The sequence below is a fragment of the Camellia sinensis genome, chromosome 3, assembly GCF_055761805.1.
Source record: "Camellia sinensis isolate YWXY chromosome 3, ASM5576180v1, whole genome shotgun sequence".
In the NCBI taxonomy this organism is placed as follows: Eukaryota; Viridiplantae; Streptophyta; class Magnoliopsida; order Ericales; family Theaceae; genus Camellia; species Camellia sinensis.
In genome coordinates, this window is record NC_138963.1 from 80,093,318 (window position 1) to 80,165,406 (window position 72,089).

The 72,089-nt window shown below is 38.6% G+C and overlaps 1 protein-coding gene across 2 annotated transcripts; it reads right to left on the reverse strand.

Annotated features, from left to right (window-relative positions):
• Window positions 1–38,908: 38,908 nt before the first annotated feature.
• Window positions 38,909–59,973, reverse strand: LOC114283087 (alpha/beta-Hydrolases superfamily protein). 2 transcript variants are annotated; one of them, XM_082920154.1, is made up of 13 exons: window positions 59,575–59,973; window positions 59,412–59,466; window positions 59,254–59,309; window positions 57,708–57,808; window positions 57,479–57,548; window positions 54,946–55,015; window positions 53,936–53,992; window positions 53,738–53,805; window positions 53,551–53,631; window positions 46,906–46,983; window positions 46,626–46,781; window positions 44,271–44,423; window positions 38,909–39,220 (listed from the first exon to the last, which is right to left on the reverse strand). In XM_082920154.1, exons 1-13 carry the CDS (start codon window positions 59,758–59,760, stop codon window positions 39,137–39,139), a joined length of 1,215 nt encoding a protein of 404 aa, XP_082776280.1. In that variant the 5' UTR covers window positions 59,761–59,973; the 3' UTR covers window positions 38,909–39,136. The 2 variants fall into 2 exon arrangements, with proteins under 2 accessions (XP_082776280.1, XP_082776281.1); XM_082920155.1 differs by lacking the exon at window positions 53,936–53,992.
• Between the last annotated feature and the right edge of the window lie 12,116 nt (window positions 59,974–72,089).

A 72,089-nucleotide genomic window follows, 5' to 3' on the forward strand; every position in this document is an offset into this window, starting at 1 on the left:
TTGGTGACTTCCTCTTTAATCTTCAGTGCCCAATCCAGACAGATTCTGCGGAGTTTCTGCTTGATAGGTCGGGCCTCGGGTTAAGAGGGATCCGGTGTTGTACAATCTTAGGATTGATTCCAGGCATGTCTCCATAGGACCACTCGAAAACAACTTTGAAATCTTTTAATAAAACGATTAAACGCTCGCGTTCCTTCGAGGACAATGTGGACCCGATCTGGACTAAGTATGGATCCTTCTTAGTACCCACATTAATTGCAATGATCTCATCTATGCATGGCTAAGCATGCCTCTCCTCCTCACGGTCAATCAAGTTTCTCAAAGTCTGAGGAATTTTCTCCTTTTCGTTTTTATTAAAATTTTGAAAATCTTGATCAATGCAGTAAACTAACGGCATAAACAAGTAAACAGAATCTCCAGCATTCTCATTCAAAAGTTCTGGCTCTTAGGTTACAACAAACTCAAATAAAATGCAAAAGAGAACCTAGACAAGACCTTGGCACCCGGGCTACCACCCTCAAAAGTGCTAGACTTAAACTCCCCTAATTGACTCGAATCTGATTCCAACTTAACAAACTTGGTGGAATCAAATTCTGGCTCATCATCCGATTTAGAACTGGAAATAAAGCCTTTTCCAACTGCCAAGCGAGGCGTGGCGCCCTCGATGCGTCCAGAATGCAACTGGTGGAATCCACAATCGATTTATCTCCGATCATAAAGGCAGTAAAGGTATCCCCTAAGTTTTTCGTATTGGTCTCAGGATTTGTCAAGAGATTTGCCAGTGCTGCTCCTACTCCAGCCTCACTGTTGTCTGAATTGTCCTCTTTACTCTGGCCAGCATCGACGCTTGGATCCGCCCCTCTTCATCACTGTCTTGGAGTTGGTGGTCAAAAAAGATTTCGAATCTGGGGAAACATTTTTTTGTTGAAGAATCCACCCAAGGCTCTAGAAAGCCGCAGAAAGGGAAATCCACTCCTTCTCTAATGAAGTGCTCATTTAACGTTCCCCAGATTGGCCTGTGGACCAGCTCGTAATGTTTCTCGGCTCTTTTGGCCCTGGCCCTTTCTCTTATTTCTTCTTTCTTCCTTCTCCAGTCCTCTTTGGTGGGCACATAGCCCAACCCAAAGGCGTGGGGATTGTGTGGCACTTCAGCCAGCGCTGTAACCCCTTTTTCTGCTCTTTCTGAGCCCCATTCGTAGAATATGCCGTAACTTGTTCATGAAGTAAATAGACTAAGCACTGACATACATGCCTTCATCCTTGGCTAAGATAGCCTGTACCACTTGGGCTTCTGCCAGAGTGAATCCAGAAAAAAATACATCCTCATCACCGTGACTGATTTCCAACAAAGGTGTAGTTACCTCTGGCGGTGGGTGAATAGATGAATTCTCAAAAACGGTGGCCACTCCTCCATCATGAGGGTATTTCAGCATTTGATGAAGGGTGGAGGATACAACCTTCATGTAATGCAACCAGGACCTCCTTAGAAATAGGTTAAAGGTAGCTAGCACATCAAGTACATGGAACTCAACCTCATGCTCAGAAGGGCCCACTTAGACCTGTGCTTTTATCGTCCCCATAACTTCTCTGCTCGTATTGTCATATGCACAGATCACCTAGGCTGTGGGGACAAAATTTGCTGGCTTCAAGACTATCTCATAGGCAGTGCGAGAAGGGCAAAAGTTGATTGCAAAGCCGGTGTCCACTAAAACCATTGGAATCCACTTTCCTCTACACTCAACATATATGTACAGTGGCTTATTGTGAGCCGATCCTTCCGGTGACAGTTCCTTATTGGAGAAAGTGGGCATAGGCTTCGTGTTACTTAGGAAAATTAGGCTAACAAGCTACTCTGGCATAGTATCAGTGGATAACTTAGCCTTATCTATCACAGACAATATTGCTTGTCGGTGTACTCGCGAAGCCATGAGGGGGCTCCAAATGGAAATATCAGCCTGGATCTTTTTGAGTTGTTTCGGAACCAGCTCCTCCTCAAGCTTCTTCTCTTTCTCTTTCTCTTTCTCAACCTCACGGTCTTTTCCTAAGGGTTCAGCTTGATCCAAATGTGGAGGTTTGAAATACCGTCCACTCCTAGGGAGGTGGTCAATTTCCTTTGCATACCAAGTACTTTCTGGGATCTAATATCCCCAGTCTTCATCTGTATGGGCAAGATGCAAGTTGCTATCTTCCCTCCACTCACCATCAGCCACTGACAAACAGTTGTTTGGCTTAACTTGGATCACTCCCACAGGACAAGTATCCTCCTCGGGGGACAAGATATTGCGGTCTTCCAGCTATCTTCAATCCTCTTTTGTTCAAACTACCCTAGCACAGCTTCCCGTTCAGCATCTGTAGTTTCTACAACACCTAAATCTTAGGTTTATTTTTCCGTACTATTACCCTCTGGCATTGTCCCTTTCTCCTCAACTTTCTCGGATACCACAGTTGCCCCAACTTGCTTTTCCTCTAGTTTAACACCGATTTCCTTTTCATTGTCAAATTCATCACTTAGCCATCCTCTATTGTCAGTCGATAGGCCCAAATCAAGCTAACTGATTTGCACATTGCCTTGGTCTTGTTTTTTTGAAGAATTGTAAGTTGTTCAAATCTTCTTCAAGATCCGCAAGATCATCTAGCCCCTGGCTCGGGCCGTCTTCCCTGGCCACATTAATGTCCACTGAGGTTGGTAGTACTACCTCTGGAATTGTTTGAGTGACAAGTACAATGTAGTGGCTTGGGTCATAATCCCTCTCAAATGATTCCCCAGGACTTCCCAGTGACAGACTGGTACCTCTCTTTAAGGTCAAAACCTCATTTTCTTTAGAGGTTGTCACCACACATTTGTGAGGCTCAGGTTGTGGGTTGGATATGTTTATCATGCACAAGTCTATGCCTTCAGGAATAAACAACACTGGCTTTAGTAAGTAGGAAGGGGTGATATAGACGCTCGGGTCGAAGGTTGGTGGTAGTGTATGGATGAGGTGGATATTTCTAGGCGGAGGGACTTAGTTGTGGACAAGGATTGGGTTGGTGGTCATATTTGGCTTTTAGGGTGGACTTATGACTTTATTGTCAATGAGATCTTGAATCTCATGATGTAGGCAGAAGCACCAATCCATTTCATGGCCATGCTGTTGATGGAAAGCACAGTATTTGGTGGGATCGTGCTTTGGTCCAAGAGGATCGGGAAGTGGTCGAGGTTATAGGGGTTTCAGATGCCCCTTTTTGATTAACACCTGCATGGCTTCAGATAAAGTCATATAGAGCTAGTTGAAAGTTCTACCTGGAGGTCGGGTAAGGTTGGAAGTTTGTGGGCCCATGTTGGCAAAAGGGGTTGACAGTTTCGGTTATGGTGACAACACTCACCTCTGACGCCCTCACAGCTGTGCTACCCCTGGCAGCATTGAAACTACGAACAAAAGGCCTCTTGGCCAACTCCTTGTCATCAGTGATGATCCCCTGCTTCTTTGCGTCTTTGATCTAAACCTCTATTTCATAAGGTTCTTTGAAGGTAAATAAGGGGAGAACAATCATTTTCTGCAACAACTTGCTATGAAAGTTTCGGACAACCATTCTGATTTGGTCTTTCTTTGAGGATCGAGTGGTCGTCATTGATGCTTTGGCCCTCCATCTAGTTACAAACTTGAAGAAGTCCTCCTTTGACTCCTGACGCGTCGTCTCAAGATCACGAGTTGTGACCTCGATCTGTGTGTTGTAGGAGTATTGAGCAATGACAAACTTGGCCAATTCCTCCTAGTTCTGCTTCACAGAGTCCTCCAACTTAGCATACTAGATGGCAGCTATACCCGACATAGTTCTGTCGAAGAGCGATAATTTCTGCAATTTGGTCAAACCCATTGGTTGTAGGATATCATAAAATAGTCGCAGATGTACCATTAGGTCTCTAGCGCCATCGAAGCGGTCAATATGCGGCATTTTGAACCGCTCCGGAAAAGTAACTGCAGATTCAGTATACCCATCCTCTATATCTGGAATGGAGCTAACCCCTTGTGCCTTCTTGAACAATTTTTCCATTCTGTTGACTTTGATCATAGTCAGGTCAACCTAAAATTTAAAAGGTGCCTCAGTCTGATAAACTAGGGCTCTAGACATCTGTGCTGGGATGGGGTCTACCTGGACAGGAAAAGGTGGAACACCTTCGGCTTGTGCATCCTGAGCTGTGGCAGCATTAACAGCGGTACTGGGTGTGGAGATAGCCACAATAGGTATGTATGAAGCGGAAGCCATAGCTGGCTGTTGTTGTTGTTACAACTAGTTTGTGACCTCAGCTTGAAGGGTCATGTTGTGTTGGAGTGAGTCGATTGACTGCTATAATCAGAGTAGTAGTTCCTCCAAATCAGATGGTAGATATTGAGTCATTCTAGGAGTAGATGACTGTGCTTGAGGTGAACTGAGTATAGGCGAGCTGAGGGGTGAATGCTGAAAAAACTGAATTGGTGAACTTTACCTGACTCTTCTTCGCCTTGCAACTAGTGATAGTGAGACAAACACTGGTTGTCCCTGAACAAGATCTCCGACCTTAGCACGAGTCCAGAGCACCTGGGGGATATCAGAACTTTCTGAAGCTATGGTTTTAGACTACCTAGCAAAATAAATAAGGAAAAAGCAACAATCAAAAATCAGACAGCACCTCAGCTAAGATTTCATCAGAACAAACATGATCAAAGTTGTAGGACTTTACTACCCACTAAATTTTGTCCCCAAAACAAATAACTATTGTACCACTAATATGAAGCATTCCTGTACAGTTTCACTATAAAACATATACCAATTAAAGAGAGCCAAAGCACCCTTATGGGGGGTAGAGTTACCTTGTCCTAGTTTTGGCATGAAATAGGGTTTCACTACTTCAACCAAGTAGTTTTCACAAAATCCTGCATATGGGTAAGCATCATGTCCTATGTTGGAACAGTCACTACGGCTTTACTATATACAGCTAGGCCGATTGGTCAAAAGGGGTACCATGGCAAGTTTACCTAATATCACTACGCCAAAACAGGGCATTAACGGTGGTTTTTTTAACGGCGGCTTCGTTACCGCCGTTTAAAGATACTATTAACGGCGGTAACGAAACCGTCGTTAATACCGCCGTTAATGTATCTTCAATGGTGGTTTTCGTTACCACCGTTAACAAAACCGCCGGTAATGACCCTTTAACGGCGGTAATGAAACCACCGTTAAAAAACTACCGCTAAAGCCATTTTTAAACGGCGGTAATGAAACCGCCGCTAAAGCCCTCTCATTACTGCCGTTAATGACGGCGGTCTTTGTCGGCCGAGCTCCGGCGGAGCTCCGGTGAGTGGTGACCACGCGCGGCTAGGGTTGAACATGACCATCTACAATAAAGTAAAAGTAATGTTTAAATATTTATTTAGGAAATATATTTCATAAAGAGTGGCTGTGGTGAAGTCGTTGGTGTGGGTGGATGAGAGGTTGAGGGTTCAAGACTTGGGGAGTGCAAGAAGAAAGAATTATTTTTTGAAAAATTTGAACCTATTTACAGTGGTAAAGAACCGTCATTTTTTGTCTTATATTACCACCATTTTTTGTCAACTTTTAACGACGGTAATTTACCTTTTTATGATGGTTGTACTTTTTTCGACACGCGCATAAACGGCGGTAACGAAACTGCCGTTAATACCGTCGTTAAAGGCTTTAACGACGGTTTTACAGCCTTTAACGACGGTAAAAAACCGCTACGAAAGCCCAATTTTGGCATAGTGTATACCTCTCACACCTGACACGGAGAAGTGAAAGAAGGATCAAGCGGTACATCAATAATCCAAATCTGAGGGTTGTGTTTCCAACATGGTAAAGCCCACGACCGGCCAGCCTTTTGGCAAGCTTTTTAGGCAAGCCTCTGCCAAGCCGTCTAGGAATAGTAGATGGAAAACACAATGACTTAAAGCACCAATGCAAATCCAAAGCAAAGAACACATATCTGTAGATAAAATGTCACATCATGAAGTCCAAGTCAAATTCTCTAATGTCCCCAGCGGAGTCGCCACAAACTGTAGCTTTGTTTTCATGCTCCTCGGAGGGGTTTAGTCTCCTCGGATACGATAGCCCTATAGTTCGGATTCCCGTGGTTCTAAATCTGGTGTCATAAGTGCAATGTGAAATAGAAAAACACAAATGAGAGTCCAAATCCCGCAAATCTTTGGAAAATCGATTTACATTCAGAAATTCCAAAAAAGGACTACATTGCCAGATTTTAGAGTTGACACTTAAATATTTTTGGAAAATTTAGGAAACCCGTGACTCATGCCAAAAGCCAATTGTCCATCATAACCAAAGTGTTTCGACTCAGGAACTTAGGCATGAGAGGGGAAGGTCATGAATTGAGCACCCCACTCACCCAATCAAGGATCGACCTCTACTAATCATGATGTGATTTTTATGTGCATTATATGCTCTTGTTCCGATTTATTAATGCTAACTTACTATGTGAGGAATACAAGTATAAACTAAGTCACCCACTTTGGAATGCTTTGGTTTCATGTTTGTTTGCAAAGAGCTTTGAATATGCTGCCACTTAAAAAAGGTGAGCTCATATGTTCATTAATCAAATCATCTCAACTTAGACAAAATAGCCTTCATTCACCGGCATTCAAAGAGATATATCAAATAAGTACTTAGCTCATGGTAAATATGCTTGATATGGCACCACAGACATACATGCAACATGCTAAAGCAAGAAATGCTCACCTAGCACTCAATCGAGGCAAGCCAAAATAGAAGATAATAGTTAGAAAAATGCATGCCCTAATATGCAAGTGACTAATGCAACACATACAAAATACATCTATTAGGTTCGGTTTATTAACATGATATATGGTTCAACTCGATGTATGCAAAAATGGATATTAACACATGATAATAATATGAAACCAAAATATGATACTACATGCAACCATCATAAGCAAATAAATAAAATGGAGAAAGAATGAGGGTTGGAAAACATACACAATAATTTACAAGTGTGCCCTCATACAAGCGGGTCCAAATAAATGTCCTAATTAAACTAAATATTACAACACCAAAATTAACTAAACTAATTGATTATTACAAATTTGAATGGAGCCAACTAGTTAATTACAATACATTAATATTAAAGCACTAAATTAATAGGATGGGAGGCGAGGAACCACAAGAACACAACCGAGAACATCCTCTCGGAAACCTCTCTGTTTGCTGCCAGATTCGTTATGTTAACAGTCAGAAAATTATTCTGTTTTGGCCTCAATTTCTGCTCTGTTTTGCCACAAAAATGCCACTGCCTGTACACAAAAATGTGGTCGGCCAGCCTTGGAAAGTGGTCGGCCAGACAGAAAGGTGGCCGACCGGCCACTATTTTTGGGGATTGCCCTGTTACAATAGATCTGAAACAGAGCAAAACAGAGTGTTTCCAGGAGATGTCTATCCTCTCTGCCCTTCTCTATCATGAAGATGATCAAGGGAAGAGTAGATTCAGTTCACAAATCATCAATATTTGCACGTTTGTTACGGCGTGATCTTGAACTGAAAGGATAAAAGCTCAATATATAGAAATAAAAAACTATCAACACCTCCTCTCTATCATGGAGTTACCTCAAGGGAAGTGGTAGACATTGCTTCTTGAATCACTAAACATCATTGCAAAGTATGTAATGATTCAAGACTTAATGGGTTCAATATAACGTCTGATTGAACCCAACTCAATTTTAATACCTTTTTTTACCTCTTTGACCCCAATTTTATTAGCCTCTTTTACATTACCTTGCCATTTTCTTATCTTTTCTTCATTTTGTCCAAGAGTGATAATTACGTCCACTAAGTGCAAAAAATGATAAAGAGTGGTGTCAAACAAGAGGTTATTATTAGCATGAAAGAGATGTAATGCCTTGGTAATGAACCTTCGAAGAGAATAAACCATTAAGCATAAAAAGTCACTTTCTTATGCTTTGAGCAACAATCTAGTGTTTGAGACAACTATTAATCAAAGAAAACAAAGAAAGGAAAGAGGTTGCAGAGATGATTATGCGAAGGTGATTATTACAAGTGTGAATATTTACATGAAAACTATTTAAAGAAAGCTATCAACTCAAATAGATTTGGGTCTATAGCCTAAACAACCAAATCTATAAGGACTTACAACAATACAAGCATAAGCTAAATAAACACACTCAGCCCCTAAATAACACAAAAATAGTGTTGAAAATTAGTTTGAAAATGGGAGAAAATATAGACAAAAATGGAAAATAACAAAGCTAGGAAGTAAGCCTAAGGAAGGGTGGCTAACCCCTCCACTTTTTGGACCTTTAAATCACATATTTTAGCTCTAAAAACTGTGAAAAATAGTAGCTAAAAGAAAGGAAACAAGTTGGGAAAAAACAAGGATATAAGTTATGTGATAAGATTCAAAAAAGGGTGGTTAACCCCTCCACCTTTGGTAGCTTTTAAATCACAAGTTTCAGCCCTTAAAACCAGTCCAAAATAGTGTATATACAACAAGAAAAAGAGAAGAGAAGCATAGTGTAAACAAGGAAAAAGATGGCAAAGGTTATACCTTTTGAAGAGAATATACTCTTGGTTAAGCAAACCACAAGGTGAACACTCTCAAGAGCTGAAATATAGGGTCAAGAATCTCAGCAAGAGGCCTCAAGTTTTTGGTGTAGGAAGTGTATGGATAGTGTACGTGTAATGCTAGAGAGAAAAGAAGTGTGTTGGACAAGTTTTTGGTTTTGGCCAAAAACTTTTAACCCCAAACCATGAGGGGTGGTCATCTATTTATAGAAAAAAAACCTTCTTATGTTGGAAATATCTATAATTAGTTAGCCGGTGCAAGACATGCACATGGGGGGACAACTGGCTGCAAACTATCTGCTGGCGGCTAGACATGGCCAGCCAGCCATAAAGGTGGACGACCGGCTAACCAAAAATGGCTTGCCGGCCACTTGTTGGCCAACAGGTCTCTAGGTGGTTAGGCTAAAAAAAAATTAGGTTTTGATTCAAAGGGGGTGCAAGGTTTAGGTTATGAAGCTTGAAAACCAAAGCCTTTTGTTGAAGAATTTGAACAATTTGCACAGTGTAACATTTCATCATCGAGTGTTCAACGTGAGGTGCCCAAGTCTTAAGGGCGGTCAAAATGGGGTGTCTATACCCTCCTCTCCTTTCTAGGTAAGCTGGAGACTTGTGGCCCAATTGGCCACACTTGAAGCAGGTGAAATCTCCTTCACAGCCTCTCCCATAACCTGAACTTGACACTAGAAAAGTGGACCTCGACTGTGCTCCTTAGAACTGCTGTGGGCTAGAACCTCTTTGCCTCCTATTGTCCCCCTAAACATCCTGACGCCTCCTGGAGCCCCTCATCCGCTTCTTCTCCATCTACATCACAGTCTCAAGATGAGTCGTCGCCTCCACAAGGCATCTATAATCTCTAATCATTGACCTGACCACTTTGAACATGAGCCTGGTCCTTAACCTCCTCTCGAACTCTAAATAACGGCGTTCCTTAGTCGCCATGAGTTCTGGTGCAAACCTTGACAGACTAGTAAATGCAGCCTCAAACTCAGCCACCAGTGTACTCAATTACTTGAGCTTAGAAAACTGGTCCCTCAATTTATCCCTAACAGCGGGAGGCAAAAACTTATCCTGGAAAGCGACGACAAAGCCTCCCACGTCAACCCAATGCGCCCACATGCATACTTCCACTATTAACCAGTATCTTTCTTCAACTGGAAGGACGATAAAGTCACTCTCAAACCACCGTCTTTGATGCCAAGCATCCCAAACATCTTCACCATTTGTTGGAGCCATTCATCCACTTTCAAAGGTTCTTTAGGATCGCCCAAAAACTCATCTGGGTTGGATCGGAAGAACTCTCTCTTCAAGAATGACGACCCTGTCTCAGCAACATGGGCTTGGACTTGATTCTCAGCCTTGAGAATGTCCATAGATTCTTGCAATGCTCCAGCCATCTCGCAGGCTAAGGCACCCATGGCCTGCTGACTAACTGGTTCAGCCATATTGGCTTGACCAACCCCTTATTCTTGCATCAAAATATCTTCCGATAAAGGCACCTCATGCCTTTTAGGCCTACCACGCCTACCACCACTACGTCCACGTCCTAACATCTTAATGAAGGTAACAAAAGAGATTAGCACATTTACAAATGTGCCGAAGCTAACTCATTCGCGTCCTAATGTGGTGGACGACATTAATTCACTCCACATAAGCACACAACCACATAAACACATGAATTTCCTTCGTAGATAATGACCAACCATCCCACGACATTGCCAAAGTTCCAATTAGAAACAACAGTGATGAGGTGCTCTTCTAATAGGACTTCTAGAAACCCATAGATCCAATCAATATCCTAGAAATTAAATCCCATACTCATATAATCACATAAACATGTTATCACGTAGCATACCATACATACAAATGTCTCTATCGAGCGAGACAAACCCATTGTGGTAATAACCACTTCTTACGTACTCAAAGTATTCAAACCCGGTACGCTCTGATACCAATTTGTAACTTGTAGACGTCCCCGAACGCCCCGGGAGGAACGAGCTCCCGTTCTGTTCGATATTGGGGTCACTACAGCTCAGGACTCTCAAATGTCACGGTTCTTAATCTGAACCAAAGAGTCCAAATCCGGCAAATCGTTTTGAGAAAACAGATTTTGAAAGAAGTGCCAAACATGGACTGCTTTGCCAAATACAGAGTCGCCACCTAAATGTTTTATTTTGGGAAATTTAGGAAACCCTGACTCGTTGCCTAAGGCCACGTGTCCGTCATCACCAAAGTTGCCTCGGCTCGGGAACTTGGGTACGATTGGGGAAGGTCACTTCGTGAGCACCCCCGCTCGCCCGATCAAAGATCGGCCTCTACTAACCATGACATCTAGTTTTGAAAACTTTATGCGTTCTTATTCCGGTTATTAGCCTAGATTTACTATGTGATGCGCACAGCATACAAGTATAGACTGGATCGCCTGAATTGGAACAAAACATTTCATGTTTGTTTATTTGAAAATGGTTTGATGGTGCTACCTGCAAGTAGGCTAAGACGTAGATTTGCCACCCTCAGGTGGGCTTAGAAAAACATGATTTTGCCACTATCTAGTGAGCTTAAAACAACACACATTTGATGAATTGTTCCAATCCAAATAACCCAACCTTCACCCACAGGCATCAGACAGTTATATCACATAAGCAAATAGCCTCATGGTAAGCATGTTGTTCATGGCAGTCACTCACACGCATGCAAGGATGCTAAAGCATAAAACTCACCGAGTACTCCAAGCCAAAACAGAAACTCATCAGAAATCCATGCATGATCCTAATTATACAGAAGTGCCTAATGCAACACATGCAAAAATGCAACTATAGCAGGCTCGGCTATTCTAAACATGGTATATGAAATGCTACAACTAACATGTATTCAACTTGGAATTGAAAATACAATGCAGTTAGTATGATGCGCCGAGCCCGGTGCATGCAAAACAGATGAATGGTGCAAACATGCTATCATACTGTATGCTAATTGAAACATGCCCTAATCTAACCATCATAAGCAGGTAAATAAAAGGGAAGAAAGACGTGGGGTTGGAAGACATACATCACACTCACCCACACTTATTACAATTATGCCCTCGCACAGAGGGTCCGAATAAATAGTACAGTCCGAATAATACAGTCCAAATATATACAAATTCCTAATTAATTTACAAATTAACTAAGAAAGCTGTAAACTGGCATGCAAGCCAGGGACTGCCTTGACTCTTCTGAATGATGTATGTTTGGGCTGCCTTGCGTGGAAATCCACTGGGATGCCCCAATTAGCCTCTATTTTGCAATTATTCTTGGAAAGCGCACCAAGCTCCAGAAGGTTTCTAATTCTTGATTCGCTGCAACAGAGAGCAGGAAAGGGGCATAGCAGTGTATTTTCACAAATGTATGGATGCCTCGATCCTCGTGCCACCAATCACGCATATCGATGCATGATGGCCGAGGAGTCGAATTATGCAACTCAATATAGAATGAATGCATATGAAAACTCAACTAAAACCTAACTCCATCATGGATAATCCGAAGTGTCGGTGACTGGGGAATTGAGACACGTTTCGTCACTCGGAGTACGAAACGTACCTCGTTTCCCGTGCTCAGGCTTACTCCTATCCCAAGCACGATGCAATATGCATGATATGCATGAAATGCAACTAAGATACAACCTAACATGCACAATGCTATGAGATGGCATACACGATGCACGAGGTGACATGGCATACACAATGCGCTAACATACAACTTAGCATACGCAATGCTATGAAATAAAATGGCATACACAATGCATAAATGGACTTAAACTAACACAAGTGGACCTCAGCCACACTCACATAAGAGGCCATCAGATGAAAACAAGACAACTCGAAATGCGTGCACACGTGCACGCAAACCGAGGACCGACCCTCAGGCGCCGAAATGCCACTCTAATGAGACATGGCAAAGACATGGAATATGATATGCAAACATGCAAAAATAAGTAGCAAAATGAGGGGCAAAACAGCCCCGAAACAAGGCGAAATGACACCCGATGCATGGAATTTCTCCCGAAATGCAAAACTAGGTACATGAAATGGCTTACAGCTATACAAAGCATGCATTATTTGATCATGACATGTGAAGAAAGATTCAAGGAAGCCCCAAAAGAAGCATGTTTACAGTTCTAAGCAAGGCCAAACAGCAAACACAAATAGGGAAAAACTAGCATGCAAAAATGGCCCTAAATGTGAGATAAAGAAGCAACTCACAGCTTCTGACCCCAAACAGATTAAGGCCCTTCAACAATATTGAAGAGGGGCCCAAAATATGATATTTTACAGTTTATGGAAAACCACAAAAACCAACACAGGTATGGCTAAGCTCACATGCAAAAAATGGGCCAAAAGAGGGTCAAAGAAGCAAGTAGTGGTTTCTGGCCTTAAACACAAAGGGGCCCTTCAACAATGTTAAACAGGGGCTAAAAATAATGCACTTTACAGTTGGTGGCCTAACCCAAAACAGTATGCAAATATGTTCAAAATGCTATGCAAAATGAGGCCAAAAAGAGAGATATAACACAAAGTATATAAAAGATGGATCAAACCGTGAAATACCCTTAATGAAACATGAATAATGGGTCAAAATAAGATTTTTTTCAGTTCTAAAAAGAGCCCAAAAACAGAAGCATCCGAGGCTAACAAATCATGCAAAAATATGGCCAAAAGAGAGATATAATGGCAAGTAGTAAATGGAGGCCACAAACAGCAATGAGCCCTTCAACAATGTTGAAGAAAGGCTCAAAATAAGCAACTCTTAAGTTTATGACATGCCTCAAAACAGATTATACATAAGCCTAAAATACTACGCAAGAAATAGGCATACAAGAGGGATAATGAAGCAAGTGCAAGATGGGGACCTCAAATGATAAAAGTCCCTTAATGAAACATGAAATAGAGCTCAAAAAAACACTACTTTTAGTTATGGCCGGAGCTCAGATATACAGGAAAGAGAGGCCAAGAAATGTTGCAAAAAATGAGCTAGAAAGAGGAAAATGGTAACTCACCCTTGTAGACCAATCTTTAGCAACTTCTTGAACCAAATTTGCTGCCTCCTAGCCTCTAAGAAGACCTCCAAGCTGATGGAAATGGAAGTGGTGGTGTGGTGCTAGGTGATGGTGTGTAAAAATGGTTAAGAACTTAAGGGGTTTTGAGGTTTAGAGTAGAGAGAGAGAGAAATTTAATGAGAGAGCTCAAAACCAAAATTTTCTAACCCCCCAACACAGCTGGGAGCTTCTGGTTTTATAAGCAAAAGAGTTGGAAAAGAGGGGGAAAAAAGGGGGGGAAAAAATTCAAGTTTCCTCCCAAAAAAGGCCAAAAAAGTGGGATATAAAGGCAAGTGGCAGCTTCTGGACCCAAATGGCCGAGATCCCTTCAACAAAGTTGAAGAGGGGCTCAAAACAAGACACTTTGTAGTTTATGACCAAGTCCGAAACAGCTCACAAGTAAGGCTAAAATACCGTGCAAAAATCGGCCTAAAAGAGCGTTAAAGAAGCAAGTGATAGGAGGAGATCTCAAACAGCAAAAGGTCCTTAATCAAACATGAAAAGGACCTCAAAATATGACTATCTCAAGTTCGGGTCGGAGCCCAAAAATGTAGAATGAAGGTTCAGGAGCCAAAACACGTAGTTCGTGGGCTGTTAGGCACCGGAAGTGGTGTTCGACCACGAAGTTGGTCTCTCGGACCACAGTGTCCCTCAAAGGGGAGCAAATAAGATATATGCCAAAAATCGGGGCAAACGGAGGTGGTTAGGCGGTCCCGAACTGAGGCATACGGCCAACGGCTCTGAAAAACCAGAAACCAGGCTCCAAACGGGCAAAATGGCCTACGACCACGAAGCGTAGCCTACGGCCACCGAGAGATGAACTACGAGACCTCTCCCTTCCTTCGGTAAGAGAAAACAGAAAAAACAGAGCCTGGTTCGCAAACCGAGGCAAAGCGTAAAAGAGCCCGGAAGTCCGGAGGCAAGGCTCGCAGCCGAGACTCTGAAACTTCTGAGCAAGCACAATATGCAATATCACCGAGTGCTCAACTGGTGACGTCTGAGTCTCAAGGTTGGTCAAAAATGGGGTGTCTACATAACTCCTTGAAATAAATACAATATACCCTTCTTATAACAACCAATGAGTAGCAACATAAATGAATTGATAAGCTTTCATTACTCAAAGTTTGATATACAAGAGGTGACACATGCGATATACATTCACAAATAGTACATCCTAAATCTACAGCATGAGTTACAAGATAATGAAAAGAAATGAAAGCTAAACAGATAATCATATGCCTTAAATGCTTACATCTTTCTAAGTCAATGCTTGGGTACATCAAAAGTGAGTCTTAAGCTCAATACATATAAAGCCCTAGGCTTGTACAAAATTAAACACAAAATACAACACTGAACATTCAGCTCCACAGTCCTCCCAGACTAAATCCTTGGTGGAGGCATATCACCAACACCTAAAAATGGCTTTCCCATATAGGGTGAGCCAAAGCCCAGTAAAAATAATCCAATACAATATATGAATCTTAACGAAGATATATAGAAGTGAAATGCATATGCAATGCCCATATTTAAACGTTTTACAATTCTTTCCCAAAAATCATGCCATGCTCATTTTATATCATAATTATCAAATCATATCCTTTACAATAGAAAATAAGAATTCTTAAACCGGTACAACCTTTCACGGATATTTCATCCGCAAGAAACCATCAAACGGCACCCATGTAAACATAGCCTATACAAGCGCTACTATTGCCATTTTATGGATATTTTGTCTGCGGGAATCGACACCTATGTATACGCCCGTTTTTCGAGACTTTCACCCTGGACACATAGGCCAACTTGATTTGGCGATACACACCTCTTTCCATGTTCACCCATTTTTCTCAAAATCATGTACGTTTACAATGTATTAAATGAGCAATAATGTTCAATGCACATGGATGAGGAATTAATTTTAGTTCACTTAATCCTCATGCAATTTCTACCATAGTTATTCTCCACCGATAGCCCAAAATAAATATCTCTAATAAATAGAAAATTTCAATAATAATATACATTATTATCATTTCCAAGATGTGAGCGATACAACATATCCAACTCTACCATTATCATCAATATCCTTCATCACCATCAACAAGACATGAGCGACATTACAAAACCAACATCACCCTTTAATATTTTTCAACACAAGTCAAACCCGTAGTTTTAGAACAAAACCTTGTTTTCTTTCAAAATCATTTTTGAGTAGAGAAAGATATTAGTTCAATTACATAAAACCCAACATCATTTCCATTTTCTTTACAAGATCAATAGTTGATATTTCTAAGGCAAAATGCCTTTTTTCTTTACAAATCATTTCCAAAGGTAAAAACCCATCACTTTATCATAGATCAACAATAAGCTCAACAATAAACACCGTTCTACAAGCATTCCCAACAAACCATTTGAAAACCCCTCCTTTTGATTTCCAACTAAAATCCTAGATTTGCCCAAAATCTCCAAAAATCACAATATTGTTTTAGAAATAACAAATAACTAAGTAAAAAATCATAAGAGGGTGCGGAGAATCCCTACCTCAAACTTAGAAGAGGAAGAAGGAAGAAAAGCCCAAAAGTTGATGGTGACGAAACAACGACTTACTCTGATCAAAACGAAGCCCTCAACAAGCTCTACACTTAATCTCAAAGGAGCAAGGTGAGGAGATGCTTCTAAGTGAGTAGATCTGAAGATTTTTGAGTGAAAAATTGAGCTTAGAGAGATAAAAGAGTGACTCACGGTTTAGAGAGGAGAAAGAGGAAATAAAGTAAAGAAAAGGGTAGTTGAGGGTCTTATTTATAGTGCTAGGTTAAAATGAAATAAAATCCCAAAGTCAACCCAAAAGAACAAGTCAAAATCCCTATAAAGTAGGGCCCAAAACCGAACTAAAATCTAAAAAAAAAAAAACTCACAGGGGTCGACCCTTGTGTCAGTAGCGTCAACCCTTCAGGAAGAATTGACAAAAAGACAATGCTGGCAGCAGATAAGGTGTCAACCCTTGGACCCAAGGTGTCAATACTAAATTTCAGCAATTAAACCCAGATTCTACAGTAGATAAAGGTCGACCCTTTCCAGACTGGTGTCGACCCTTGAGGCCAACAACAAAAGACAAGTGTCGATACCACCAAGGCTAGTGTCGACACTAAATTTTAGTAGCTATTCCAAGCATATAGTAGCAAGATGGTGTCGACACCTCCAAAGCTGGTGTCGACCCTTGGAGTACAACAAGGCAAGGAAAAGAAGGCAGTATCGACACCAACAAAGACGGGGTCGACCCCCAAAGCCAAAACCAAACATGAAGAAAAGGGAACAACCATCATGAATATTGTTTCTCGGATTCAGAAGCAATAAATGGGTCGGGTTTAAATCAGGATTGCTATATAAAGTGAGGGAGATGTGGGCATGTTGAGAGGTCTATGTTGCTACTTTCTCTTACTATTTGGGTTTAAAAGGTTAAGAATTAGGTCTTATGTTTTCCATAGTGTATTGAAGAGTTTATTCAAGTATTTCAAGAGTACGATAACCTCTTTCTACAATTATTAGGGGGAACGAGCCTCCCTTTTGGTTTCTTCATTAGGGATATCAACGAGGGTATCCAAGCTTTGTGATCAATCCAAATAGGCTACCTACTCCTCTTTTTCGGGTTTCTTCATCGAGGATATCCAAGTGTGTCATGGATGAATGTAAAAAATTTATAGACACTGCATTTGGCGAGGTTACAAGCCTTGGATTGTTTTTGAAAATATGCAGTTTATTTTGGGAAGGTGGTCATGTGTGAAGTTCCATCTAGGGATGTGTGTGGTTATATGGTTATTTGTCAATCCGCCATTCACTTTATTTGGTGTAGTTTGAGAGTAAAATTATAAACCAAACCGTGAATGACAGATTGACAAATAACCGAACCGCGAGTTGAATAGTTTGAGCGGTTGTAATTTGCTAGTTGATTGAAGAATAAGCTTAAACAATTATCAAGCATTGCATAATATATAACATTAATTTGTATAACATTTTTTATATATATAACACTAACTAATTTTACATAATTTTTATATATATAATACTAATTTATAACAAATTTCATATCTTAAATCTCTTTCACATTTATTTTTACTTTGATATTTCATCAAAGGAAAAAATAAATAAAACAAAATATATGTAGTAACTATAGCAAAAAGGAGCGATTTCGAATGCAAATTGTAAATTTCATATCACGGTTCAAATTAACTTGCAATTAACGGGCAAATCAATAGAGATTGGACAGTATTTTGTATAACCCTAATTCCATCAGACTACCTTACCTATGTATCTTTCTTGCAAGGAATCATGCCAATGTAATTCATGAGACATGAAAAGATGGTTTAAAAGTAATAATCAATTTTTTTGAATAAAAATAATGCAAATTTTATTGAAATAAAAAAAGGAGAATTAGAATTTTTTTTTGAGTCTTATTAGTTTATTGAGGAAGGAGACTAGCATGTTGCAAGTGTAAGTGAGGTAAATGAAGTTAGTAATGTGGAAGTGCAAGAGAGGAGAGAGAAAAAAGAAAATGTGAGAAATCTGTAACATTATATAAAAAGAATGGAAGTAAGCAAGTACTGTGAATCTAATGTAACAAATTCTCTAATTTGCCTTGCTTTTTTTGTCATAATTCTAGGTTAACCAACTGAGGTTGAAGCCTATATCTCTATCCTGCAAAGCGTTGGACTAACAAAGCTTGCAGCCTATATTTGTATCTTGCAAAGCAGTGGACTCTAGCTTCAATTTGGAATCATATATATGCCTGCAATTTGGAATTCACGGTGTCCAAGAGATCTACTCCCAAACGACATAATTTGGTATGTTATTATCATAAACCTTCTTTTATTTTTGTTTTGGTTTTTGTTTTTTTTTTTAGGGCAGCTTCCTTGGTTTGAAAATGTTTGTATTGAATTTATACACTTGTATATTCACCTGGTGTTTGTTAGTACATAACTTGCACACCTTATGCTTGACAATATGCTCATGAGAGAACTTATTTTCAACATGAGCTCAAAGAAAATGTTACCCATGATTTGCTCCAAATATCTTCTAAAGTCCTTTTAATTGTAAGCAACATGCTATTCTACCGATGCTAGGATGGCATGCCCAAGATTCTATCATATGAACAATGCATGCATGGCCTGTTTGAAAGCTAAAGCATCAAAGCAAGTAAAGAGAATTTTACAAGTGGCATGCAATACAATACTCAATGGACTTAAACTGAATATGGACAGACCTAAATCACGCCAAAACAGTGGCCAAAATGCTATGAAAGGATGGTACGAAAGGCAAGATGGTGATGCTCATGCAATGGCTCATCAACTAAGCACAAAAGCACAACTCTCAAGCATGATCAAGAAGTGACAAACATGGAAATGTGACAACACTATATGCCCTGAAATCAAGTGTTAAATGATGCCAAATTACCTAAATACACAAGTATAACATGCATGAGGACCCAAGGCACAAGGCTACTAAAGGGGACCACAAAAGAGGCATGCAATACATGGCACAAATGATAGAACCAACCATAGACAGAGCTCAATTAGGTCAAAATAAAGACCAAAACATGCTGAGATGGGAGCTCACAAGTCTAGGCATGCACGCATACAAGTTAGGCCATAAGCGAGGCACAAAGGCATAACCCTTAAAAGTACTCAAAGAGTGAAAGAAGTGAGAATGTGGCAATGCTATATGCTCTAAAATATCATTCCAAATGATGCCAAATAATGCACATATCACAAATGAAGCATGCTAGAGGCATGAAAACACAAGGCTAGTCAAGCCCATTGCACTACAGCTATGCAATACATGAACCATATGGCCAAGACAACCCAAAAAAGTCCTAGAGAATGTCAAATCAAGGCTAAAACATGCACGGAGTGTAGCCAAAACAAGCTAGCATGGTAAGCCAAAACACCAAGAATGCAAGGCCAATGAGCATGATTACACTACAAGTGTAAGAAGAAAACGAGGGATGCTCTAACCAACCAAAAATCGAGTTGTATCATGGCAAAATAAGACCAAAAACACACTGAGATTGCATCCCATAAGCTTAGGCAAGATGGCATACATATTGGCTCATGTTTAAGGCATAAAGCACAACCCTCCAAAAGCATTGAAAGAGTGATAAACATGAGACTATGGCAAAGATATAAGCTCTGAATTCCATACCAAATGATGCCAAGGCATGCAAACATCACAAGTATAGCATGGTAGGGGCCTCAAAACTCAAGACTAGTCAAGGCATTTGCACTATAGCTATGAAAAACATGAGTCATATGGCCAAGGCAACCCAAAAAAGTCCTAAAGCATGTCAAAATAATGCTAAAACATGTATGGAGTATAGCCAAGGTAAGCTAGCATGAAGGGCCAAAACACCAAGTACACTAAGTTAATGGGCAAGATTGCACTACAAGTGCACAAACCAAGCAAGAGGTGACTCCACCAACCAAAATAGAGTTATGGCATGTCAAAATAACACCAAAAATGGGTTGAGACTAAGCCAACACATGCTAGAATAACAAGCTAACTCATTAGGCATGCAAGGCTAGCAAAGAGAATTTACACTACAAGTGCATGAAGCATGCAAATAATGATCAAAGAAGCCAAAAATAGAGTTAAAGCCTGTTAAATAATGGCCAAAAATGTACTAGAGTGGAGCCAAAACATGCTGGAATTATAGGCTAAAATAGCAAGCATATATGGCTAGTTTGCAAGGATTACACTACAAGTGTATAAAGCATGCAAGGGTGGCCTAAACTAAGCCAAAACAGAGGTATGCCATACTGAAATAAGGCCAAAAATAGGCTAAGATGGAGCCAAAACAAGCTTAACAAACATGCTACTTTGATGAGCCATCAACACAAGCGAACAAGAGGAGAGGGGGGGGGGGACAACCCCCACCCATTTGGGACCTCAAAACCACCTTTTCACCACTAAAATTCCTCTGAAATTCAGTTGTTTAAAGGCCAAAGAAAGTTGGTTTGAAAGGTGGTGAAAGATGGCTCAAAAGGCTTTACAAGCCAAGGAGCAAAAGGGAGGAAACACCCCCTAGCCAAACAAGGCTTAAGCCACCATTTTGAGGACTGAAAAACTGAGTTTTTTTCAATTCAAAACCAAGCCAAAAATAGTTTGAAAGGGTGGCAAAACAAGCATGCAAAGTTGGCCAAGATAGTGTACAAAAATGAGCTTAAAAGAATGAGATGTTTACCCTTGAAGCACAGCTGCAAAATGGCCAAAATTCCAAGCTTAAACCAACTTCTAGGACTCAAAGGAGGCTCCAAGGAATCTCAGCCCAATGGTGAACAAGTTTGATCAAGGATGCTTAGGCAAAGGAGAGGTATATCTCCAAGTATATCTCTTGTATGCACACAAGGTCAAGAGGGAGAGCCAACTAGAAAGAAAAGCTGAATTTTAGCTCTGAAATTTCTAGAGAGAGAGGAATTTTTTAGAGAGAGAGGCTCCCAAAATTTCTTCAATGTTCTTCCCCTTGCAAAATGGGAGATATGGCTCATATATAGCAAAAAGCAAGAGTTGGTTCGAAATATCTGTCTATGGAACAGCTGGAGGTTGTGGAAGACAGTTGAAGGGAAAATATCTTCAAAAAATTTGAGTTTGGGACCTGCAGACCACTTTTCTGGTCGACCGACCACCTTTTTGGGTCGACTGGATACTTTTTTGGTCGGCAGCTCATTCTTCTGGTGGGCAAGAAAATTCTACTTTCCAAGTCTAACTTCAAATGGGCATGAGTCCTTCATCTTGACTCCTTTTTAGGTCATTCTTGTGTCCAAATTGAAGCCCCGAAAGTAAGCTTTCCAATGGTTGCAGCCTTGCATCAAAATTACAACTGTGAAAAAAGTTATGCCTATTTTTGTGAAGCCGCTCAGTTTCGATCCTCCCCGAATTCATGCCGAACTTCTCCCAAACTAGTTTTCTTCTCTCATTTCCTCTTTTCTTCAACTCCGAACCCCTAAACAAGGTGTTTTGAAATATTTTTCAATGATTTCATCTCTCTTTCATTCATTTCCACTTTATACTCACTCGGTTTATCGAAAAGCGCAACATTCAACAAAATGTGAGCATCGGAACATCGTAGGAACTTTATTTCAAAAATATTTTGAAAGAGAGGGTTTTAAGGTCTAAAAACCATTCAAAATAGCTTTGGTCCAAAATGTGGTGTAAGGTTGGGATTTGACCCTCCTGTTGCCGAAGGAATCAAACCTTTGCATTGCATAGCCTGCATCACTAAGTAAGCCAGCAGTAGCGCCCAAGTCTTAAGGGCGGTCAAAAATGGGGTGTCTACAAATCCCCTCTCATTTCTTGGTGAAAACCCTCATCAAAACATTTTTCTTAGATCAACAAGATGGAACCCTCAAAGATTGACCAACATTTTGAAAGTTTAAAGAAAAACCCTCTTTTAAAGAAAATCTCTACGTTTTTGAAATCACAAAGTTAAAATCATCAAAACTAGAAAAAAAAAACTCTTGAATCATCATCAAAATAGCAAAACTAGTATATATAACTCAAGAATCCCTACCTCAAGCTTGTTGATGAAAGATGGGATGAAACCCTAGAGCCAAAATGGTTGATCCCTCACTTTGCACTACACCACAAGGAACCCTAGCTCTTGATCTTCAAGATTTAGAGGAAGATGATGAAGATCTTGGCCCCAAAGTTTGCAAATCAAAGAGTCTTAGATGTTTGAGGGGTTTTCTAGAGAGAAGGGGGAGGAAAATAAGTTTAGAGTGAGAGAGAAATGAGTAAAATGTGTGATATATTCGGACCAAAATGTTATAAAAAAAAACAAGGCTTGGACTGCCCAGTTGGCCGCACATGCGGCGCCCCTCCCCGCACGTGCGGCAGCCTCCACCGCTCGTGTGGCTACCCCCTCCGCTCGAGCAGCCCACCTCCACCGCTTAAGTGACCTAATTCCATCCGCTCGTGCGGCAAATTTCAGAATGCTCAGCCCACAGCCTCAATCTTCACCACACGTGCGGCCCATCACCGCACGTGCGGCCCTGGCCCAGCCCCCCTCAAACTCTGCTTCATTGCCGGGCCCTCCAGACTCACCCACACACCCTCCGGAACCAGCGAAATTCAACTCCGAATGAAATAAGAACTAGAAATCCATTTCTGGATGTTTCAATCTAATGAAAGTAAAAAAGGAACGAAGCGAAGAAAGAAAAAAGAAAAGAGAAAAAGAGGACCGGTCGCCACATAAGAACTTAACCTCTTTCAGCCAGAACTCACATTTCCTAAACTTAGCATACAGCTTGTGGGCTTTAAGTAACTTAAGTACTACCCGCAAGTGTTCCTCATGTTACTCCTCAGAGGGTGAATAAATCAGGATGTCATCCACAAAGATGACTACAAAACGGTCTAGGAACTCAAGAAAAATCCGATTCATCAAATCTATAAACACGGCTAGAGCATTGGTTAGCCCAAAAGGCATCACTAGAAATTCATAATGGTCGTACCGCGTATGGAATGTCATTTTCGAGATATCCTCCTCCCTTACTCTCAACTGGTGATAACTCGATCTCAAGTCTATCTTAGAAAAGCAACAAGACCCCTTTAACTAATCAAAAAAATCATCTATACGAGGCATGGGTACTTGTTCTTAACAGTTACCCGGTTCAATTTTCGATAATCAATACAAAGTCGCAACGCTCCATCTTTCTTTTTATCAAGGAAAGCTAGTGCTTCCCAAGGTGAAGTACTAAGGCGGATAAAACTCTTATCTAACAATTCTTGGAGTTGAATTTTCAACTCACTCAACTCAGCAGGTGCAAACAGATACGGTGCCATAGAAATTGGTGTCGTGCCAGGCACTAAATCAATAAAGAACTCGATCTCTCGGTGAGGTGGTAAACTAGTAAGGTCCTCGGGAAAGGCATCAGGGTATTCACAAACCACCCTTGGCAGCTCAACCTGGGCTTCATCACACTCACTACTCACGAAGCTAGCAAGAAGATAACTAAGTTCACTCCGCCCACGCGGATCATACATCGGTGATAAGACTTTACTAACCCGGTCCTCCAAGAAATGAAAACAATCCCCGTTCAAGGGACATATAGTAACCCTCTAACGGTAGCAATCTATAATAGCCCGATATGAAGACAACCAGTCCATACCCAATATAACATCGAAACAAAAATGAAAAAGGAAGTTGTAGATCGATAACCTCTATATCACAACCTTGATACCCTTGCTTCAGAACCATCTCACCCTCAATAGGTGACACCACACAAATAAGAGATACTAACTGAGCCAACTCTAACTCAAAAACTAATGCAAATATAGATGAAATAAATGAATGGGATGCACCCGTATTAATTAACGCATTGGCAACTGAATTGCAAAACAAGAAAGCACTTCTCACAATAGAAGGCGCTGGTACTAGATTTGGCACGATAACAGCATACACACGCCCTGTAGGCCTCTGATCTACCTGCTCACCCCTCAAAGCATAGGGCTGATGCACTGACTGAGCCAAAGAGGCTCCCTGATGGGCCATCGAGGCCTGTGTTGACTGTGCTGGCTGGTGGCTCTGTGTCTACCTTGAACTAGATGCACTAGGTGTGCCACCCAACTATGGACAAAACCTCTTCATGTGTCCCGCCTGCCCACTCTGATAGCAAGTGAGCGGCTGGCCTCTCCCCTGACTTTGGCTCTGAGAACGAGCCGAAGACTATACAGATCACTGCCCTTCCCCTCTCTGCGGACAAGCTGGAGACTTGTGGCCCAATTGACCACACTTGAAACAAGTGAAATCCCCTTGACCATCTCTCCCAGGACCCGAATTCGGTACTGGAAAGATAGACCTTGACTATGCTCCCTGGGACTGCTGGGGATTAGAACCTCTCTGCCTCTTACTGTCCCCTTGGCCATCCTGGCTTCTCCTAGAGCCCCTCATCCTCTCGTCATTCAATTGTATCATGGTCTCTAGATGAGTCGCCGCCTCCACAAGGCGTCCGTAATCCCTAATCATCGAATCGACCATCTTAAACATTAACCCGGTCCTCAACCTCTTCTCAAACTCCAAGCAACGGTGTTCTTCAGTCGCCACTAGCTCAGGTGCAAACCTAGACAAGATGGTGAATGTGGCTTCGAACTCTGCCACAGGTGTGTTCAACTACACCAACTTGGAGAACTGATCTCTCAACTTCTCCCTAACTGTGGGAGGCAAAAAAACTTCCTGGGTGGCTTCGAAGGCCTCCCAAGTCCCTCCAATTCGCCCCCACACATACTTCCACCATTGACCCACGTCTCCCTTCAATTGGAAGGATGCCAAGGTCACTCTCAAACCTCCGTCTTCGATGCCGAGCATCTCAAACGTCTTCACCATCTGCTCTAGCCACTCGTCCTCTTTAAATGGCTCTTTGGGATCTCCCAAAAACTCATCCGAATTCGACCGGAAGAACTCCTACTTCAGAAAGGATGGCCCTGCCTCAGTTACTTGGGCCTGGACTTGATTCTTAGCCCTGAGAATGTTCGTAGATTCCCTCAAAGCTTCGGCCATTTCGCGGGCGAAGACACCCATGGCCTATTGACCAACTGGTTCGATCACATTGGCCTGACCAACACCCTCCTCTTGTGCTGGAATATCATTTGGTACCAGCATCAACTGCCGTCTAGGCCTACCACCATGTCCACATCCTGACATCCTAATAAAGGTAACAAAAGAAATTAGCACATTTACAAATTGGCCGAAGCTAACTCACTCGCGTCCTAATACGATGGACAACAATAATTCACTCCACGTAAGCACGTATTCACATAAATGCATACAAATTTCATTTCCGGATAATGACCGTCCACGGCGCTGCCAGAGTTCCAATTAGAAACAACAGTGATCAAGTGTTGTTATAACAGGACTTCTAGGAACCCGTGGACTCAATCAACATTCTAGAAATTTAATCCCATACCAATATAATCACATAAGCATGTTATCATATAAGCACATATCGTCCATACTTAAGTCTCTAATAAACAAGACAAACCCATTGTGGTACTAACCACTTCCCACATACCCAAAGTATTCAAATCCGGTATGCTCTGAAACCACATTGTAATGCCTCCAAAATAATACTATAAATCCCCTTCATAAGAGAAGTAATAACAGAAACAATATGCTTTCATTCATCAGAGTTCATATTACAAAAGATAACACATGCAATATACATTCATAAATGTACATCCTGAATCTATAGTATTTAATACCAGTTAATGCTCAACAAAATAAATGTCCTACGAGCTTACATCTTTCCAAGTCATTGCGTGGTTACCACAAAAGAGAGTCATAAGCTCTATACATATAAAGCCCTAGGCTTGAAAGAACAGTAAATACAAATAACATAAAAAGAGCCTTCGGCTACAAGGTCCTCCCAAGCTACGTCCTTGGAGGAGGCATGTCACATGTACCTGAAAATGGCTTCCCAAAGTAAGGTAAGCCAAAGCCCAGTAGAAATAATCTAACATAGTATATGAGAATTAACAAGACATAAGTATGATGCACATTTTTATTGTTCTACAACAAAATCATTATAACCTTCTCCAAAACCATCGTATGCCAAACTTACATTTCTTTCCTTTCATTTGGGTTTAATAGATACATCCACTGTATTTAATCCACCTAACAGAGGATACACCTCACAGGTTTTCAACAAATTAAAATCATCACACCATACATATGCTTTTATTTGCCATTTTACAAAAAATTCGTCCGCGAGAATCGACACCCATGTATATAAATGGTTTTCAGGACTTTCACCCTGGACACACAGGCCAACTTAGTTCAACAGAGTCCATCCCTTTTCTTCTCCTCAAAACATGAAGTACATCCCATTTCTCCTCCAAAATATCATACATATACAATGTATATCATTCATAATCATATTCAATGATAATGGTTAAAGGATTAGTTTTAACTCGCCTAATCCACATACAATGTCTACAACAATCATGACTATCCTCTACTAATAGCCCAAAATAGTTATCTCTAAATAGATATACAATCTCTATAACAGATAAATCCTTAAATTTCCATAAGCAAGTGATTGAGCAAATCCAATAACACCATTCATGTACCAATTTCACATTTTTCATACCAATTTCATTATTTATACAAAATAATTATTCAAGATATTTTAGGGCAGCTCCCTATTTTCTAGTTATTAACCCAAGGGCCAAAATCATCTATTTTGACACAAAATAACCTTATATCTAAACCCCATAATCATTTATATAACACCTACATAGAAATCCCTCTTTTCAAATTTGAACCCAAATCCTAGGTTTGTTCAAAACACCCCCAAATCTCACCATTTTCATCTAACAACCCATAACCAAGTTAAAATCCATATTAAGATGTAGAGAGTCCCTACCTCAAGTTTAGAAGACCAATGGAGCAAGCACAAAACTCCAACGACGCCGAAACCAAACTTCAATCGGATCAAAATGAAGCTCTCAAGATGATGTACCCTTTTTCCATAGGAGAAAATGTAGAGAGAGTGTGTATTTTAGGGGGAGAGAGTCTCACTTTAGGGTTTTTAGAAGAAAAAATTTGAAAAAGTGATGTAAAAAGTAATTTTCGCAATCTGATATACACAAAGTCCGTTTGAGCGCAAGAGTTGATGCTCGAGCGTCATACGCAATAAGTTGTTCCACTCAAGCGCAAGAGTTAACCTGCTCAAGCGTAGAATATACACATCCAGTACTTTTGCAGGCAACAGTGCTCGAGCGCCCACTCGCAAGAAGGGCCGCTCGAGCGCCCACCCACTCAAGCATAGGAAACATCACTCCAGCGTAGAAAACATCCCTCCAGTACTTTTGCAGACGTGCAAAATACTGAGAGTTTTCAAACCCACTCGAGTGCAAGAAAGGCCGCTCGAGTGGAGGACCAAAATTCTAGGTAACACAAGGTTTGAAAACCAAGCAACCAACCTGTTCCAAACACACTCAACACGTCCAAATAACCAAATTTAAGAAGAAATAAAGAGCAAATGACGATGAACGACATACAGAAACCATAAACCCGAGTCCGGACTACCACAAGTGTCGGATCAAATCTGGGATCGTTATATAGCTCATATAATTGAAAATTAATAGCAACATAAAAATAAATATTCAATAATAATATTCAACTATAAACTCATTTTGATGATGGCAGCCTCAACCTTGTTTAGGAACATAACACTCATATTCGGGACATTTATGTTCTATGTTGCACAAAATAATTGTAAATATATATATATTTTATCATCTCTCAATTTTTTAATAAGATTTTTAGCTAGTCTATTTTGAGAAGTAGATTAAAAGTCAACTTTTTGTTAGAAAATAATAATTTTTTGGCAACTTTAATTAGAAATTAAAGTGGGATCCAACCGCCGGTTGAGGTGGGTCTGAGTGGTTTTGTATTCTCTTAAGTGAGAAGATTGCAATACAAAAATAATGAACTGAAACCATTGGGTTTTAAATGAGAATTGTCTCATAAAGTGAGTATCAATAAAGTTGGGTTTAGGTTTGGACTTAGTCTTGGTTTGGACTGAGCCTAAACTTGTACTTGTGCATGTGTTGGGTTTGGTCATAGACTTAGACTTGGACTTGGACTTGGACCTATTCTTGAGCTTTGGGCTGAACTGTGCTAGGCTTAGTTTGTGCATGTGCTTAAAATTGGACTTAGATCGGGTTGTGACCCAACACCCGAATCCATTTTGCAACCTATCTAGTTTAACTCTCAAAACTTAAGCATAGTATGATTTATATAATGGTTTTGGAGTTTTGAACATTTGTAACTCTAGCCCTAATGGCTAGAGTTGATGACAATTGATAACCCCATTGATGTTAGTCTTTATGGCTAAGGCCCTCCCCTACTAGTATAAATAGAGGTCTTTCTCCTCCAACTTAGTAGGTTGTTTTTAAAGAGGTTTTGTGAAAGAAAATAAGATGGTATTTTGAAATAAAAAGTTGGAGATGGTTTTTTACAACAAAATTTTTTTTTCCTATCTTCTTTTATTAGCCTCTTCTTTGGTTCTTGTTAGAGAGGGTGTATCCATTGTCAAGTTCGCCGACGCTATTCAGAAAGTGCTTCTGTATTAGTTGATTTCGACTGCCGTGTCTTATGAGCCAAACTCCGGCGTGCCTCCAACATCCATCGGGAGGCGGTGAATCTCTTTTAAGGAAACTGTCTAGTGCAGGTTTCGATTTGCTTCTTTTTTTATCATTTGTTCTTAAATTTTTCAATATTTAGTGACGCAGCGGAATAAATCACACGGGACTAGATATCGTTCTAGTAGACGAGAATTCTTGAATCCACAAGAATACCCTTGAATCCGCAAGGAAGATAGAAGAAAAGCTCTTAAAAATATTATTGAATGAATAAAATTGCATATGCTTGTAGGCTTATTTATAATAGACTACACCTAATACTTGTAGGAAAAGTGATTCCAAAATAAACTAGGAAACTTAAATCAACACAAATTAAGAAACCTAAGAGAACTAGGAAACATAAGAGACTAAAATTCTAAACTATTTAAAATCCTAGTCAAAATCTAATTCTAAAATAATAAAATTAAGATACCTAATAATTCTAAAATATTTATACTAAATTACAAGAATCCTAATAATACATCAAAAATATTAAAACTAAATATATAAAAATTCTTAAAATCTTGTCCTGAAAATCTTGTCCTACATCAGACTCCTCTTCTTTGAAAGAACTTGCCCTCGAGTTCATATTAGAGATCTGCCATCATCCATGCCAAATAAAAAGATACTTGGAATATTTCAATTGTTTGTCTCTCATGGGCAGAAGTTCATCTGGCAACTCATCAGCAGTAAGTTCTTGGAATTCCTCCAACAATGGTTGAATTTTCTGAGGGATTGGTGTGACTGTGTTCTCATTGGCCACAGGTACCATTGTTTTCACAACCATAGCATATAACTCTTGTGAAGTTTTCGTATCTGCTACAAACTCGGCCTCTGAATTGGTTATAATGAGGAAAGACTTCGCTTCGACTTTCGGAGACACTTTGTGTTGCTTTAAGGGACTCATAGCAATTTTATGTGACCCCCAATTGAACACATAAGTGCTGTTTCGCCCTCTAAATGTAATATCCACATCAAATTGCCAAGGTCTTCCAAGTAATACATGACTAGCATCCATATCAACCACATCACATAATACATCGGATTTATAATGTTTGCCAATAGAAATAGGTACCTTACATACTTTGGTTATCTTGACAGCAGGTCCTTTTTTTATCCAGCCAATACTGTAGGGAGAGGGGTGTGGTTCAGGAGACAACTTCAGGTGTGTTACCAATCGTTTAGCCACAAAATTTTCACAACTTCCACTGTCCACAATAAGGTCACACACCTTTTGATTTATGGTACAACAAGAGCGAAAAATACTGTGACGTTGACTGAGGTCCTTAGTTTTTGGTGTAAATAGAACCCTTTGAACTACACAGTTGACTCGTTCTCCTTCTTCTCTGGCGAGTTCAGCACTTTCATACTGATCACCCTCATATTCTGCATCTCCATCATCTCCAATTTCATCTTCTTCTTCAACTAAATTAGCAGTCCTTCTTTCTGGGCACACATTAGAGCGATGGCCAGGCGTACCACATCTATAACACTTATCCGTTGTTGGTTTGGCATAAGGATTTGTGTTTCGTGCCTCTCTGCTACTTGATCCAGTCATCTGGTTTCCTCCTCCTCCACCAGTGGTACTCCTCTGCTGATTTATTGGAATTGTTGGTTGGGTAGCCCCTTTTCCTTTTTCCCTAGTAGGAAACGATGAATTAGGAAGGTTCCAACAATATCCAGAATAGGTCGTCTTGTGCTCCATTAGCTCAGCTTTGAGAGCCATATTATGTGCTTCATCAACAGTCCACACTACTGATAGCCCCATCTTCTCTCGAATGGTTAATTTCAACCCATTGAGATACCGAGCTACACGCTGTCCTTCGGTCTCATTCGATTATTGCGATCTGAAAGTCGACAAAATTCAGTTGTATAATCAAATACAGATCGGCTTCCTTGGTTGCAATTTTGGTACAACTAAAACAAGTATTGATCATAATCTGGTGGTAAAAATCTATCTTGGAGGAGTTGTTTCATTCGACGCCAAGTCCGTACAGATTCTTTTTCTTGTCGATGCCTATTTTTCTGTAATTGATCCCACCATACCGCAGCACCTCCTTTTAGTTTGTATGCCACAAATTTCACCATCTTTGATTCTGGAACATCCATCATCCCAAAAAATCGCTCCACTTCTGAAAGCCAGTCAAGAAAATCTTCAATATGTAGATTTCCATTGAATTGGGGAAGATCTATCTTCATTCGGTACTCATCGAACCCTTGTTGTTGTTGCTTTCAGGGTTGATAGTTGGCTGGAAGTGGTTCAAACTCTGGTTCAGACTCCTCCTCACTATCAGATGGACAACGAAGGGGACGTCTAGGAGCATTCTGAACAGGTTGACCTCGGGCAAATCCTTCGTTGCGCACTCTGTTCTGGTTAACAGGTTGGCCTTGGGCAACTCCCTCAGCACGGACCCTATCAACCATTGGTGGCCTGTTGTTGGCATTGAGATTCAGACCAATAAGCAGATCACAAATTTCGTTCAACTGCTCTTGCTGTTTCTCATATGCTACACACAGGGTCTCGACCCCATGATCACCGTCAGTAGGGTTTGCATGATCTACTCTGTCTTGTGCCATAGAGCAAGGTGAATCCTTGCTCTGATACCACTTGACGCAGCGGAATAAATTACACAGGACTAGATATCGTTCTAGTAGACGAGAATTCTTGAATCCACAAGAATACCCTTGAATCCACAAGGAAGATAGAAGAAAAGCTCTTAAAAATATTATTGAATGAATAAAATTGCATATGCTTGTAGGCTTATTTATAATAGACTACACCTAATACTTGTAGGAAAAGCGATTCCAAAATAAACTAGGAAACTTAAATCAACACAAATTAAGAAACCTAAGAGAACTAGGAAACATAAGAGACTAAAATTCTAAACTATTTAAAATCCTAGTCAAAATCTAATTCTAAAATAATAAAATTAAGAAACCTAATAATTCTAAAATATTTATACTAAATTACAAGAATCCTAATAATACATCAAAAATATTAAAACTAAATATATAAAAATTCTTAAAATCTTGTCCTGAAAATCTTGTCCTACATCTGATACCACTTGACGCAGCGGAATAAATCAAACAGGACTAGATATCGTTCTAGTAGACGAGAATTCTTGAATTCACAAGAATACCCTTGAATCCACAAGGAAGATATAAGAAAAGCTCTTAAAAATATTATTGAATGAATAAAACTGTATATGCTTGTAGGCTTATTTATAATAGACTACACCTAATACTTATAGGAAAAAGTGATTCCAAAATAAACTAGGAAACTTAAATCAACACAAATTAAGAAACCTAAGAGAACTAGGAAACATAAGAGACTAGGGCCCCGTTTGTTTTGGGAGATAGAATGGAAGGGATTGATAATGAGGGGATTAATAGTGAGGGGATTAATAATGAGGAATTGTTAAATTATTTTTATATAAAATAATAAAACAAATAAAAAAATATAAAAAATTAAACATTATATTTAAAAAAAAATTCCCAATATATAAAAAATAAAAAAATTTCTAATCCCCTCACTATTTTCTAATACCATCTCTACCTCCTCCTTACCAATCCCCCTTCCAAGGATATTAGCAATACCAAGGGACTAATAGTCCCAAGGCTTTCTCTGCAAACAAACAGGGGCTTTAGTAATACCTTGGTATTACTAGTCCCAATACCCTCCTTATAGCCCAAAACAAACGGGGCCTAAAATTCTAAGCTATTTAAAATCCTAGTCAAAATCTAATTCTAAAATAATAAAATTAAGATACCTAATAATTCTAAAATATTTATATTAAATTACAAGAATCCTAATAATACATCAAAAATATTAAAATTAAATATATAAAAATTCTTAAAATCTTGTCCTGAAAATCTTGTCCTACATCTGATACCACTTGACGCAGCAGAATAAATCACACGGGACTAGATATCGTTCTAATAGACGAGAATTCTTGAATTCATAAGAATACCCTTGAATCCACAAGGAAAATAGAAGAAAAGCTCTTAAAAATATTATTGAATGAATAAAATTGTATATGCTTGTAGGCTTATTTATAATAGACTACACCTAATACTTATAGGAAAAGTGATTCCAAAATAAACTAGGAAACTTAAATCAGCACAAATTAAGAAACCTAAGAGAAACAGGAAACATAAGAGACTAAAATTCTAAACTATTTAAAATCTTAGTCAAAATCTAATTCTAAAATAATAAAATTAAGAAACCTAATAATTCTAAAATATTTATACTAAATTACAAGAATCCTAATAATACATCAAAAATATTAAAACTAAATATATAAACATTCTTAAAATCTTGTTCTGAAAATCTTGTCCTACATCATTTAGTTTACAAATATGAGTTTTAATACTTAGTTATCCATGCTAATAATTTGCTCTATTAGTAATGTAATCTAATTCATTTATGTATTTTTAGTTATGTAGTTTATTCTGTATTTCATCATTTTAATAAAAAAAAAATTGTTTTGTCATTTGTATTTAATTTATTTTATATATATTTTTTTTGTCTTATCACGAAAAAATACCAACAATTTTTTACTCTTTTTGTTTTTTTTTTTGAAAAAAACATACAAAAAAATAAAAAAAAAAGTAATTAGTGTGTTTGGTTTGAATTTTCTGAATTTAATTTTTTTAAAACTGAGTTTTTTGTTTTTCGTGTTTTTTGGTTTTTTGGTAAATATTTTTAAAATTTTAAGCATTTTTTTTTTACTTATTTAGATTTATTTGAAAAGTAAAATATTTGTGAAAAAATATTTGAAAAAAGTAATAAATACACAAAAATATGAAAAATATACTAAATTTTTGTATTTTTTTGTATTTAGTGAATTTGTTAAAGATTTTTTTCACGAAAATTATATTTTGTAAGTGTATTTATGTTAGGTGTGTTTAAGAATTAAAAAAATTACTTAAAATATTAAAAAAATTCAATAAAAAAAATACGAAAAATAAGAAAGTAGAATTTTCTGAAAAGTATTTTTAGAAAACTCAAACCGAACAAACTGTGTAACTCAAAAAAATTAAAAAGTTAAAAACTAACTTTTAACTAAAATTCCAAAATTGGCCATTAATGAAATATGACAAATATCTGCTATCACTCGTAATGCTTCAAGTTTTTGTAGACAACTTGTAGGCAATGTGATGAAGCAGCTAGTAAGTCAATGCCAGTACCACAAACACCCTCAAATTTCTAAAAAAAACTTCTCCCCTGCAATGTCAAAAAAAATAATAAATAAAAATTAAATTAAATAAATTCTTACCAAGAAGTCAAAAGTTTCAAATGTGCTTCAGCTTGGTAACATAAATAACAATGTTAGAGGGCCACAATTTTTGTGGCCATAATGGCTCAAAACTGCTAAAACGATGTCGTTTTGGTATGTTTTGCACTCAAAACGACGTCGTTTTGACAGTTTTGAACTATTGTGGCCACAAAAATTGTGGCCCTCAAACATTTTCTGTAACATAAAATATAAAATTTAAAACTTAGTTACTATACATAATGTGAATGAAGGATCGCCTCAACCCTTGGCGAGTTATGTATAATGGCAGATTATGATGGCACATTCAAAATATTGTATTTTTTCATCACCACAAATATTTGGAAAAATATTTTCGTCACCAATTTCGTCGCTATATAATTGTCACTAAAAGCCTCCATAAAGAAAATGCATTTCGTCAACAATGCAGTAACTTTAGGGTCGAAATTTTTCATCACCCATTAGAGAGCATTTTATCACAAAAAACCATTTATTTGGCCACTAAAGACAAATCCAGTATTATATATATAGAATTTTGAGTAAGTTATATAAATAGTCCCTGTAGTTTACATAATGTGTTAATTTGATCACTATTATTTTTCGTCCACCAAACTTAACAACAGTTATTTATTGGATTAAAATAATACAATTTATTAAATTAATGGGTAAAATTGAGCAAATTAAAACAGTATGGACCAAATTGACACATCGTGTAAACTACAAAGACTATTTATATAATTTATCCTAGAATTTTTGTTGACAAAAAAAATTTTGTCACAAATTTTGGTCACTGGCGAGGAAATATATTTTGTCACGATAAGTTGTGTATGTGATGAAATTTTTCATCACAAAAAAAAAGAATAAAAAAAAGTTATTGTTGCAAGGAATACACATTTCATCACAGTAAAAAAAGTATAAGTAATGAAACATTTGGTCACAAAACATGTTTTTCTCTATATGGGCAAATTTTATTTTACTGAGTTACGTATGGCTTACCTCCTCAACGTTTGAAAATGATTACATAATTCTCACGTGATTTTGTAGATTACAATGCACCGTTAAACTTTCCGTCCAATTTAATAGTAAATGTGAAATACGTGACAGATATAAGGAGGTTATATGTTTATTTTCAAATTTCAAGGGGATAAATTGCGTAGAGAATAAAGTGTAGGAGTTAAAGTGCACTTTACCTTCCAAACAAATGACAAAACTATCCATAATTTACAAATTTAAGTTACTTATATATTGGAATATTTTAATTTTTTTTATTAAATCGTTAACGGGCCTAACAATACAATGCATTTTAATCCACAAGCCACAAGGAATTATGTAGTCATTTCCAAACATTAGAGTAATAAATCATATATGGCCCAAACTATGAGAAATAAAATAATATTTGCCATGTATTTCAAATTTCAATTTAAATTATTTTTCACAAATACCGTTGTTGAATGCTCAAACCTGGAAAATCTAATAACAATCCACTAACTATTCAAATCTAAAAACAATACACTTTAGTAATACCTTTGCATTACTAGTCCCAATACCCTCCCTATAGCCCATAACAAACGGGGCCTAACTGTTATAAGCAATTCCATAAAATAATTCATTAAACAACTCGTATTATAAATCAAAATATATCCATCAAATAAATTTTATGATCTATAAATTCTAAAACAATAAAAATATCACAATCAATCCTAACATCAACAAAGTAACAGTTCCCAAAAATCAACACTTAATTTTGCTTTGCAAAACAAGCTACCAACAAAGAATCTATCCACAAAAACCAACAAAATGAACACTTGATCTGGCTTTCACCAACGAAATATCTGAATCTAAAGGATCAATTCCACCAAATATTGAACTTAAAATAAAAAGCTAAATTGATTTATTTCTAAAATTTTAATATTTAATAAATGGGAGGAAACCCATTCTTCCAATTTGTTGCTTGTTTTGTTAATGAATTGAGTGAATTTCCTTTCTTTTTTTTTTTTTTTTTTTTGATCAGCAAATAGAATCTTTATCGATGACAAATCCATACAATACATATGGGGGGACATCAATAAGGATGAGAAACAAGGAAAGGGAAAAGAGAACCAAACAAAATGTTGGTGAGGAACCAACAAAGCACACTCAGAAAAACAGCAGCAACCACACCAAAAACTAGTATAACAACACCAATGTAGCAGCAGTATAACAACAGCAGCAACCACATCAGCAGTATAACAGCACCAAAAACCAGTCAAAGCAGCTTCTATCAACCAGCACTCCACCTGATTTGGTGTAAATTGGATACTATATCATGAACTGAGTAGTCGACCTTCAAATGCCACTTGGTCCATAAGGCAATCTGCAATTTAACCTTCTCAGTAAAAACTTGAAAATCAGGATGGGCTCCCTTGAACAAACACTCATTCCTCAACTTCCACACAGACCAAAAAACAAAAGAGGGGATAATCTGCCAGATTTTAAGCTCCCAAGACTTGTACCTGAATTTACCAGCAGACCACCAATGTAGCAGCCCTGCTACTGAACCTGGGATAGCCCAGACCAGATCCCACCAGTCTACCAGATGAGACCAACACTTCCACACCAGAGGGCAGAACAGAAACACATGATCGACAGTTTCCACCTCAGCTTGGCAAAAAGTACACAGATTGTTAGCACTTTCAGCAATGGCCCCTATTCTTTGGAGGAAGGAAACTGTTTTAACCTGCCACGCCAAGCCAACCAACATAGAAATTGCATTTTTGGAGGGGCAAAACTTACCCACACCCCTGCTGGGAGTGAATTTCCATATGCACAAGCCCATTTCGTCTTGTGATTCTTTCATTGTAAAGAAATACAATAGTTTATATTTACAATTTGTATTGAACATCACATCAAACAAGAGAAAGAAACAAACAGAAAATTATTTATAGATATTTACCATATGTTCCTTATGATAACTGGGTTCATGAATTACAGTCAACAAACAGTACAACAAATGGTACGACAAAGTTTCATTATTACCTTATTCCACGCGAATCATGTACCAGTAACTATTCAATACACTTATGAAAAATGGATCACATCGGAGTGATTTCATAGCTAAATCCACTTTGAATTTGTTAAATGCATTGCTTGTGAGGTATGTACTCGCGTATGTCCTATAGATCTACCCGTTGTTGATTGGAAACAAATATTTGAAAGAAATGGTTGCTTAATTACAATATTGATTTTGAAATTTGTCTATTTTGTGGCAATTGCAGAACATTTAAATAAGTTTGATTCTTTATTGGAAATATGTGTCTAAATTTTCTGTGTTTAGGACAGTTCTAGAACAATCTAAAAATTAAAAAAATCCAACAAAAAGTTCATGAAAGACAAAAACAACATTAAATATCATGTTTAAAAAAAAAATTAGTGTACTTTTTTCAACAAAAAAAAAATATAGTTTCTTTTTTTTTTTTTGATTAACTTTTTTGATCTGTTTAATCTAGTAGGACCTAAAAGTAAATTTTTAAAAAAAAAAATTCACTAAATAAAAAAACTGCTGAAAAGCAATAACCAAAACAAGGGTTGCACTTACAGTTCAAAAAAATAAAAAAATAAATAAGGGTTGCACTTTTCACGTCTGTCTAATAATCTATGTGATATGTATGTTTGAACTTTGAAATCATAAAATTAAGTTTGGTTAAGAAAGTGGTAGAAATAAAAAAAATAAATAAAAATATATATATATATATATATATATATATCTTTTGGTACAATTCATGATAGCATGATAAATGATTATGTTTGTAGTTTCTTGCAAATAAATACAAGAAAAAATAAATTTATTATAAAAATAGTTACTTATAATTAAAAATCCTATTTTTCCTTTTCTTGCAAAATTTGTATCCAAATCAAATTCGTACAATATAGGGAAAATAAGCAGAACCAGAGAAGGTTGCAATTTGCTGAGCTGGTGAACCTCTGAATGCTTGATTTATGTGTCTTAGGCCGTTAAGATACAGAAACAAGCACTTGTCAGCCTTAGATCTGAATCAAGTAGTAGCTTCTTCAAGGACATCCACATCTACTTTTGTTTGTTAATGCATTTAATCAACTCTCTCTGTATTGATAATACTTGTTCGGTTAGGCCTCGTTTGGAAACAAACTATTTTAATAATTTTTTGACTTTTTACAAAAAAATGTGCCGAAAAATAGAGAGAATGATGTGACAACTTATAGTGACTTTTTAGCTAAAACATGTAGTCGTCAAACGAGGCCTTAATACCCTTTTAATCCATTAGGTAATGCTCCCATACATCCCTTAAAAAATGGTGTACATATGCAAGTTATGATATATTACAAAGTATCATAACTATATCACTTTATGTCATAATTGAATGAATCATAACTGACCACTTTTGAAGTATAGCCAAACATCTTTTTAGTCATAATCAAAATTACAATCACGATATATCATAACTGAATCATAATTAATCCCACAATGTATCATAATCAAATATCACAATAAATTATAATCAAATACCATAAAGATCATAATTAAAACATATGATACATACGTTTTAATGTGTGTATTATAGAATTTCTTCTAATCGATATTATAAGAATGGGAAAAAAAGAAAGATGGCATTTCCCGGAAGTTACACCGGGGGTAGAATAGAACCGGAAGTGGGAGAAAAATTATATGTCAACGTTTGATGTTAATCATGCAACTTGTAAGGTCATTGTGTGGATGCTGATATAAGACTGCTAGTTTTGTATTTTTAAGGAAGTAAGCGGCCAGTTCATATTTAAGTGTGGTTCTCAATAGGAGATAAATTACAAATATACTGAGAATTACATCTAACGGAAAATTAAACTTTCAAAGAATTTTCAAAGACCAACATACAATCACAAACATAGAACAAATCTAATAAACACAATTCAAAGACGGTCAACAAATATAAAAGGGGAAAGACCCGCAAATAAGTGCGAAGATTCACGGGGCACAAATGACACACATGAATGATCTGAAGCCAGCCACAAACAATTACTAAGCAACATCAAAATCTAGTCCTTTTGCTAATGATTCCAGCTATGATTTGTCCGAGCTCTTCACCACAATCCTCCTGTACATGATGCCCTGCCTGAAAAGGCAACAAATTGTATATATTTATCTCCAAACAAAACTTCTCTTAAGGACAATGGCACTCAAAACAGAAAAAGAGTGTGTGACAGCCCAAAGAACATCAAGTGCCATAATCATATTATTAACCAACCTTGAATACCTTACGTTAAATTCACTATCTTATTATATAAAGTACACAAGGTAAAGTAGAAATTGGTGATTAAGAAGCTTGAAAAATAAACATGTGAGTTATACTATCAACCATTAAGACTTAAGAACTAGTCACCTCTTGAATATAGCAAGCAAACAAATATTACATCAAAGTATGCTTACATAATATGACTGAAACTTATCTTGATTTAATTACCTCGCAATATCCTAAAGATAGAGATATGAAAATGTTCGTTATGAGAAAATGCAGAAGGTGTTAAATATGAATAGGGAACCTAGCTAGCTTTGATGGACCAGAATGTGAAACTTTAAGAATGAAAACTTAATTTGTATTGAAGAGTTAGGGAAACTATTTGAAATGGAAAGCTGAATGTTTAGACGATTTAGAAAACCTTAAGTGAGGAGTTTAATCATTTTAGTTTAATGAGCAGAGTTTAATGGATACTTAATTAAAAATTAAGCAGGATTAGTAAAAGTTAAGAGAGATTAACTAAGCCTAAGCAAGATTAATGAAGCTAATGAAGATTAAGAACTAAACATGATTAATTAGAACTGTTAGAAATTGGGCGCCCATGTGGCATGACCGTTAGAACCTTTTCAACCTTATCCAAATGGGTTTTGAATTTGAATTCAAACCTATTTGGATAGCCACTCAGGATATATATCTATCATATCATGATATGGATAGATGATATAGATATCAGATATTATCTTATTTAACAAATGGATAAATGAGATAAATAGATTATATATCTGATATATGAGATATGGGTGATTAAGTGGAAAAACAACGTATGTTTGTTTTTTTTCAAGATACTGACTCTCTCCCAAAATAACGATCAAAGCCATTTGCACTGTGGTTTGTGTGGGTGATATTCAATATTGTAATATCACCTCACTGCTGGGTTGATTGACTAGATTCAGGAAGCACGTGATTTATCCACGAGGTTTTAGATCAAAAAAGGTATGATCTAAACATTTTATTCCGCTGCATGTTTTATACTTTGATTTACAAGAACTAAACATGGTTAATTAGACTAATGGAGCAATTAGTGATTAAGCTAATCAAATCATACGAAATAAAAGAGAAGAATTTAGAGAGATGGAGAAGAGTCGAGAAGTTGGGTGTTCTTGAGCTCAAGAAGAAGAAAGCAAAAAGAAAAAGAATAGAAAAATGAAGAAAAATCAAAGGAAGGTAGAATTTAAGCCTACAAATCAAAGAAAAATCATCCATAGGTAAGAAACTCAAACCTCTTTCATATTTTAATACCATAATCTAGCTAGAAATTCATTTGAACTAAGTTCTAGGAAGATTAATGTGAAAGAAAATAGAAAAGTTAGAAGTTAGAAAAGGGTTTGATGATTTGCTTGAAAAACTAAGTTTTGAATGGTTCTTACCTTCTACGTTATACGGACTCGGGTACAGGTGTGGGTATCGGGTGCGGATGCGTATCTAGGGGTCAGATACTTCAAAATTAAAAATAGAGGATACTTGAATATGGATCTAAATTTGAATACGGGTACGGAAATAAGTTAAACAGTTATTTTTTAAATATATTTATTATATAAAGATGAGTTAAAAAAAACTAAGGAAAAACTAATTTTGTTTAAAAAAAATAACGAATAAAATTATAAAAATTATTTTAGGCATAAAATAAATTATATTATATATGATAAAAAAAATTATTTTTATTTTAGACATAAAATTTATATTATTTGTGATATATTATATTATACAATATTTTTTTGGATAAATAATATAATATAATATGAATAATATATGACAACTTCTGGAGGATATAGCATCAGAAAGAAAAAATATTATATTATATAATAATAATATAAATCTAATAAAAAAGAAGAGAAAGAGAACAGAGAGAAGTCAATAGAAGAAGAGAGAGAGAGAGAGAGAAAGTAGAAGAACAGGGAGATCGAGAGATGAAAGAGAAGATAGAGAAGGAGATCGAGCATTGAGCAAAAATCGAAGCCCGCGACCAAGTCAACAATTAGATCGACGTCTTCACCCTTTCGAACGGCGACCAGGTTCTTTCTTGCTATCTCCTCTTTGATTTCTTCTGCTGTATCCGTTTGTAAAGAGCTGTATCCCGGCCGTATCCCACACCCGTATCCGTGTCGTGTCAACGCGGGTACCTCCGAAAATCTAAGAAGTTTGTGTAACGTAGCTTACCCTAGATTTTAGTTATATAAATGCTATACTATGAATCTATATCATTTCTTCATACCTAGGAGCCTTAAAATCATGTATTTGAGGATTGGAAGTGGTGAAATAAAAAGAAGTTTGGAAAAGATATGAAACTTGAATCAAATCACATCTTTTAGTTGTTTGATCTCAAAATCAACACATAAAAATGTGTTTCTATTGATTTTCCATCATATTTCTACGCATTACGGAGTTATATAACATGTTTTAGGTTTTGGAAGCTTGAAAAATGGATTTTGAACCTCAAGAATAGCCAAGAACAGCAAGAATCCGAAGCTGCCCAAATCTATCGCACGTGCGGCAGCAAAAACTGCACATGTAGCGTGCCCTCCGCACATGCGGCAACCCAACCCTGAACCAAATTGGAGCCTTGAAATAATTGCGCATGCGTCCCGCACATGCAGCCCTGGATCCCGCACGTGCGGAAATCAGGGTAGTTGCTTGTTTTCTTTTCTTTTCGATCCTTTCAACCCTCAGATACCCTTACGCACGTTTTTAACCTAAATGAAAGATGAACACGATTCGAAATCAATCTAAAACATATTTAACTAGAAAAGAAAAAGCTAAGTTAAGATAATTTAACTATTAAATCTTTGCTTTATCAATATTTGTATTCTTATGTTTAAACCGAGACCGTTAAGGAGTAAAGCCGAGCATGAGCCATCTGTGAGTAATATTTTTGTTAAGTTATGTTTGAAAAAGTGTTTTATAAAGTGTAAAGTGTTTTGTTTATGAAATGTTTATTTTATTCAGAATAAATGAATATTCTATATTTCTGTGAATCTAGTAGTGACATCCTTTAGTGAGGCTCTTGCCATGGGGGGGTATAATACCATGGCCCTTCGATTATTGATTTGCAGAGATCTTCATTTGACAACCATGTATGGTTGGATAGTTTACTCTATTGGATGTACCATGTTATTATGCTTTTGATTATAAGCTATTCGTATGAATTATTCGAATGCTTTTGAAATCATGAACTGGAATGGATCTTTTGTAAATGCTTGGAATTCATTTATTTACCACTTTATTTTAATATTATTCACTAGGCAATGCCTCACCCCACACCTTATATATATGTAGGTGCAAGAGAAGCATTATGAAGAGGATAGCTCCGAGGAGTTTTTGTATATATGCTAGAGTCAAGGACGTTGTAATATGTCATGTATATATTGCATTTTTCTTTAAAAGAATATGTAAATAAGAATATGTAAATAAGAATGATATATGTTTCATTTCATATAGCAAAGCACTGCTTTGAATTGATGTTTTAATTGGACTCAATATAGGTAATTAATGACTTCTACACTCTTTTGTAAAGAAACTTTTTACCCCAACTATCATAAGAGTCCAGTTTGATTTGATTTTTGTTCACCCAGGCCTTCGGTAGTCAGCGACTACTGGCCGGTCACCTCACCATCCTATTTGGGACGGGTTGGGGTCGTGAGAGAGAGAGAGAGAGAGAGAGAACCATACTACATTTGGAAGTAGAGAAGACAGATGTAAATTGGAATAGCTAACCCAAGGGGCAAGCATGAGAAATTATGAATACTGATTAGTGGAAACAACTTAGAATACTGAAGAACCTGATGAGAACCTCCATGACGAACTATTTCAAATGCAACATAAGCATTGACATAACATGAGATAGCATACAGAGAACCAGTTTAAAAGGCAATTTATCAAAAAAATTGTGTTAATGTTTCCAATTCGAATTCTTAAACGTCTTAAAATAAGTTCCTACATGAAAGATGTCATTTGTGGGTGTGTTTTTGACAATGGAAAATACCACTTGAAAAAACTATTACCTCATGTTCTTCAAGCATTCCGCTTTATTTTCAAATTTGATTTTTAAAAATAAAGTTCTCCCTCATACCATATGGACAGGAGGAAAACTGAAACATTTTAAATCTAAATGCATACATAAGCTCAGTTCCCAAAAGAAAAATACCCACATATGTGGAGGATCCAAAGATTGAAAGGAAAAGGTTTCATTTTCTAGAATGCCATAAAATGAAATGAACTGTTAAACCTTTACATATAAAAAATTATCAGGTTAGTCAGGAACACCAGTGTGGCAGTATGCTTGTCCAATTACACACATTCAATTGTTCACTTTGTTCCTATTTTTTTTCGGAAAAATCGTGACATGCCACCTATTGTTGGTGGGCACATGACCTTATGGCGTTCCGGGAACACCAAATAACTTCTTGCTATATAATGTGTGTTCTCTTTGTTCCACTTTTAAAGAAAACACCTATGGATTTTCTGATGCGGAATGTGTGTCCACCATGGATATTTTATAATTTTTCTTTATTTAATCTGTTTTAATATTTTGTTTTAATTATAGTTTAATTTAGAGATTTAGTTTGGTTAAGATTTTATTATTATTTGTTTCCATATTCTAGTAGGATCTGGTTTCCTTTTCTATTAGGGTTTTTAGCCTGTGTAAGTATTAGGTTTGCATTGTATTCTTCAGCTTTGATTAATGAGAGTTGAAGTATTAAGGCTGTGGCCGTTGTGTTAGGACTGTGGTCCTCTTCTTCCTGCCCTCTCTTTCTTCTCTCTTATCTTGCTCTAAAGCATTCTACATCATTTTCCTTTTTCAAGGTAAATGGAAGGTAAAACATGTTTCCCCAAACAATTCACATTAGTTGGTAAAAAGAACTGTTAATACCATAGGAAGTTCGATGAGTCTATGCTTTGAAATTTCACAGAAATCTTCGACTCCATCATAGGTTAACCAGCGGTCTCTTTGGCCCCAACATATTGTGGTTGGAACTCCCCAATTTTTGTCCATAAGTATCTTCCTCATTTCTTCAACATAGGTCTGCATTAACAAAAAAAGAAATGAAGTTGAATTAAAAATCAGCATCATCTTTTTCTATGATACATTGGGTTCTGGAATTTCTGCATGCACCATTTGGAATAAATGGACTATTAACCCAATAGAATGTAGCAGAGTCTAGTCAGTTCCCTAAATCTTGGCATAAGGCACAAAGTTTGAAGCTGTCTAAAGCATGCACCATGCATCATATCCCACCAAGATATTTCTTGAACTTAATTTTGGGATGAATAATGAACCTTTCACATACAATGTTTTTGTTTTAGTAGGGGAGAGTAAATACAAACTTCTATGTCAAAATAATTGTCATAGAACCTTTTAAAAACCAATCATGAAAAAATTATGCTACAACTGCACATTGACTAGAGCATTTAAGATTCAAAAAAACAAATACCATCTCAATTCACAGACTTCCAACTATCATTAGTCACCTCTCTCTTACAATAACAAATAATATCCTCAATAATAATGATTGAATAGGCCTCACTTTAGCACTAAATTTTTTTTTTTAAAAAAAAAGTACACAGTTTAATACCCCCTGGATTGGATCTGGGAGGGGTAGATTCGGTACAGACCTAACTCATGTTCAAACTGACAACCCTAAGGTTAGAATAGGCTAAGGTTTAACCACTGAATTAGTGGCCCTTATACTATGTTCAGGTTAGTAGGCCTCACTTTTGCATTGGTATCAATGATAGAATCCACTCTAGTCCAGCCCTAGGAGGGCTGAACACCTCTGCAACGTTGTGTTCCTGTTAGTCCCCCAATACAATTACCTAGTACTTCCTTAGTTCAACTGATCAACAAGCTTAGCATCCATCGTAAGCCTTATTCAGTCATATAGTGTGTGTGTGTGTGTGTGCGGGCGCGCATCCCAAATTTGTAGCTGCCTTCATTCTATCATGATGTAGAACATAGCACAGCAAATGCTTAGACTACAATACAGACATATCCTGAACATGAAAATATGCATAATGGTTTCTATAGAACAAACAAGTCATCTCAATTTAGGAGTTCCATATCCAAGGATCTGTCCCACCATATCTTCGTCCTGGAGTGCATGAGGAACAACACTGAGGATACTGCTACCTTTGTGCTTTTCCATTGCGTTGGTCTCTACTTCTCAAAAGTGAGTGGGTCCATGAGTTCAAGGATTTTCAGACCCCCAGCATGGCCACAAGCCTTTATGTGATCATCTTGAAGTCCTCTACATATGTTCAGTTATTACCCTTCAATAATCTCTCCCTGGTTTACCATTGTTAGATGGAGACATTAACAAATGATTTATGGCATTCTCGGCAAGCATGGACACAAGAAGGATGGTTCCTAGATCCATTGTTTACGTGTTTGAGTGTATCAAAGAAGTCTTGGTGTCTGACACAACATCAACATGGAGACAACTCTACAGAGAGTTCCCAAGTTACCTAGATGATCATACCAACAGTGGTGTAGAACCAGAAAACGAAGAAGTACAATTAGAGTTTCTGAATTCTCTCAATCAATATTCATCAAGCAAAACATGAGTATCTCCCTTACAGAATCCCATGTATGTGTGTGTGTTCCATAACCAAATAAGGAAATTCAGCGAAAAAATTAGAAAAAAAAATCCTAAAATTAAATCTCCTAAAATTATTAGGCTGTCAGTTGGCGCCTCTTGAACCTAAAATATGTCTTCATGCCTTTCCTTGCTTGATCACCATCAAACAGCTAAAGATATTTTTTGTATTGTAATTTTTTTTTTTTTTGGCAAGTCATTTATGTATTGTAATGTTATTATAACTTGATTTTTATTTTTTTATTTTCGCTTGGAAAGATTTACCTGTGACTACCCCAACCTCCCCACCTCCCTATACAACCTAAGTGAAATAATAGAAACATATTGGCTATTTTTTTTATTCTAAGCATTCACATATGTATATTTTTTTTCAACTAGGCAACAATCACACTTAAACCCAACATAATGTTGGAATACCGAGGGGATACCATCTAGCCCACTTTCCTCTTCAGTTTTTTTGACTTGGAAAGGTACTTACAAACAGGTGAAAAACTGCCACCAGTAGAACTTAACATTGAGTTTATTATCTCTGAATGTATACCCCTTCTTTTGAACATAACATTCATAATGTGCTAGAACAAAAGTGTCCAGGTAACTAGACCAAAAAAGACAATGGGAAACCATAACTGTACCTCAAGTTCCTTCTTCATTGCCCTACTGATCGCATTCAATGCAAACCCTGAGGAACCAGATGTGAGGTAAGGTCTTCGATAAACCATTGCATCATCTTCTTTCATTTTGTAAGGACCACAGCTTGTCAAGGCTTTATCACTGGCCCTCAGAGGATCCTGGATGGCAGATGAGCTGGATCAAAAATCAAATACTAACATCTATATTGTAAAATCTTCAAATAAAAGATAAAATGATCCACATGAGTATGATAATCTTAAAATTTTCTTGCACTCTTCCTACCTGGGAAAATATTTCACCCAACAAAAAGTTGCTGAATATGGACAATGTTGATGGCAGGTTGGCATGTTTTGCTGTTAGCTTTAGTACACCATGAAGAAAAAACAGTATTAGGTTTCATCATTTGAAAAAAGGCAAAGAACATGCATGCATCACGCCTAAACGAAATTGGATAAAAATATGCACACTAGCTTGTGTGTACAGAATTTGCTTCCATCAAACTTGTCATGAATAAATTTAATACACTGAAAATTGCAGAACATCCACTAAGGTTTTTCAGAGTTTCACTGCGCTTCCAAGAGGATTTTGCCCTTATCGACATAAAATTTGTTACGAGACAATGCGTGCTAGAATAGAAATAATTTAATGAAAATTAAAACTGAAAAGAGGCAAGGGTAAACCAATACAAAACTCAGGGGAGTTTAGATTACTGCAAAAACCTTAAGGGAGAGAGCCATAATTTCAAAAATGTCATGGGAGGTCAGTATTGTGAGAATATGTGTATATTCTATATTTGGCATGATTGTGATTATACATATTATGGGCGTAATTGTGCATAGGCGTGATTGTATTTTCCTTTTTTGGTTTTAGTGTTAGAGCTATATAATCTAGGTCTTCTTGTAATCAATTACACAATTGGAATATACAGAAATACAGAAAGCTTACATGGTATCAGAGCCACGTCTGAAATCCTGGGTCTGGCCTTGATCATTCGAAGTTCTTTCTCTTCGTTCCCGCTTGCTCGTTTGAAGTCTTCTCTGGTCTTCTCCGAAGCCACGAAGGTCTTTCTAGGCTTCTCCGGAGTCGCAGCAGTCTTCTCCGAAGTCACCACAGCCCTCTCTGTCTTCGCCGAAGTCGCGACTGACTTCTGGTGCTTGGTTTGACGTTGCGACTCTAGTCTGGGTTTGAGGGATCTCTCTCTCTCTCTCTCTCTCTCTCTCTCTCTCTATCGCAACCTCTCTCTCTATCGCAACCTCTGTTTTGGCTCGATTTTTGGTTTTCTCTCTCTGGCTGTGTCAATCAAAGCTTCTGCTTTGGCTTTCTCTGGTCTTTGCTCTCGATTTTAGTTCTCTTTCTGCTCTCTGGTCTCTGTTTTTTTATTCCAGTCCACTAGTATTTGACCCCTCTGTCTCAACTTTGGGTTATTACAGTTTGACCCCTCAAATTTATTGGGTTTTATCACTTTGCCCCATCAGTTCCCTTCTCTTTTATTTCTGGTTCATTACAACATCAGAAGATAAAATCCAAACTATTAAATGCAAATTTACAGGTGACAACTATGCTTATTGGTCTAGTATTATGAGAAATTTTCTTCTCGGTCAAAAAAAATAGGAATATGTTTTTGTTTCTGTTTCTGGTTCTGGTTCTGTTCCTCGTCTGTCGGATCTTAAACAAGAAGAATATCTAATTTCCTATGACACTTGGGATTGTGATAATGCTCAAGTTTTGACCTGGTTCCATAACTCTGTGGATAACTGTATTGAGATGATGTTCTCTAAATATAGCACTGCCAAAGAGATGTGGGATTACTTACAAAGTGTTTATCAACAGTCCAACTTTGCCAAACGATATGAGTTGCAGACAGCTATTCAGGAGCTCGTCAGTAGGATCTATCTATTCAAGATTTCTATATTGAAATGACAGGTCTCTGGGATCAGTTGGCTCTTATGGAACCTTCCAGCCTCAAGGTTCTAGATGCTTATATTGAGTTTCAGGAGCAGGGTCGTTTAGTGCAGTTCTTAACAGCTCTCTTCCCTCAGTATGAGGCTATCCGTGGTGGCATTCTTCACCGGTATCCTCTTCTCTCAGTGGATGCCATTGTTCGTAAGCTTCTCTCCGAGGAAACCCGTCTCAAAATGGCTAGTCAGACTCCGTCTCCATCTATCTTCCTAGCTCCTGCTCAACCTCCACTATTATCGACCTCACCGGTTCAGGCCACTGCCAAGCCAAAAAAAAGGCCCTTAACATCCGATGAGTGTGCTTTCTATCATCAGAAAGGTTATTGAAAGTACAACTGTCCCAAGAAGGGGACGTTCATCATCTCAGCAGTCTCAGTCCCGAGCTCCTACTCAGAGTTCTTTCCGGCCTCCCGCTGCTTATACTGCATCCACTCCGGCTCCACGTCTTGATTTGGCCTTCTTGAGTACTCAGCTTGCTGAACTTCAACAGATCTTATCCACCGCTCAGTCATCTTCATCTACCTTTGCTCTCACCTCTCTTCATTCAGGTTTGCTTAGGTCCTCTTTAGGTATTCCTTTGTCTGTTTGGCTTTTTGATTCTGGTGCCTCTCATTATATGACTCCTTGCCTTTCCTTACTCCAAAATTGTATCCCCCCTCATTTTCCTATTACTATTAATACTGCTAATGGGTCTAATATGTTTCTTTCTTATCTATTGGGTCTGTTTTACCCTTTGCCATGTCTACTGTTACTATTCCTTCTGTTCTTTACGTTCCTCAACTATTTGACAGCTTACTTTCTATCAGTCAGCTTGATACTTCTGGTTTTGATGTTATCTTTTTGTCTTGTATCTATTATGTGTAGGATCGGGTGTTCAAGAAGTAGATTGGCACTAGCTGTAAAGTTGGAGATCTCTATGTGGTGAAAAGCCTGCATTTTCCTCTATTTACCTCTCCCGTTGCACTTTCATCTTTTCAATTAGATTCTCAGTCGAGTCAGTTTTATTTATGGCATTCTCGCCTAGGTCATTTGTCTGTTGACCGTTTACGGTCTTTAGCTCAGTCAGGATTATTGGATAAAATTTCTCCTAGTCAAATTAATAAATGTCAAGGATGTAAACTTGCTAAAATGACAGCTTTACCTTTTACTAAAAGTTCCTCTATTTCTGTTTCTTTTTTTTCTCTTGTCCATACTAATGTCTGGGGGCCCTCTCCTATTCTCACTAAAGGGGATTCTACATAATATGTATCCTTTGTTGATGATTGTACCTGATATACCTGGGTTTATCTTATGGATCATAAATTTGACTTTTACTCGATCTATCGTACCTTCCAGTCTATGATCACTACACAGTTTGGGACTATAATTAAAATGCTAAGGTCTGACTTGGGTGGGGAATACTTTAAAACTGATTTTTGTGAGTATTTGACCAATTTAGGTACCACCGTTCATCAAACTTCTTATACTGATACACCTACCCAAAATGGTTGTGTTGAGCATAAACAATGGCATCTCCTTGAGACAACTTGATCTCTCCTTCTCTCTGCCTCTGTCTCGGCCCCATCCTGGGGTGAGGCCGTTCTTACTACTACTTTTCTACTCAACCACATGCCGACACCTCTCATTTCTAGACGATCTCCTTATGAGACTCTGTATTCCCAACCTCCTAATTATTCCCTCCTACGTGTTTTTGGGTCTGTTTGTTTTGTCCTTCTTCCCCGTAAAGATAGGACCAAACTTAGTGCCCGGTCTGTTCTGTGTGTCTTTTTGGGTTACAGTTTTACTCAGAAAGGCTACCACTGTTACGACCCTGTCTCTCGCCATGTTGCCTTTCTCGAACGTCTGTCTTACTTTAAGCTTCCCCCTCTCACTGCTCTAGTCTCAAAAGCAAATTTGGTTGCTTCACGTTAACCCATTTCCTTTTGAGGTCCCGTCTGATGTGTACATCTCCACTGTTCCTCCTGAACTTCTCCTCCTGCTTCTCCTCCTACTTCCCCTTTAGCTACTACCCCTCCTTCGGCTTCTTCTCCTCCTTCATTGTCAGTCTATTCTCGTCATCAGCCTCCCCCTCCACCAGTTGTCTTGGGCCCGGTTGTTGCCCCTTCTGCTTCTTAAGACTTTGATCCTGCTCCACATCGATATCCTACTCAAGCGTGTCATTCTCCAAACAGGTTAGGCTAGTCTAATACATGTTTTTCTACTTCCTATGGTATTTTTTTGTCTACTATTCATTCTTTTTCAGAACCTCAGTCTTACAAGGAGGCCTGTTAGGATCCCAATTAGGTTCGAGCTACTGATGATGAGTTGTCTACTTTGCATAAAACTCGGACTTGGGAGTTGGTTCCTTTGCCTATTGGTAAGAATCTGGTTGGTTGCAAATGGGTCTACAAAGTTAAGACTCATTCTAATGGTTCTCTTAAGCTTTACAAGGCTCACCTGGTTGCCAAGGGTTTTTCCCAAGAGTATGGTATTGATTATAAGGAGACCCTTGCCCCTATCGCCAAGATGAATACTCTCTGTACTTTGATATCTGTCGCTACTGTTTGCCATTGGCCTCTTTTTCAAATGGATGTCAAAAATGCTTTTCTTAATGGTCATCTCACTGAGGAGGTTTACATGCGTACTCCCCCTGGCCTTCACTATTTCACTGGACAGGTTTGTCGTCTTCAGCGTGCTCTGTATGATCTAAAGCAATTTCTTCGTGCTTGGTATGATCGCTTTTAGACTATTATTACTGCACTTGGGTTTCATTCTTCTGCTTCCGACTCTGCTTTGTTTTTATGCCATACCTCGGCTGGTTTTGTTGCTCTCTTACTATATGTGGATGATATGATCATCAGTAGCTCTGACTCTTCTGCTATCTCTGATGTCAAGCAACATCTCTTCTGCACCTTTGGCGGATATACCGATCCGCCAAAACCGACCGAACCAAACCGATCCGCCGCATTTTGGACAGATGCGTGATGACGAGCGGACAGTTACGGATTGATTTTCTCCAATTCGCCAATCTGGCGGACGGATGACAGATTTGAGATTCCTTTGGCCGCAACCGAACCGCCAAACCTCGAGCACCCCTAGTAATTTATAAGACTTTGTGTTTTCAGTTTGTTTAAATATTTTGTTAGTGTTTTCAATTAAAAAAGAGTTTAAATATTCCGTTGAAAAAAGTTTTCAACTTGAATATCTTTTTTGAATTGAAAAAAATAAACGTATTATTTATCTATATTTTTTGGTTTTTAAATCTATCACTAAAAATAATAAATAGAAATATGATATATGCTGGTTGGTTTTTGATTTCAAAAACAGATTAGATTGTTTTGGTCATGGTTTTGGTGGTTTGAATTGTTTTTATATTTTAAGAACTACAGATTGTAATACTTTATGTGGATGAGGCATGCTGTGATTGTAGTATGTGGATGAGGCATGCAGTGATTATGATATTCTAAAGTTTCAAACTTTATTGCTTTGGATGAGACATGCAGTGATTGTAATATTTTTTTAAGTCATTGACTGTAATACTTTCTTCTTCTTTTTTTTGAGGAAGTGCACAAGTTGAATTATGTTGAAAATTTATAAAATTTTAAACCTCCAAACCGATTCGCATCTTTCCGTCAAACCGCCAATCCGCTCAATCCACATCCGCCGGATTAGCGGACGGATGCGGATTGATTTTCTTTAATCCGCCAATTTGGCGGACAGATGGCGGATTGGAGGTTCCGTGGCCGCAACCGACCCGCGCCCACCCTTAGATCTGGGTCCCTTGCGGTATTTTCTTGGTATTGAGGTTGTTTCTTCTCCAAAGGACTATTTTCTGTCTCAGGCTAAGTATGCTAATGAGGACATTCACCATGCTGGTCTTACTGGTCCTAAGGTTGCTGAGACACCTATTGAGCTTAATGTGAAGCTCAACTCTACTGATGGTGTCCCTCTGAATGATCTCACTTTATATCGTGAGCTTGTGGGTTGTTTAGTTTATTTGACTGTCACTCGCCCTAATCTTACTTATGTTGTTCATGTGGTTAGTCAGTTCGTTTTTGCTCCTCACTCTACCCATTGAGCTGATTTGGTTCACATTCTTCGCTATCTCAGGGGCACCATCTTTCAGGGCTTACTATTGTCCTCTACGTTCTCTTTGGACTTGGTAGCCTATGCCGATTCTGATTGGGTTAGTAATGTTGCTGATCGCAAGTCTACATCTGGTTTCAGTATGTTTCTTAGTGATTCCTTGATCTCTTGGAAAAGTAAGAAACAACTCGTTGTTGCTCGCTCTACTGCCAAAGCTGAGTATCGTGCTATGACTCATGCCACTGCTGAGATTGTTTGGCTTCACTGTCTCCTATTTGATTTGGGTGTCCCTCAATCTTCTCCGACCTTTCTCTATTGTGACAACTGCAGTGCTATTCAGATTGCCCAAAATATTGTCTTTCATGAACGGACGAAACACATTGAGATTGATTGTCACTTTGTCCGCCAACATCTATAGTCTGACTCTATCTCGCCTCATTTTGTCTCTTCGGCTTTGCAACTGGCAGACTTCTTCACCAAGACTCACACTACCACTTAGTTTCAGTTTCTTCTTAGCAAACTCTTAATGTTTTCTGCTAAAACACCTTGAGTTTGAGCGGAGATGTGAGAACGTGTATATTCTATATTTGGCATGATTGTGATTAGCGTTTGTATATAATCTAGGGTCTTCTTGTAATCAATTACACAATTGGAATATACAAAAATACAGAAAGCTTACAAGTATTACTGTCATAAACTTCAAAACAGGAATAACAATTTTTTAGTTATCAATAATCCAAACTTGGCAATCTGATAGACCCAAAACAATCAGAACAGTAGAATCAGAACTTAACTTATGTTATGATTAGATATTTAAACATATAATCAAAACAGTCAGAAATTAGAATGAGCAATGACAGAAAAATATATCAAAACTGGACAAGAATGTTTGAGTACAACATACTGGAGGATTGAGGAGTATAAGATTGTTGAGCTTGTCCTGATGACTGCTAGCATATTTGACGACAACTGGAGAAAAATATCCCTGAAAAGCATATCATCAATGGAGATTTTCTTCACCAACATATCCCATAGGGGGCTAACTTGACTGCTATATCTGTGTTTTCAGATTCAGAAAAAGACAAATATACCTGTGCAACGAGAGAGACCTTGTTGGTACCAAGTTCATTAAGAAAAGATTCCAAGGATGAGACATATTCTGCAAGCCACAACAAATATTATAGTATGGAAGATTCTCTGTTAACTCTCAAAATCAAGTTTTGGCATAGCTGCACTAATCTAGAACTCTTATCCTGCAATATTTTTAGTTGAACTGGAAAAGAAATTACCAGCCAAAGTGTAGTCAAATCCATATCCAGGTTGGGGCTTATCTGAAAATCCAAAGCCTGTAGGAATGGGAAAAAGGAGGAGAGATTTTCCTTTATTAAATAATGGCCTCGTTTGGGAAGTGGCTATTTTAGTAGGCTATTTTAGTTTTTGGCTATTTTAGTAGGCTAAAATTTTTGTGTTTGGGAAGATGATTGGATTTTTTTTGTGGTTGGATGTGATGTTTGTGAGAGAAAAAGTGAAATGATTATGGGTTTGATGTGATATTTTGTCTTATTAGCTATTTTAACCTATTTTGTCTTTTTGTGATTTTTAGCCTAAACTAGGCTATTTTTTTTCTTCCCAAACACCCCCAATAACCAGTATAAGATGCATTGTCATGGTGACAGATGAATCACTAAGCATGACAAACCATCATATTTAAAGATTAATAGGATCCTTTGTTACATAATAATTAGAACAAGGATTATTGCTACAAAAAGTGATAAATCATTAAACATGACAAACCATCAGATTGAAAAATCATTAAATTTTGGAAATAAGATGGTTTAAAATACAGTAAATCTCACACAATACAAAACCACATGTTAGAGAGAGAGAGAGAGAGAGAGAGAGACCCAGCAGAAAATGTAATCCGGTTAAACACAGTCAGAAATGATTGCTAAGTCAAATGATATCATAAAACTAAAGGTTTGAGTGAAGAAATCTGACTCCTGTGAATGCTGGCTAGATCATCAAGAGTACAAACTGTTCATCGATTCAGTCATTTAAGAAATAAAGAGCCACATAGATGAGAAAGAGAAAAGACTGATTATCCAGTTGTTGAAGTACATTCAAACAACATTTCGACATACAATTGCAATGCTCCATTAATCAAAAAAATTCATAGTTATTGTTTTACTGTCTTTAAAAATCACAAAACAAATGAAAATTCATAGGAAAAAACTTGCAAGGAACATAGCATTAATCATTTAAAATTATTTTTTCTTTAAAAGTAAGTCTAGGATCTTACCTAGCCAATCAAAACCAATGGCATGATAGTCCTTGGAGAGTACAGGAAGAACTTTGCGATAAGAATATGCCTGCAACATAAGGAATGGAATATATTAGTGAATTGAGAATTTAATCTACATACACTGTTAAAGCAACCATAACTTTCAATCCGTCATAATTTTTTATAGGTTAACATTGCAATGGACAGCAACAAGTTGTTACTAATAACTCTCTGGAATTACCTGTATGATAAGGGAAGTTACCCATCAAGAATCAAGAAATTAGTCTAGAGAAATTAATAAGTTTGTCTGAATGGAAAAGCACAATAAGCAATTGTAAACAACAAAAGTAATCATGATACTTGCTCACATTATGATGATAAATTTGAAATTCAAGTATAATGAAAGTCGGAAGTAATTCAGAGTTCATTGATCTAACTGGAAAAACAACATGACCAAAACAAGGTTAAGATTGAAGCCAGTAAAATTTGAGGGAAAATAAAGGAAGTTGTTGCAATTTGAGAAAGTAAGGCATATTTTTTTTGGAATTTTTATTTCTTATTTTCTCGTAGTTTTCTTTCCTAATTGGTGAAATGAGTTGCTGAGGCAGTGGGTAAAATAACAATGGTTACAATAACAATAATCTATAAGTTTTTGCATTAGAATCTTCTACCAATAGAATGAGGGTCATGAGTATTAAAAAGGCAAATGCACACAAGCATGCACACAGAAACACACTCACATGTCAATTGGATAATTGAAACCATCCCTAGCTTGGCATTGAGATGATGGGTGGTCACTGGTCATGAGAGGAGTTCCAAATTCTAATGGTTCAAGGAGGCCTCGTGTTTGACTCCAATAAATTATTTGATGTTCAAAGCTTGTCATTCTTCTAATATACAAAATCAAATGGTTATATGGCATATATGCCTAGAAAAGTAGATGTGTTTGATTTCATAATCCGTCCCATCTTATTGGACAAAGTGCCATTATAATTCGAGCCAGGGTCTGTAAGGACCTTCAAACCTGAGTTCCATTCAATGAAAAGGCATGGTAGTTTGACATAGTTATGGTATAACATAGATATTGTCACCCAAAACCAGCAATACAATATGCATTGCAACATAGATAACTGCATAATCAAATTATTAGCAAGAATGAGATAATCTATGAAGACAAATCATAACATCGGACAATGCAATGCTATATGGTAGAAGCAACCAACTAGACAATGGGGCATATTCAGATAAGACAGATCTTCACTTTTTCATTAGGTTTGATCAAGATATATGAAAGGTTCATTCTACTGGCCACTGTCTTAATCTATTGACTGAAACATATTGTGCATGCCAAATCTCCCTAACCTTTGATTGGATTTGCAGAAAAGCTATGGGGTCACATGTATTTAATTTTACATCTGAAGAATACATTGCTCATTTTTTATTCACAGATATAAACAGCAACAAAGCTAAGTAACAATACAATTGTTCATACATGAAAGTTCTTCTCCTTTTGCACCCAAATGTATGGGTGCACTAAGAAGGGAGGGCTTGGTGTCATTGTGAGGACATAGAATCTTCTTTGTCCAAAATAAGAAGTGCTTCAGCAGCTGCCAGTAGATTATGGGCAAAGATAAATGTATTTTCTAATTCACCGCATCTTGTTGCTTTATTTTCCACCTTTTTTTCTTGGTTTTCTTTTTTAAAAAGAACAGAAAAAAAGAAAACCTTTCCTAACAAAATCACTGCATTTGGTTCCTTAATCAGTATTTAACAATAAGTTATTGCGATCATCTTGCACATACTTTATCTTTCAGGTGCACTGGCATCTTTCACATAGGTTGAGAGCAAGAAAATTAGAAATTATTATAACACTGTAGCAATCATGAGAAGTTCAAAATTCAAAATGTTCAGTCTCAAAAAGGTACAAGTTCAAAATTCCAAACCGTAAAACTTCTTTGGACAGGTCTCCTGACAGTAAAAAAATATTCAAACTGAACAAATACATTATCCTTCGAGGATATATAATATCATTATTCAACGGAAGACTCCACCAAAAATTATAACTAGACCCGGAAGAATCAGACAAGTGCCATCTGTAAACATAACATCCACCAAACACATTTAACAGTATATTCGATACAAGAGCACATAAATAAGATGCATGCGCATTAACTACTCAACATGATACATAAAACATTGAGGATTAATCAATACAACAACTATTCAAGCTATGACATCATAATTCCACAGAAAAAAACATAAATTTTTATGGCTTTAAACATTGACAATGACTATGTAAATCAGGATCCACATTATTTCAACTTCAGCTCAAGTGAGTTTGTTCAAATCATTATGTACACCGTGACAACACTGCCAGTTGGTGTGTTATGCCATATGTCACTATGTAATTAGACAAAGTGTTAGACAAAAATAAATATAGTTCCGATATATTTGCAAATGTTAATGAAATTATCTCAGAATTCAAAAGCAGCACAAAGATGAAGAAATTTCTTGCATATTTGAGCAGATCAGAAAAGAACATAAGGCTCACCTGTGAAGGGAAGCCATGAATTAAAACAATAGGAGGATTATCAACGCTTCCACTTTCAATGCAAAACCATCTATTGGAAAATATATAGAGCATTTTTCAATCGGTGAACCCTGCAAATATGCCATCCTCAATTTCTGCATAATATGGGGACCTAAGCCCATGACAGGATTTAAGCATGTTCAAGTCCTCCATTACAAACCAGTGATGTTCTAAATACTCCCAAATTTACCTGAAATTATCATCTGAGGTCTGAGAACCACCACCCATTGCAAGACCAAAAATTGGATCTTTTGCCTTCTTGCCAGCGCCAAAAACAGGATGAGCTTTCACCTGAAAAGATTATAACCACCAAAGAATTCTTAGATAATGATATATGATCTCGTGACACTTAGTAAAAGAGACTTGCTTCCAACAAGGAGAATATCTACTACACATAATAGAATTTGCACCTAAAATAAATGTATATATATCTCCATCAAAATAAAACCCTTTTTTGTTTTTCTATTCATTCCTTTTTTGTGGGGACTAAGAGAGAGACTAGATGACAAACAAATATTAAAGGTTCAATTTGCTTTTAGGATTTTTTTTTGCTTAGCAAAAAAGGGTAAGAGAGGCGACACGTGGCAACCCTCCCCAGGCATGACCATAGGAGCCCCTACCCGCTGGAAAGCTAGACAGGGGGCCTAGATGGGTCCTCAAACATGGGGGATCCAAAGGCACTCCCTCAAGATAGGCTGAGCCATAGCATGAGCCCAACCGCACAGAGAGCATAGTAGCAAGGAGCCAAGGAGTCAGTGGCAAAGGATCAGTGGACATAGTGAAAGGGCATAGTTTGCTTTCGGCTAGTAGTTGAAAAAGATTGATATTGTTGAATGCATTGAATCAATCTTAAGAATTTCAAAGAATAATAATGTTCCAATCTCATTCTCACCTATGGTAAGAAGAGCACATTCTGCTAGTGTCTAGCACCCAAAGTCATTAAAATTTCAATGCATTTCTCTTCGTATACACACCATTCAAATTGAAGGAGACTAGTTTGGTGAAAGAATAAATTAAAACTTTGAACCAAGTATGTTTTCATAATATATCATATAGGGCTTTTGCCTTTGCTAGTTCACAAAAAATGTATCAAATAACTTCACATTTTTTCTTTTCATGTGTGTCGCAAGTTCGCAACTCCATTTTAGATGATGCATTAGCGCCTCTTATTTTTATCAGGAGAAATAGAAACCATTTTCACATTTGTTTCCAGTTATCTTTTGTGGATTTTATACTGTGAAAAACTGTTCAAACTAAAGAAGTAAATTACTCAGGTCATGGACCACATGTCATTGGCATGAATATGCATGTATCCTAGGAGTATCTAGAACCCAAAGTTGTTAAAATTTCAATGCATTTCTCTTGGGATACACACCATTCAAAATTGAAAGAGGCTAGATTGGTGAGTGAAGAAATTAAAACTTTGACCCGAGTATGTTTTCATAACTTGTCATATGGGGCTTAGCAAATAGTGTATCAAAATAAGGCAAAACCAAGCAGAATGCACTCATTGCGGTCTAGGAATTACAATTACAATATATATTATATGAAAAGAAAAATGTAATGTCATCAAGTTTTGAAATTAGCCTTCTTTTTCTTTTTTGTTCACACAACAATGACCTACATATAAACAATTTAAAGATGATTTTTTTAAAGAGGAAATCCAAGCTAGTTAAGAGCAAAAATTTTGTCCTAAAAATTCAAAGTGGGAGTAGAAAGGGGTAACCAAGACTTACAATCTTTCCTCTGCTGACCCATTCATCTGCTGGATTCGGCCCGTCCGAGTACTTCCCTGTCCAAAACCAAATATAACTTCAATCATACTGAAACCACAACTAAATATCATTTCCCCTTGGCTTTCTTTAGAAATGGACAATTCACAAGTCTGTCTAACCTCCACTGAAAGAAAATCCATCCCCAATTGAAACAGGAGCATCCAGCAAATAATCCTAATATTGATCATACCAATAATAACACTAAAAAATTCACACTACAAAAAGGGCATGCATTGAAAATAACACAACATGAGAGAGCTTCAATCACGTTTAAAAGCAAACCTCGTCGTCATTGATGCTGGATCGACAGGTGAGACCGAAAGATTTCCTCTTTGGGGAAGTCCAAGCTGCTGATTTCAGTGACCCATTAAGAAGTGACAATGGGGATGCAATAGAGGGGTGAAGAAGGAAAAGAAAATTGTGGGATTGAAGCGAAGAAGGAGAAGAAGAAGAGAAATGAAAGGCCATGGTGAAGAGCTAAGATTGGCGCGAGAGGGAAGAGAGGAAGGGGGTTCCAAATGGAGTGACAGTTAAAACGGTTATTGTCATGCATTGTATAGAAATTGGGGGAATTGGATTGGATATATGGGGTTTTAAATAGGGATAGGGTTTCTCTGGTTCTCATACCTCCCAATTTACTACATATTTTATTCCTCTGGGTCGGCTCTTGCTAGTATTTTAATTTTTAATTTAGGCACGGTTTGGCAAGAGTTTTATTTATTTATTTATTTATATATTTTTTTTTAAGTGAAGCAGACAAATAAAAAGTTTTATAAAAAAAAAAAATTCAACAAATTTCACCATATTAGCAAACTGTCACATAATACATATTAATTAATTATTTTTTTCTTATAACTATTTATTCAATTAAAAACATTATTCCAAACTCACTTTTTTCACCTCATATTACAGTCAAAAAAATTTAAAAATTATTAAAAAAAAGTCAAGTTTTGAAAAAGGCACTTAGAGTATCCACATCAGTCTCAACAAATTTTGAATCAAATTATAATCCAAAATTCACTTTTGTTATTTTAGCTTGTCACATTTTTAGTACTCACTGCATCAAACTTTCTATTCTAACTCAATCTTATTAAAATATTAATTTCTTATTGTATTTGTTATTCTTTATTTCTTTTTATTAAATTGATGAGATACCACCCAAACAATTCTTAAAATAAAAAAAAAAAAATCGTCGTTCGGCTGACCGGTTAAGCTAATTTTAGGCTTTTTTCTTCTTCTGCTACAGGCACTCACGAGACATCCAGTAGGATATCCGAGAGGACATCCGGGTGGACGACCGGTCTAAAGATTTTGGCCCAGTTTTGCGCCAGAAAATATAATAAAAAAGCATGTAGCTAATGAATAGTGGCTCAACAAAGTTGTTGAGGTACTGTAGCAAATTTAATAAAAAAGTAATTTAAAAAAATTATTGAGACTAATGGAAAAAGAATTTTATGATTTGCTTGCTATATTTTAACTTTTTGTTATTTTGTATCAACTGATGCGGATGCTCTTATTAGAGCTCATTTGAAAATTGACTATTTTAACTTCTTTTTTTTCTTTTTCATTTTTTCCTTACAAAAAAATGTAGAGAAAGTCAAAAAAATAATTTAATTACTTGTAATGATTTTTTAACTTTTTAATTAAAAACCTATGTTCCCAATTGTACGAGCAAGAAATAACCTTCTCGTATAATCTTGTTGATCAAGTCCGCGCTCCTCCAAACATCGTCGCATTACTCCCTGAAAACACAAACGTGAACTAGCCAGCGGATGTGTGCCAGATATATCTCCGATGTCTAAGTCAGTAAAATAGACAAATAGACAAAAGCTCTGCGTATTCGAGAATCAAAGTTGTGTTACCTCTCCATAGGTGATGTTATGAGCTTTTATAGGTTCCGCGTGGCACAATCTTAGTAAGACTCTTATTCCTCCATGCAGAGTCCTCCTAGGAATCACACTCCTGAAAGATAATACTTATCCTTCAATACCCCCCTCACTGCTTAAACCAAGTGAGATGGTTCTACCATGGTTGGATGTCAATACAACCGAGATAACATAGCCATGCTAAAGCTGCAGACTAGACCGAGCTGCCACTAGCTTGGTTCTTCCTTTCACTGCGTGCACCTCGGTTTGACATATTCCAACTAGGTTGTCTGAGACCACACTAACCACAACGAGTTTGGCGAGCTAACCAATAGCAAGGTTCTGAGGAAAGCCCACCTTACTTCGGCTCAACATGGTATGACCGAGCTAACTGTTACCGCTCTGAGTGTGGTAATCGAGCTAACTGCAGAGCTCTCTTGGACCAGGCTAACTTCTAGTCCCTTTTACTCGGCCTCTCTTATTATGGCCCATAGATCGGCCCATTACCCAACTCAGCCCAATTTACATATAAATTACCCTCTCAATTGCCCCTTAATTCCATCTGTGCAGCATGATAGGGATTACCTGTTACCAGCCGAGCTAATAACTTTGGCTTGTTAACCGAGCTAAAAAACCTTAGCCTTCCAACCGAGCTAGAAACTTCATTTATTTTGCCTTTGTCTCTTTTAGCACGGTCCAACGATCTGTGCGTAACACCTCTCTTTTTTCACTTTACAGACTTAGACTGCCAGGCACTCCCTTGAACGCTCGACCGAGCTACTGAGCGTCCTTTTAGGACCGAGTTAATTCTCCGCTTATTTATTCATAACTTAAAACCTCATGGGTAAATATAGATATTTGGTAAACACCCCAGGTGCTATGGCCGAGTTTCGAAGGGACTACTATCACCCTAGTCGAACTAGATACCATACCCTGGGAAAACCCTGGCTTTGTTCCCTTTACAGTTCTTTCTATAGTAGAAACCGGACTAAAATTCCCTGTACAGCCCCTTCTATGTGAATTCCTTAGACAAACAAACCTTTGCCCTACCCAACTTTCTACCAATTCTTACCGTATAATAAACGGCATCGCCGAGCTAAATCGCCAGGCTGGCCTTAACCTTGGTTTAGCCGAGTTTTTCCACCAGTACTCTCTTGGCTCAAATGAAGATGGTTGGGTTTACTATTTAAGAATAAGACGTCGACGTGAAAAGATAATAAAAGATACCCCGAATAAGGATGTTAACGATGATGATTTTCTCTGGGTATTTGGGAATTTTGAGGACCAGTGAGCCCAGATCCCAAGCGACAGAATAAACTGGAACAAGGGTGAAGCCGGTAGGATTACCTTGGCTTTATTGCATGCTTTTCTTTACTTCGGTTTTCACTTCCTGAACCGGACTAACCGTATTCTCCTTACTTCATGCAGGTTTGAACTTCCTCAAGTCTCAGTACAGTTACCCAAACTTAAACGTACTTCGTGCCGCACTCCGATATCCAAACAGAGGCTGGGCCGAGCCACTAAATTTTGAACTGACCTACCGATATAGTAGCTGCAGGAAGACTAGAGTGACCGATTTCCTCCTTGAACCTTCGCCAGAGCCAGATCCATCCTTGCCTCAAATCAATCTCATCCCACTAACTGCCGAACAAGAAATGGCCAAGAAAAGAGCAGTGAGGGCCCTTCTAACTGAAACAAACCAAGCTGAGATACCACCAGCAAGCCAACCACAAGAGACCGTGGTGGCCTTACCAACAGCTCAGCCCTCATCATCTCGTCCAAGCAAGCGTGCTCGGACTTCCATAATCGAGCCACGCCTTGTTAACGAGGATGAAACCGTGGTGCCTCGAACCACTTCACTAGGCCCTCCACCTGAGCGCTCAGACCGAGCTAGCTCCTCAAAGTGGGTACCAAAGATCACATTTCAGAACCGTGCTATCACGGATTCTGACTTAGTGGTCGCAGAAGAAGACCACTTGATGGCCTTCAACCTTGCTAAAGGCGTTTGCCTTCCAGCCGACATGAGGCACCACGACCACCTAACCGAACTGAAGGCCCTTCGTTCGTCCACAAAATCAATGGTGCTAGTAAGTTGCTCTTTCGCTTATTTTTCAGAAATTCTTACGACTTTTGGCTCAATTTTACTGAAAATTGTCTTACTATCCTTTTGCAGGCCATACAGAAAAACCACATCGTTCACAAGCGAGTGTTGGAACTTCGAAAAACCACCAGGCAGGCCATGGCCGAGGCTAATGAAAAAACTGCCGAGTTAGAACAGGCCAGGAAGCAGATAGCCGAGCTGCAAACCGAGAATGGTCGTCTGACCGGTCTTGTTAGCTCGGCTGAAGCAGATAAGCAAAAGGCTGCGGCCATCATAAAAGATAAATATCTACGTGAGCTAGCCAAGCTTGAAGGAAAAAAGAATGCCGAAATAACAAAGCTCGAGAAGAAGCTGGAGGATGCAGAGGACCGTGGTTTCAAAGAAGGCGAAGCCCTGTACATCAAGCAGTGTGAAGCTGCGAAGGACCTGTTCTTTAAATGCGGGTGGAAGGGGGCTGTGGCGCAGCTCGGTCATGGACATGAGACCGAGGTCTTCAATCCTCCTCCATATTTCATGCCGAGCTCACTAGCGGAGTATGCTGCTACCGTTCAGCAACAATTTCTGGAGAAGGATGATGAAGATGAAGCTCTAGAGGACAACACTCAATCCGGTCACCAGTCTACCTCCCCAACTCCAGAGGTCTCCATCCCACCTTTGCCAACTATGTCCGATGTTGTGCTTTCAACCGAACTTAACCAGAGCGTGGTTGCCACAACCGAGCTACCTCTAGGTGAAGACCGAGTGGTTTTAGATGCTGACTTAGATGACCTGTTTGCTTGACTTATGTATTTTTCTTCTTTTTTATCTTTTGGAAAGAGACTGTAACCGGGCTGAAGTCCCCCCTTTTGTACTTTGACTTTATATGATCAATGAAATCTCTTTTGTTCCAACTGTTATTTCGGTTAACTGCCATGCATGTAACTTTCTAACTGTAATCTTAATGAAGTATAACATTCTCTGGCTGAGATACCTTTATCCCGGTCTTAGTTTTGCAATCTGACTGGCCAAGCCTGCCAACCTCTTTAGCCTCGATCCTTATCTCGGCTAAAAAACAATAAGCTTTGGTTTTTCCAGCCAACCACTCTTCAGCCTAGATCCTTACTTCGGCTGAAGAGTACTAAGTGTTGGTTTTTCCAGCCAACTTCTTTAGCCTAGATCCATATCTCGGCTGAAGAACAATAAATGTTGGTTTTTCCAGCCAACCACTTTTCAGCCTAGATCCTTACTTCGGCTGAAGAGTACTAAATGTTGGTTTTTTCAGCCAACCACTCTTCTGCCTAGATCTTTACTTCGGCTGAAGAGTACTAAGTGTTGGTTTTTCCAGCCAACTTCTTCAGCCTAGATCCTTATCCTGTGCTTAGGAGGGGTGTTGGTTTTTTCGGCCAACTATGCTTTCAATGCCCCTAGCTCACTAAAACAATCTTTTACAGAAGAAAACAATCTATGCTGAAAAGAAACTACTTATTTTATTGAGAAAAGAAAACTACAACTGAGTTTAAAGAAAAGCTAAAAATAAAATAGTTTGAGATTGGCAGTGTTCCACGGTCTGGGAATGGCTTTGTTGTCTTCATCTTCCAAGTGGTATGCCCCTTTCCTGCTAATCCAACCACCTTGTAGGGTCCTTCCCAGTTGGGCCCTAACTTGCTGTCTCCGGGTACCAGGGTGTTTCCCATTACTTTGCGCAGTACCCAATCTCCAAACTTGAATTGCCTTGGATGTACTGTCTTGTTGTATTTTCTGGATAACTCTTGCTGGTATGAGGCAATGTGAACCAGTGCTCTTTCTCTTCTTTCTTCCGTAAGGTTGAGTTCCAAGGCTATGGCTTCCCCATTTAAGTCTGGATCAAAATTTTCGCTTCTAATTGTGGGGAGGCCGATTTCTAGTGGGATTACTGCCTCCATGCCGTAGGCTAAAGAGAATGGCGTTTCTCCGATTGATCGCCGAGGTGTGGTACGGTAAGCCCATAAAACATGAGGAAGCTCTTCAGCCCACTTTCCTTTTGCTTTCTCTAACCTTTTCTTCAATCCATCCAAGACAACTTTGTTTGATACTTCTGCCTGGCCATTTGCTTGGGGGTATGCCGGTGTAAAGTTATAGAATTCTGTCTTGTACTTTTCACAAAAGCCTCTAAAGATTTTGTCGTCGAACTGAGTGTCGTTGTCTGATATTAGTGCTTTGGGTATGCCGAACGGAGTGATGATATTTTGCCAGACGAACTTCTTCCCATCTTTCTCCTTTATTGATGCTAGTGCTTCTGCTTCCACCCACTTTGTGAAGTAGTCTGTTGTTGCGAGGAAGAACTTTTTGTTGCTGGGTGCTGTCGGAAGTGGTCCTACTATGTCCAAGCCCCACATTGCGAAGGGCCATGTACTAGTTAAAGGTAGAAGCTCTCTAGCTGGCTGATGTATTTGGTGTGCGAACTTCTGACATTTCTCGCACTTCTTAACATACTTCTCTGAATCCGCTTACATGTATGGCCACCAATATCCTTGCGAAATTGCTCTGTAGGCCAATGATCTTCCTCCTTGATGGCTTCCGCATACGCCTTCATGAATTTCGAACAAGAATGCTTCCACTTTGCTTGGGTGGACACACTTTAGGTAAGGTCCTGTGAAGGATTTCTTGTACAATGCCATTGATGGGGAGAGCCAAAAGTGCTGTGACTTTACTCTTATTTTGTTGGCCACTTTCTTTTTTCCCGGTAAGACACCGTCTTTTAGGAATAGTATGATGGGATCCATCCACGAAGGGCCTAGTTCAGCACAACATACCTCTTCTACTTTGGGTTCTTCAATGCTTGGTCTTGGTAGGTAGTCAATCAGCAATGGATGAGGGATGGTGGTATTTGCCATTGAAGCAAAGCCTGCTAGTTCGTCCGCTCTACTATTTTCTTCCCTGCTGATCTGCTCTATCCATACTACTTCAAATTTCTTGATCTCTTTTCTAACTAACTCTTGGTACTTAGCCATCCTATCGTCCTTTGCCTTGTAGTCACCTGAAATTTGGTTTACCACCAGCTGTGAGTCACTGTAAACCATTAGCTCGGTGGCCTTCATGTAGGATGCTAATTTTAAGCCTGCCAGAAGCGCTTCATATTTCGCTTCGTTGTTTGATGCTGGGAAGCCAAGGTTGACCGCTTGCTCCACCACTAGGCCAGCTGGTGAGATGAGGACTATGCCTAGTCCTGCACCGTGCCTGTTGGACGCTCCATCCACGAAGAGCTTCCATATCTCTCTAACGAACAGTTTCTAGCAAGTGAAGGGATCAGATGATGCCTTGGGATCAAGAGTGTTGCTGGTGTTTTCTTCAAGGTCCATGCTTGCTGTTTGCCTCTCGCTATCTGATTGTACCAAGTCTTTATTTGTTGGTGAGTCTTGGTTGGGTGTAGCATGGTTCGCTTCTTCCTCCCTTACTTTACTCTGGTCTGCCTTAAGGTCTGACTGGGTATCCTGCACCAGGGGTTGCGCTATTCCGGCGTCAACTTCTAATCCTAGTTCGGTTGTATCAGTCAGGTCGACTGGGCAGATATGATGACTTCCTGGGGTGAATTTTGCGACAAAGTCTACCAAGGCTTGGGCTTTTATCGCAGTTCTGGGTTGGAACTTGATATCGAACTGTCCTAACTCGACTGCCCACTTCAAGACTCGTCCATAAAAGTTCGCCCTCTCAATCAAAGCTTTTAATGGAAAAGCTGTGAGGACGATTATTGTGTGGGCGTGGAAGTAATGCGACAATTTCCTTGATGCCATCATCAAGGCTAAGGCCAATTTTTCCAACGGTAAGTACCTGGTTTCCGCGCCCAGCAATGTCTTGCTGACATAAAAGATGGACAGATGTTGGATTCCTTCCGCTCGAACCAACACTGCGTTGATTGCGTGCTGCGAAACTGTCAGGTACAAAAATAGTTCTTCTCCAGGTATTGGGGTCACTAGCAGTGGTGGAGAAGACATGTATTCTTTTAAACTTTCTAGGGCGCGGTCACATTCTTCATCCCACTCAAACTTGGCTTTTAATGCTTGAAAAAATGGTCGACATCTGTCTGACGACCGACTGATGAACCGGTTGAGCGCGGCTGCCATACCGGTGAGATGTTGTATGTCTTTTACTGAGTTAAGCATCTCTAGATCTTGAATTGCTTTGATCTGAGAAGGGTCTGCCTCTATACCTCAGTTGGTCATCAGGAAGCCTAGGAACTTGCCAGATCCTACGCCGAACGCACACTTGGATGCATTAAGGCGTAGCTTGTGCTTCTTCAGGATTTGAAACATCTCACCTAGGTCCCTGAGATGGTCATTCTTATCCTTGCTCTTGACCACCATGTCGTCGATGTAGGTTTCCATTGTTCTGCTTAACAATGGTTCGAACATCTTAGTGACCATCCGTTGGAATGTTGCCCCTGCGTTCTTAAGGCCAAAGGGCATGACCTTGTAACAATATAGTCCTCTTGGCGTCATAAAAGATGTAACCTCCTGGTCTAGCTCATACATAGCGATCTGATGGTAATCTCTGTACGCATCAAGAAAGTTAAGACGATTGTGTCCTGCTGTCAGATCTACCAGTTGGTCTATCCGTGGTAGAGGAAAGTTGTCCTTTGGGCATGCCTTGTTGACTGTTTTGTAGTCTACGCAGACACGTCATTTTCCATTCTTCTTTGGCACCACTACTATATTGGAGATCCATCTGGGGTAGTGCACCTCTCTGATAGCTCCTGCTTCTAGCAGGTTTTCCACTTCTTCCGCCACTATCTCGGCATGGTGGAGTGCTGATCTGCGAGTGCGCTGTATTATTGGTCTGGCAGTTGGGTGGACATTCAATTGGTGACAAATGAAGTTTGGGTCAATGCCAGACATGTCATATGGTGTCCAGGCAAACACTTCGATGTTAGAGGTCAAGAATTCCATGATCTCTATTCTCTCAGTGCTGGACATAGATGAGCCGAGCAAAAAGAACTTTTCCAGGTCCTTTTCATCTATTCTTACCTGTACCAAGTCTTCCACTGCCTTCTGTTCAACGGCTTTGCCAACATCTGCAAATAATTCATTACTCTCGGGTTCTTCTACCATCTTAACAAACCTTTTGGCAACCCGGCTGCCATTTACTGTGATGAAGCATTGCTTGGACATAATTTAGTCTCCGTAGACCTCTTCAATTACTCCGACTTCGTTGGGGAACCACATTACTTGATGGTAGGTTGACACTACCGATCGCATGGCATGCAGCCATGTTCTCCCCAAAATTATGTTGTAAGTGGAAGGGACTTTCAATACCCAGAATTCCACTTATTTCGTCATGCTTCCTGCTCTGACTGGGAGGATAATCTTGTAGACTGGCCACTCTGGCATTGACTTGAATCCGATCAGGGGAGATACGGCAGGTGCCAAGTCTTTGTCTTCCAATTTCAATTGTTTGAAGGTTTCATAATACATTATCTCACATGAGCTCCCTTGGCCAATCAAAATTTGCTTGACGTCGTAATCCTTGACGCGGAGAGTGACGACCAGTGCATTATTGTGAGGGCAATATATCCTTGCCAAGTCTTTGTCTGAAAAAGACATGACGTTCGTGGCCTCTGTTTTTCCCTTTTTAATGGTGGGCTGCGCACTTAATACTTCCCATAGGTGCTCAGCCTTTTTTATCATTCCCCTGAGCTCACGTACTCACTCAGGCTCGAATACCCCATGTATTATGTTTATCACGCCTTGAGGTGGGGCGTCAATCAGTGTTCCGCCTAGATGATCGTGATTTTAGGGGGCTGGCTGCGTCCCTCCTTCTATGTACCGATCTAAGTGACTAGCTGCCACTAACTCCTCCAGATGCTGTCTCAACGGCGTGTAATTTTCAGTGCGGTGCCCCTTTTCCTTATGGAAGGTGCACTAGGATCTTTCCTCGTAGTCCTTTTGCGCTTCTCCTAGCTTAGCTGGCCATCTGACGAAAAGTTTATCACATATCTCACTGAGAACTCGGTAGATTGGTTTCTTGAATATCGTGGTAATGGCAGTGCGGACTCTCAACCATCTTTTATCTCGGTCCTCATCGTTGTCACGCCTGCCTCGTCCATTCTTGCTTGGACGTTCTACCGTGTTCACCTTTGCCATAGTCTTCTTATCTGGCGCTGCTGTTGCACCAGATTTTGCCTTACTACGGGCGCCATCCTCCTCCACCCAAATATGTTAGTGCACTCTCTCCATCAAGGCTTCCATCGTGAGGGGTGGAGTCATTGTAATCGAATACCTCAATCTGTTTCTGACTGGAAGTCCTCTTTTGTATTGTGCGATGGCGAGATTGGTAGGGCAGTCCCCTATCTTGTTGAACGTCTTCCAGTAGCGACTGTTGTAGGATCTCAATGTTTCCTTGTCACTCATGTCAATGGAGAGTAGCTGATCGATCTCCACTGGGGTCTTGGTGTTCGTTCTAAACCTTGTCACGAACGCCTCTGCCAACTGCGCCCAGGAGGCTATGCTGCCTTCTGGTAGCCTTTCGAACTAGGTTAAACCTATGTCACCAAGGCTGGATGGTAATAAGATGCACATCAAAGCCTCGTTCCATCGGTATACTGCCATGACCTGGCAAAAGTGGCTTAGGTGCATGTAAGGGTTTGTCTTCCCTTTGTACGTCGTAAATTTAGGCTGGATGAAGCCTGAAGGTAAGGGTGCATTCTCAATCGCCAGAACGAACGGCAAGCTATGTAGCCTTGCCAATGCCTTATCTGTTGGTTTGTAGGCAAGGTGCAGTATTGGCATTCCAACCTCGACGCTTCCATGCGTCCGAGAAGCCAACCGCTGAAGGGCTGAAACTCTGTGCGGGTCGCGTACCCTGGCATCCTCCTTCCGTCGTGCCCTTTTCTCAAGCATAGTCCGTAAGTCGGACGATCTAGGCAACTCTGTTTGCCTGGATGATGTCTGGTGCGTATGTGAGGGCCGATAGGTGCTTCCCTCAGTGTAAGACCTCAATGATCTCGTTCTCTCAGAACTAGAGTAACGAGTTCTGGAAGTCCTTAATTGAGTGTCGCCTGTTCTGAGGCCCGTACTCTCTGCTTGCGATGGCATGGTATGCCTACCACGATCTTCTGAGTGGCGAGGAGGCATATTGCTCTTGCACCCCACTCCTGTCGTCACCCCTTCCCTTTTATTTGGCGCTTCATCAATTCCATGTCCGCCACCATCTTCCTGATTAACTCGTCCTGCTCCTTTACCCGATCCCCCAAAACTTGAGGGTCGATCCTCCGCCTCTGCCTATCAAGACTTGATGAGCGACGGGGGCTATTACCCCGCCTCCCCCTTGCATCCCTCCGGGGGTTCTATCACTGGGGCTCTAAGTCTGCCATGGGAGGGATGAAAGGTAAACCTTCGCGCCTCCCACCTCCTTCTGGGGTTTGTCTGTCAATGGCGGACAGTGGCAAATCTTCGTTGTGTGTCATTGCGTCTAATCTAGCGAGGAAAACTTTGATCAAGAGGTTTTGTTCTTTCTGTGCTTCCCACAAACGGCGCCAATTGTACGAGCAAGAAATAATCTTCTCGTATAATCCTGTTGATCAAGTTTGCGCTCCTCCAAACGTCGTCGCTTTACTCCCTGAAAACACAAACGTGAGCTAGCCGGCGGGTGTGTGCCGAATACCTCTCCGATGCCTAAGTCAACAAAATAGACAAATAGACAAAAGCTCTGCGTATTCGAGAATCAAAGTTGTGTTACCTCTCCATAGGTGATGTTATGAGCTTTTATAGGTTCTGCGTGGCACAATCTTAGTAGGACTCTTATTCCTCCATGCAGAGTCCTCCTAGGAATCACATTCCTGAAAGATAATGCTTAGCCTTCAACACCCCCCTCACTGCTTAAACCAAGTGAGATGGTTCTACCACGGTTGGATGTCAATACGACCGAGATAACATAGCCATGCTAAAGCCGCAGACTAGACCAAGCTGCCACTAGCTTGATTCTTCCTTTCACTGCGTGTACCTCGGTTTGACATATTCCAACTAGGTTGTCTGAGACCGCGCTAACCACAACGAGTTTGGACCGAGCTAACCAATAGCAAGGTTCTGAGGAAAGCCCACCTTACTTCGGCTCAACATGGTATGACCGAGCTAACTGTTACCGCTCTGAGTGTGGTGACCGACCTAACTGCAGAGCTCTCTTGGACCGGGCTAACTTCTAGTCCCTTTTACTCGGCCTCTCTTATTATGGCCCATAGATCGGCCCATTACCCAGCTCGGCCCAATTTACATATAAATTACCTTTTCACCAATCATCCACAAAACAAAAAATGCATGAATTATTTTGATTGGAAAAAAAGGAAAATAAAATTGAACCCATTATAAAAAAAGAAAAAAAAAGGAAGAAAAGAAAAATAAGTACTCGAGTCATAAATTTGTTTTTTACACTTTGAAGCCTATCGGTCCAAGTGTTAAACTATTAAGCTCGCAACGACACATCTGGATGGTTTTAATAGCCCATTTGGATTAAGTGGTTTGAAGAAGAAAAAAAAAAAGAAAAAGAAAAAAAAACATTTATCTTGATTTATGTCACTCGTTTGAATAAGTGAAGGAAAGAAAAACATAGTGAAATGGGAAGAAATTAAGAGAAACCTATTTTTTTCATAACCAGTAGCGGAACCAAAAAATAACTTTAGAAGGGCACTAATTAACCACAATCTTTGAGAGAGATTATAAAAAAAAAAAAAAAAGTCTTTTAATTGACAACAACAATATAATACAATTTTTTTGAGTAAATATTACGCACGAAACATAAATATTCATTACAAAATAAAAATACTTTTCAAAAATAAGAAATGAAAAATTACAATCTATGTAGTTTGTCTAGTGTCATTTTGGTTA

Coding starts and splice junctions, on each gene's coding strand:
- LOC114283087 (XM_082920154.1), bottom strand. CDS start 59,760: ATGGCCTTTCATTTCTCTTCTTCTTCTCCTTCTTCGCTTCAATCCCAC. Junction 59,467..59,574: donor CCAGCATCAATGACGACGAG/GTTTGCTTTTAA, acceptor GATCAATATTAG/GATTATTTGCTGGATGCTCC. Junction 39,221..44,270: donor GACTCATCGAACTTCCTATG/GTATTAACAGTT, acceptor TTGCCTTTTCAG/GCAGGGCATCATGTACAGGA.